Genomic DNA, 69410 nt, shown 5'->3' with positions numbered 1-69410 from the left:
CAAACTCACGCATTTGTAAACCACAGAAATTATATCTTTGTTGCTCTTTCGTGACAACCTTCAAACTAAAGCCTGAATTTAGGCTGTAGGGAATCAACATGTGCAGCCATATGACACATTAAAGCTTTCAATAAATAAGCACTAGTTAAGATCTCCGGCTTCACCCGAAGAGCAGCAAAAATGAGCTTGCAAGCACAAGACTTCATAACCTCCACTTCACCAGGGATGAATCTGCCATCCAGCCTAAAAAGTGATGACCAGCCATGGGTAACCACAGGGTGGTGATGAAATTCATTGCCCACTTCTCGCTTGTATTCTGTCAGGCAAGCCTTGCCTTAGCATATGGGCTTTCATTCAGTCTGTCTTGAAGATGAAAGGGTCAGATTTAAACTTCTAAGCAGCAGTGAAAGTAGAATGACCTGAACACCAGACATAATGTTCTCAGCTCCAAAGTTGCCTTTTATTTATGTAACTTTAGATAAACCTTTTGAAGTCATCTTCTTCATGCTTAGGTTTTAACTTAAGGGTTATGAAGGAACAATTTAATCTGAACTGATGAAATCTGTTTTATTTCTTCGCTCATTTGTACATATTTTTGCGGCAGCCTTAAAGTTGCTAGACCATGCCAGATATGCAAAAGCAGCAGAGCATGGTACACCAGTGCAGTGATTGTGCCCTCCCACCACAGTCTAAAACACTGATTCCGATCTAGGGAAGAGAGATGGACATGACACATAGAAAAGTTTATCTGTCTTTAAAAGTGTTGCTCAAATCTCCAGTTCCCTAGAATATAGTGTGGTCTAGACTGATAACAATCGGCCATCAGATATCAGAGCTGATGACACCCTATATATTCCAAAATCACTTACAAAATCCATGGGATCAGTGTATGTTGACAGAACAATACAAGCAACCTGTGGCTGATCAATATCCCAAGCAGACAGATTTTTTTTTGGCAGCCTGCACATATTCCAGCAGTTAACATCAGGAAAAAAAGCAAAATACTTTCTCTTCAGACAATATAATCCTTTGCATTCTTAAAGCAGCTTTTGTAAAATAAATGAGGTCATTCATGAGCAAGCAAACAGGAGATGGCCTAAATGACAGAGGGTGTATCTACAGATACCTGCGCTAATTTGTGGTTTTGGCTTGTGGGCTTGATGAAGTATGTGGGGCTGAGATATGATCTGCCATTGTACTTACTGCGTTTCTGTGCAGAGGCAGCGTAGCCACAAGTAACACTGCCCATGGATTTGGACAAGGGACAAGATGCAGGTGCACAGGGATGCCTGGGAGGAGCAGACATCTCACAGAGCTGAATGGTGCGGTCGGGTCTGTCTCTACATCCCCTGGGTAGATGTAAGGACAGGATCTGAGCTGCCAGTGTTCCCACACAGAGCTTGCTGCCCCCTCCAGGCCCTACGTGTCTGCTAGAGGAAAGCAGGTGGCCTCAAGGGCAGGTTGGAACAGCCCAGATCCCCTGGCAGTTAAGCAGGATAAAGCAGGTGAACAAGTCATGGGAAGAGGCGCAAGATGGGGGAGTGCTCTGAGGCAGTCTAGGATCAAACCTAAATTTGGGGAGAAGCAGGGGTTCAGAAAACAAAAATGGAGATTTCTCCACTCCCATTTCTGCTACTGTCACAGGGAACATTATAGTGCAAAGACGGAGAGTTTCTTCAATTTGCCACTTATGGACACTTGCCTTCTAGAAGCTCTTCTGTTCTTTGACTGTCATTAGCTTTGGTTAAGGCAAGGAGCTACATCATTCAGTTCTCCATCATGCTCTCCTTCTCTTCCCAGCCACTTGCTAACTCCTCAGCCTGGCTATCCACAATCCCAAAAGGCCACCACAATAGAAAATCACACACATACCCTGTTGTTTCATGACACTATTTTTCTGTTGAGTATCATAACCCTCCAGACCAGACTAACCTGCCCACACGGCTGAGCTGGTGAGCAACCATTGAGAGGGAAATGAGAGCAAGATTGTCCACAGCACAAATATAACAGGTAAGTGCACAGGGAAGCACATCAATCAGTAGAGCAACAGGAACAGGGAAAACATTTAAAACTGTAAAAAATCTGTCCAAGTACCTAAACAGTCTATCTAGCTGTCCCACAGCCAGCAGACACAGTTTAAAGAGTCCATAGCTCAGCCAGCTGGAGAGGCAAGACAGATGTGGAGAGCTTGTGGATTTGTAAGACCCTCTGCTTTACAAAAAGGTTGGTTGCAATCACTTCGGCCCTCGAAATGATGCTGAGAAGAGGATTTTCCCCACAAAGCATCACAAGTCAGTAATCAGTGTGAGGAAAGTGGCCTGTGTCTTTGTGCCTCAAGCATCTACAAAGGGGTTGAACAAGATTGATCTTTCTTCTGAAACACTGGAGATGAACCATAACTTGTTTTTCAGTGCCCTGGTGGTCCTACTGATGGTAGCCAACCTAGGGGCTAAATGGATCACCTATCCTGCTTGTATGCTCAGGGTGAAATGACTCCCAGATGTGAGATCAAAAAGAAAACCCTCCAGTCCCTGCCCTGGTCAGGTCACCAGGGCTGCTCGTCAGCCTCCCAGGCCCCGGCAAGGTTTTCGTCTAACAGATTTCCTTTACTGCTTTCATGATGTCCTTGCTTTCTCCTGCTCTCATCTAGTTGCTGCACATGGGAAAAAGCTTACGGGACTTTTCCAGCTTGCTTCTGTGGGTTTTAGGCATGGGAACATTCTGAGGCTATGGAAAAGTCTGTACCTCTGACCAAAAGGGTCTCTTTGCTTGTTTATTGTGAAGTTCCTTGCATTCTTCAAATGTTTTTGACAATGGAGTTCAAAGTACTTCAGTAACTTAAAAAAATTTTCTCTGGTGACATTTGTTTATCTTCTCCATCTCACACATGGAGTCACTCTAGCTGCAGTGCTGGTGCTCTTGGGGGCTTCTCCAGAATGACCTAAGTCAGTGGTCCAGAAGATGCCCCAAGCTTCAGCATCTGCCCATGTACGGTGTGGTCAGAGACATGGACCAGAACCCTCCCATCACTGTCCCACCTGTCCTGGTGCTGTCAGCCAGCACAGAGCAGGCGCAGGTACAGCCCCAAAGCCCCATATGACATTTCTGCAAGGGCTGGGCTGGACTTGTCAGTAAATTGAATGGGGTAAGAAAACAGAGTTTTGGGGTGTGTGTTGGGCTCCAAACCACTCCTGACAAACCAGTTGTTAACGGTATCCCACTATTGCTATTGATCTTCGAGTCCGACTCCTGTCCTTGCATATGACAGCCCCACAGTTCACACCATGAGCTTTCTAATCTCTAACTTTTCTAACTAGTAGAAACAGAAATCACTAAACTGTAATGACAAACTACAATACAACTTCAGAGAAAGAATCTGAAGGGAAAACTAAATACTAAACCCAAAGGAACAATATATCCTATAAACCTAAAGTTATTTCTTTAACATGGCTTTCTGAAGACATAACTAATTGGTACCCAATATTCCAAGAGTGAAATGAAGCACCTCAGGAGGTCAAGGTGGGTGTGCTGGTTTCCATTAGTTGAGATCTTGACCTCGTATTTCTAGTTACGTGTCAAATCCGAAGCAGAAAGACACCTCCTACAAGAGAGGTTACTCACAAAGGCACTGCTCAAACCAATGGAGGCCCAGGAGGTGTCTTTCCCTCTAGGGATAGTACGGGGAATAAAACAAAAGAAACAAAACAGGCCCTTTTTTGTTGCTGTTGGCTTGCGTTTGCTTTTGTTTTGTTCTGGAGGTTTTGGTTGGTTGGTTGGTTTCATTTGTTTGGTGGGGTTTTTTTCATATGAATTGAGGCTCTCCAAGTGAACATTCCAGTTGCTACCGCTGCCCCAGCTAACCTTTCCTTTTCTGGTTTTATTGATGTGAATTGATTCTTTTCTTTTGCTATTGATATGCAACCTGCATCTCACTGTGCTGAGCATGGCCACCTCTCGAGCAGGTTTGACAAGATATAATGGGTGTTTGACTGAATATTCAGTACCAATGTCAAGAATCAAGAAAACAGTCAAATCTTGTAGGATTGTTTTTCCATTAATATGCCTGAAGGTGCTTTATCAGAGCCTGAAAACAGCACAAATTCTGCTCTCATTAACCTAACTCATTTTTTCACAGGGCTGACATAATGAATCTTTGTGTTCATAGCCCATGTCTGTGATTCTACGATTCTGAGATGACACAGCAGTGGCAATCTTCAGGGATACCTGATAAAATAATCTTCACCAATAAATAGCTCACAGTACAAAATCTCAGCCTTAAAATCTGATGAGATGTTTCACTCCAGGTTGGAGTCCTGGATAAAATACTACCACAAAAACATGCTGCTTTATTTTGCCTTCAGCCTCTACTGCTTACTTGCATTTATCCCAGGACTACTGCAAAATCTGACCAAAATTCTCAGCAAACATCCATATATTAACTTGTCTTTTCTCAGCTCTGCTTTTCCTAAGTGAGAAGCCCATCTCTCCAAAGCAAGAAGCCACCAGAGCCACAGGCCTGTGCACATTTCACAAGCAACATGTGAGTGACAGTGAAGAGAAACCAGCATTAAACCCAGCAAAATGTAGGCTTGAGACTGGAGGATAAGAAAAACATTCAGAGCTCTGTCCTAATCTCAGGAGGCCACCCTTATTCAGAAACAGATGTAAGCATGAGCACAAGCATGGCTCTGAATCTGTGTTCCCTGTTTTAACTGGGGCTAGAGTCAACATTTCCAAGAAAATTCTCTTTGTTCACAGTTAAGTATTTAAGCTTTCCTGCAATTGCAAGCCATTCAATTATTTTTTTGATTTCTGTATCATTTTTTTCCATTTTAAATCCAACTTTGCATTTAGGACATTTCTTTTCCTGCATTTCATGTAGCCCTGTTGTGCTTGCTCCAAATAAATCAATCATATTTAGCACAGTAGAAAATTATATGGCAGCATTGCAAACGCACTAAAATGTGTTCACAGTGTGATAATCTACACTTCTTGTTTGTAATCATCTTTCTGCCTTCTGCTCAGAAACAAGATGACCAGTTTCCAGTCATGGGCACTCTCGTGATGGGGATCTCGGAGCCGCAGGTGCCGCGTCTTGGGCATCGCTGCTGTTCTGTTTCTTCCTGCACTTCGCTGCCCCACATCCCAAAAACACAGAGAATCTTCTACTCCTGTGGCAAATTTGAGGATACAAATCCAGAATTGTCTTCCATAATGCACACAACCAACCTGTGGGCTGACTGACTTCAAAAGATGGTTTAATAAATAGAGAGAAGTGCAAGTTTCAAATTTTGGACTATGTTTTGGTAATTATTCACAGAATATTATTAAAATATTGAGTGCTACTGAAATAAAGTCCAATTTTAATTCTGTTTGCAAAACCTGTGCAATTATGTAATTCCAAGGACCTGAAACTGTGTAAGAACATCACTGGTTTAGAGAAATATTTACTCTTTAAATTTTCTAATTAAAAGAGGCTGGTAATTTCAGGCTGCTTCCTGGGCACAGTGGGCACCTCACCGCAGTGGTGCCAAATCCCTGCAGCTCCCAAAATGCTCCTGAAAACCAGGCTTTGTCTTACTCCTCTCAGACATTCTTTGGAGTGAGATCCTCAGGAACACTAGCTCAAGACCATACAGAAAACATCTGCAGGACTTAGAGCAGACAGATACTGTGGCCTCAGTGTTGTTTTTAAGCTGACCACACAGAAGAAAATACAGAATTATACAGATCATAATTGTTAAACAGTTGGTTACAAGCAATACCTGAGTTATTCAAATAATGACATTTTTTTCTGATTAGAAATAGGCTTTTATGTTTGGATCTTGGTTTATCTTTAGTTAAATACCACTTCGATCCACGTTAAGTCATTGTGTTCTCATCAACAGAGTTTAGATTGAACAAGCTTTATGCTTCTACAAAGGACTGTTTACACTCTTAAATCAAATACCATTTTATACGATTGTTGGCTAGAAAGCTGTACAAGTGAGTTTAAAACTAATCAGGCATAAGTCACTTCTTAAGAGTCACCAAACAAGCTTGAACAAACTGTACTAAACATTTGGCAGAAAAATATTTCCACCGGTTTGCACAACCCAGACTTCAACCGTGTCTGGAAAAAATAGCAAAACCACCTCCCGTCTGGGGCACAAGTAAACAAGCAGTAAAGTTAAGCTCTACTTTAAAAAGTTAAATGTGATGGTGATAACAACATCCACCACCTGAGGGGAGGGAAAATGAGGGCAGTAGCATTTTCCCCATCCATCACCTTTTGTAACAAAGTGTGGTGGATTCATTTTTTCAAGGATAATTGCAATTTATAATTGCTTAGTGTTGTTTTCAGGTAGGAAATCTGAATCTCTCACATTGGTGTTAGATGATCCACACATTAAAAGACACATAGCTTTTATTATTTCTTTCAAGAAATAAAGAGCACTGTGATGTCAACTTTCACCCTCAGTCTCCCTGAGTCCTGGTAATCCTCTGCCTATTTATTTCAGTTAGTTAACTGGGATGAATGGAGTTAAGCATTTACAGGTTATTTTAATAACTGGTTTTGCACAATGTAAACTAATGGAGAGATGTTTTGTAGCATTTTGCTGACAATTAAACCAAGAAAAAGTAGTTACCCCTCTGCAAGAAAGAGTCTTAGAAGTTATGGAGACTAATGAATGCAGTCCTACAAGATCAGAACAGATTAAGGCCAGGCTGGAAGTTTCAGAAATGGTGAAATTTCTCAGTTCTACGCACCAGGCAGTCCAGAAGACGAGCGAAGAGAGAGGCAAGTAATCATCTGTGCTGCAGTCTGTGGTAACAAACGCTGAGGGAAAGAGCTTTGGGCTCCTTGTCTTTTGTTGCTCAGTTGCAGACAATGATGAACAAGCATGAAAAAAGCTGCAGCTAAAAATGGAGCCATAGCACTACCTGCCCAATATCAAAATAAACACAATCTCCCTTTCATTTTTAAATTTAAGGGAGGGAAAAATTGCAACCACATCCAAATTCTCTGTAGGTCAAGAGAAAGTTTGGGTTTTGGTTTTATTTGAAATGATGTATTTTCAGCAGACACCCAACTTCAATAAATGCTCTTTTTCATGAGGAAAATAACTCAGCACAGCCTCTCCTATGAAAACATTTTTCTCTTGGCACAAGCAGGTTTCGTTCCTAACCTCAGATGGTCTGACCACTTTCAGAACAATCAGCCACTTCTATCGATTAAACAAACAGGAACATAAATTAATTATCTTTAAAAAGCAGTTTTCTACAGCTTTCATAACACAGAAGATGAAATGAAAAATAGGGTCATTTTGTGCTACTTCCTTTAATTTTATTGTCAATCTAAATATTATAATTAATACAATTAAAGTTACTTCATTCTATGAAGATTAAGAGGCTTTACAGTATAAAATTCCCTGAGGTACAATCTGTAACTTAAAGAATCACATAATTCTCTATTCCATTTATACCATAATCAAAAAATATTATTACTTCTCCTTATAAAAACCAGAAGATAATGATCTTCCTTTCCCTCCACCCCAATTTTTTTTAAGGCATGGAATAAAACACTTTTTCAAAATGTATTTAAAAATACTTTTCTACTTAAAACAGAAAATAAATTTGCTCAATTTTTACAAGTAGATTTTACACATCACCTGCAATCTGTTGTGGAGTCTGGTACCTGATCTACGATCTAATTTGCACAGACAAGTTTTTCATTCATCGTTGAACTTGCCATCTGCAAATCGAATTACAAAAGACAGTTACAATTAGCTTATAATGGTGCACTGATTATTAGCCTGTGGAGTGGATGAGCCAAAAACCAAAGTAGATGTCATGTTACTGACTTCAGCAGCTGTAGATTGGGCTGAATTTCCTCCCAAATCCAAAGGGAAAAGTGTGTAATGTTCACATAAGAACTATGAAACTAGAAGAGGCTTCTTTTTTCTCCCAAAGCCAGCGCTCTGCAATAATGATTACAAGACTGCAGTTTTCATCAAACAACTCTTTAAAATACTCAAAGCATAACTTACAAATAAAGCACAACTGTATCACGAATGGGTGATTTATGTCCTATTCAAACATGATGCTTTAATTAATGCATAGTTCTCTTCTGAGTTTTACAGAACTCTAGCTTATCAAAGATTTCAACTGTTTTTCTTAGAGACGCTGAGGGAAAAAAGTATCGGTTGTAATCTTTGGATATTCCCATGCTCCCATAGTCTGATCTCTTGCCTGTGCCACCACTAATGATCACCCAGGATGGTGTGCCTGGAAACTTCCAGAAAATGCTAAAAAATGTAGAAGGACTGAAGAAAAAATGCATTAGTTTCAGCAGACTGATAAAAAGTAATGCAATCTTAAATATCAGTTTTTAAAGATTGCTCATTGCTTTTAGGAATAGGGGTTTATATAGATTTATGTGAACTGTGATAAAAACTAAACAGAAAAAGGGCAAATCAAAGGGAAACAGTCTGCTTTTCTGACACTTTGCTATTAATACTATACTTAAATTCAATTTTTAAAATTATCAAAGCCCATTTTATGGGAGCAGTAGCCACTGGCAGAGAAACAGATGAGCATGCAATGAGGAACATGCTTTTGCTTTAAACAATCACTTAAGACCTGCTCAAGTGAAAATGCAGCATTAGGGACCATCCCTACTATATTCTGTACAGCCTTGACTCTCCTTTTGCCATGAAATTTTGACAGCAGCTCTGGCGTTAGCAACAGAAATGAAGTACCTTTAGCTGTCTTTCATTGTGCAAAAGCAGAAGGGAATAAATGTAGCAGCCAGTACGATATGACCTGGTAAATTTGTGAACATCGTTAATGAACTTCATTATTACAGATTTTCTTCAGTAATCTTAAGTTCCATGCTTACCTAATCATGATGATCACCTAACTTAAAATAAATTACTGCAGGCTGTCACTCATAGATCTAAAGAGCACCTGCCCAACGTCCCTTATTGCTCAAGTCAAATTCAATCCTATTCTAGCCCAAATACAGCTCCTACTGCCAGTAAACTCACCTGTTCTGACGCCCAGCTTTTATTTGCAACGGACTTTCTTCTTTCCCCACCTGTTCTGTGCCCATGTTCTTATTCCATGTGAATTCTCTGCATATTTCTATGGATTATTCAGCCCCTTAAACAGGAGCTGGATGAATCCCTTCATCATTTGTGCAGGACCTTTGTGGGTTATTGTTTCTTGCCATCAAATCTCAGAGTCGCGAAGGGCAGGGAGGCCTCAGCTTCATGAGGACAAGTAATTGCAATTGAAGTTTCTAGATTTCCTGGTGCAAGATTACGAGTAACCAAAAAGTAACCACCCGCTGACTACTAGGAAGATCTTACTCCAGCCAAACAGCAGAATGAAAGGGAATAACTATCTTAAAAGTTCCCGGTAGGCACCGTGAGAATGAAGTTTTATCTTAGGAACCAATTTATTGATTAAAAAACCAAGCTTAAAAATAACCTCAAAACCAAAAGGAAAACTAAAAAATCCCTTTTCATATCCTTTCCTCACACAATCTGTGTTTTACCAACAGTCTGAACCTTATTCTCTGCAGTAATTTGCTTTTTGAAAGGCAGTGGTTTGGGACTTGAGTTTATGTGGGAGGGGTTTTTTGGTAGTTTTATTTTACAAACAGTAAAGCCCTGTTCTGAGTAGTCTGGCACCCAGCAGAATTGTTTTAAAAGTGTGCCATAAACCAAACCAATCGCTACACAACAGGACAGTCTAATGATACTAGAGAAATAAGTTAGCCTTTCTGTATACATATTCAATATAGTAATAAAAACCCTGTAGTTCTGAGCCTTTCCCTGCTTTTTCCTGTATGGTAGTAATTTTGCAGAGAAAAACACAGAGACTCCTGTAAACATTTTCTAATTCCTGAATAAGGGAAGGGTGGAAATGCTATGACTTTTTTCCCTGTAATCTGTCTTTTCCTGTACTTAAAGCTTTTCTTCACTTTTGTACAGGATAAAGGTGCCTATGGTTCTGGTAGGCAGTGGAATAAACACTCTGCATCATCTGAGCTGTTTGTTCCACTCGGCTCCAGTCTCTTCCGTACACATTTCCTAAAGGGAATTACTATTCTGCTCCAAGAATTATTAGTAGGCTGCTGCAATTTCAAACATTGCTAAAAAGTGCCACTGCATCATTACATTCTTATGTTCAACACTTACAGCTCAGAATTTGCCTGCAAGTAGCTTTCACACATAATAATAATCACTGTTAAAAATATAAGCTTTAGTCTTCAGCATACAGAAAACCAGCACAGATCATGTATCCCCTGTAAGGAGAAGAAAGTTTCACGGTCCAGGAAGCTGTCATAGCTGACAAAATTGGTTTCAGCTGTTTGGCTGAAGAACTTGACATTGGATTTTATGCCGAGCTATGCACATCTGTAAAGGTTTCAGAGCTGCACAACCTCTGGAAATTTAACTTCGTTGTTGAAGAATCACCTTGCCTGATGTTCCTTTGTACTTCCATAATTCTGCAGTTTAATAAAAATCTTACTTTCATAGGTTTTTCACAGTTTGTTTACCTGTACCTGTATACTTCTCTCGCTGACGACAGCCTTCTGCGTACCCCCTCGCTAACGACCTCTGCGAGACCCAGTCCCCCCTCTGCCTCGGCACCATCCACTGCTGGACGGGCTGGCCAGGAAGCCTCACCCCCAGGAACATCAGCTTTCAAACCAGCTGGCCAGGTTTTGTACAGTCTTGATCTGATTCCCGGCTGCCCGCACGGCCTCGCAAACCTTGCAGAAATGCTCGTCCCAGAACGAGGTGATGTGGACCTCATACTTCTTCCTCCAGGCAAAATACTTCTTGTAGTTGGCTTTGCTTTTATCAAGGAATTTCAGGTAGATGGCCAGCAGCCGGGGGCTGGGGAAGTCATCGACGTGGATGAAGGAGTCGGGGGGGATGAAGCGCTCGTAGTTGGCCCTGTCAGGGCCGAGGACGATGGGCACGGCACTGGCGGCGAAGGCGTTTCTCCAGAGCTTCTCGGTGATGTAGTCGGTGTGCTGGGAGTTCTCGAAGGCCAGGTAGAACTTGTAGGCTGAGACGGTCTCCACCACATTGCCCTTGGGCAGCGCCAGCCCCCGTGCCCCATACACGTCGATGGCAATGTGCTCCTTCAGCTGGCGGTAGTAGCGCACCCGGGCGTGCTCCTCGTTCCAGTTACTGATGACCCAGGCCACCAGCCGTGTCTTGCGGGGGAGGACGAAGGGCCGGGGCGCCGGTAGGGCGTAGAGGTACCCGTAGGGCACGAAGATGTCGGAGTCCCGCCGGTATGACATGGTCCAGTTGAAGATGCTGGCGAGTGCCCACAGGTCGGGCGAGTGCGAGGGCGACTCGAAGTTCATCCACACCCAGAGCTGCCGCGGGGGCCGCGGCGGGGGCGGCTGGGGCAGCTCCTGGTCGTGCAGCACCAGGTCGCGGTGGTGGAAAAGCACCGCCTGCGCCTCGCCGTACAGGCTGCGGTTGGAGCTGAGGCGGCAGCCCGTGATGTTGTAGCGCCGCCGGCAGTCGGCCGTGCCCCGCGGGCGGCCGAAGGGCTCCCACCACAGCAGCACGTTCACCTCGCCGCTTCCCGCCGCGGCCCGCGGCTCCGCCGCCGGCTCGGGCAGCCCGGCGTAGAGGGCGAGGGCGGCGGCGGCGCCCAGCAGCCCGGCCGCCAGCGCCCAGCGCCGCCAGCGCAGCCGCCGGCAGCCCCGCCGCGGGCAGCCGGGCCGCCCGGCGGGGCAGCGCCGCGGGGCCGGCTCCATCCAGGCCGCCCGCTGCCGCCGCTCTGCCCTTGGCGGCCGCCGCGGGGCAGCCGCGGGGCCGGGGCCGGCCAGCTCATGCTGCGGCTGGGGCTGCGGCCGCCGCCGCCTCTCAGCCCCCACGCCCTGCCCCGGCGGCGGGGAGGTGCCGGTGCCACCGCCCCTCCCGGCCATGCCCGGTCCGTCCTCCCCGGGCGGCCGGCGGCGCCACCGCCTCCCGGCCCCGCGGCCGCCCGCCCACCGCCGCGGCCCGGCCCTGGCTGCCGCCCGCCCCCCCCCCGCGCTGGGCCGCGGGGACAGCGGCGCTCAGGCTCCCGGCGGGGCTCCGGGGTCTCGTCCCTTCCCCTCCGTGCGGCAGGTGCCGCGATGGCAGCCCCGCGGCTCGCCGAGGTGGCCGCGGCAGGTGCAGGCGGTGGCAGCTCTTGCTGCCCGGACCGCTCGGTTGCTCATCCCCTGCTCGGGGCCGCAAAGGGAATTTGTGTCTCGGCATTCGGGGAGGGCTTCCCTGCCCCAAGCCCAGACCCGGGCACAACCAGGGAGGGGTGCGGTGATGGCTGGCAGGGAGCTTCGGGGTACCCGCACCCTGGGACGGCAGGTGGGAGCACGGGCCAGAGGACCCGTGTGTACCCCATGAAGGCAAACGCAGTCTCCTCTCTCCGTGCCATCTCGCCCAGGAGACAGCAGGACTGCTCCGCTGCTTCCCATGCGCCTTCTCACTTGTGTCTCCCAGTCCGCACCTGAAATAGCGAGAGATTTTAAACTCCTGCAAAAGTTTTTCACCGCACCAGCTGAGCTACGGTTTACATGGAGCACCGGGAGCCCTTGCAGAGATACTGTGGAAGCGGCAGGGGATTTTCTTTTGAAACAGTTGCAATTTAGAGAGTGAAGTTGAGACAAGCTTTGAATAAACCACTTATTTAAGAAAAAAGAAGTTAGAGCAGCCACAGTAGCTTTGAATGCCTGTCAAATTCAACCAGTTTCAAGCACCTCTAAAAGGATGAACAATTTGAAAAACTAAAGGAAAATAAATTAAAGAAGAGGATTTTTTTGTCCTTTTAAAACTTGCTTAGAAACATGGATGTTTATATTAAAATTGTTAAATCTCACAGCTGTTTAAACTACAAAACCTCATGGTTAACAGAAAATTACTTTTTCCAGAGCTGGTCTGTGAAAGTATATCAGGCTTGAAACTTTTTTCCCCAAGTCATTTGCTTCAGTGATCTAAGGGGTCATTGATTCCCACAGTGCAGAGACTGTTTGAACACATCTGGGGAGTTTACAGTTCTGACACTACACATATTCATATCAAAGAGCTATAGATCCAAGGTCATCTGAAAGCAGTGGAGTTACACCAAGCATAAGTTCTCACTGACCATTTGGATTGCAGCATAGCTTTTACATAATACATAGGTCGAGGCCCTGTGACTTGTCTCTAAAATAGTAAAAAAAGTGATTCAAGCCTGTTTACACCCCAAAATAAAGAACAGGTGTGTGTGAGTTTGGTGTTAGGCTAGTAAGTGGGTCAAGTGCATCCGAAAACTTAGTAAATGTACTTAAAGAATTAAAGACTGGACATGAACCACTTGCACTTGCAGCCCAGAAGGCCAGTTTTATCTTGGGCTGCATCAGAAGGAGCGTGGCCAGCAGGTGGAGGGAGGCGATTCTGCCCCTCTGCTCCGCTCTGGTGAGACCCCACCTGGAGTCCTGTGTCCAGCTCTGGAGCCCTCAGTGCAGGAAAGACATGGACCTGTTGGAGAGGGGCCAGAGGAGCCACAGGAATGATCAGAGGCTGGAACAGCTCTGCTGGGAGGACAGGCTGAGAGAGCTGGGGTTGTTCAGCCTGGAGAAGAGAAGGCTCTGGGGAAACCTTATTGCGGCCTTTCCAGTACTTGAAAGGGGCCGATAAGAAAGACGGGGACAGAATTTTCAGAAGGGCCTATCACAATAGGACAAGCAGTGATGGTTTTAAACTGAAAAAGGGGAAATTCAGGCCAGACATGAGGAAGAAATTTTTTACAATCAAAGTAGTAAAACACCGACCCAGGTTGCCCAGAGAGGTGGTGGATGCCCCATCCCTGGAAACATTCAAGGCCAGGCTGGATGGGGCTCTGAGCAACCTGATCTGGGTGATCTGTCCCTGCTCATGGCAGGGGATTGGACTAGATGAGATCTGAATGCCCCTTCCAACCCAAACTGTTCTATGATTCTGTGATTCTATGAAAAGCGCTTGCAGACTTCCGTTGTCCATGTTGTAAGTACTTGTAAAATATAAGAAACGCCAACAGCTGTGGTGATAGTTGGTACCTTACTGCCTCTGCTCCAATGTGCCATTTTGGCTGGAAGGGATCTCTGGGGGTCACTAATCCACCCTCCCACTCAGAGGAGCACCATTGCCAGCCCTAGCCGTGCTGGACGTACTTCTGACGTTGCCCAGCATATGGCTTGCTTTATTTTTGAGGAGAACTCACATTCAGCTTGATGTTCATCTACCCCCTAGGTCCTTTCCAGCATGCTTGTTAATCAGCCAGCCAGTTCCCTGTGTGTACCGGTGCATGGGAATTTTCTGTTCCACATGCAGAACTTCCTCTTTCTCCTTCCTGAACTTTCCAAGTTTTCTTCTGGCTCACTCCATGTTTCTCAAGGCCTCTCTGAAGTTGTACAAGCCAAGATGTCAACCCAGCTTTCTAATTCAGTATTGTCTGAAAAACAGTGTGCTAGCCAACAGTAGCAAAACCACATCTCTTAGTGCGATAAACATGGAACCTATCTTGACAAGTAACACTGATTTTAGTCACAAAATGGGAGTCTGGGAGAATTATTTTACCCCATTAGAAAACTGCAAACAAATGTAGAAATATAAGGCTAAAGGAAAGCCAAATCCTCTGAGGACAGGAGCTGTACCTAGAATCAATCCAGAACCCATCCGCTATGATGAACACTACCCTAGTCTGCCTTAATTAGGGATTCAGAGTGGTCCAAAAGCACTGCTGTTAGTAATTTTACCTGTTTTTACAGATAATGTGAGAAATTTCAGACCCATGACTGGCAGTGGGAGACCTCAATTGACTTCTGTGGAATTCTGATTAATTCAATAAACTTGACAGTATCAGCTGCAATGGACATTCTTATTTTGCTTCAGGAAAGTAAATTTCAGCATTGATATATGACCTTGGAGGAGTTTTTGTCTAGGTAAGTTTTCATTTCCATTGCTTGCAGTTTGATGCTGAGCCATTCCAGTTCCAAAGCCTAGCTAATTACATTGACAATGCCAGACCTTATCCTACAACAGTAGGATAGCACAGTAGAGCCAACAAAAATGTTGGCATTAATTCAGGGTTTATGTAATGTTTCAGGACAACTCAACATGGAAGCCAAGCAGTGACAAATTTGAAAAAAAAAAAATATATACATATATAAATATTTATAAATATTTATATGCTTTCCCTATGGAAATTACTAGCAAGCGTTGGCTAGTTACTTTAGATTTTTTGCAGTCCCATAGTAAAACTTCAGCATGATGTTCAGCTGCACTGCAATGGCATCCACTTTAACACTATTGTCATACGGGAACAAATCTGTTGAATTATTTAGCATGAGATCAAAATGAGGATTTCTATATTTGTCAACTCGCCTAGAGCTAAAGCTCTGCACTACATATTGAAGAAAGCTATTGCTGAAATCCACAGTAAGTTCCAATGGTATATACAGCATGGAAATCCAATATTATTTCCTATTTGTCTTATTATGGCAAATAAGAATTAGCTCAATTTAGATGAGAGGACAGTAGCCTAAAATGTTTGTGTGAGTAATACTGTCACCATAAGTTCCTTTTCATGTTACATCTGCCTCTGTGGAGACTAAATACATGTTTACATGTTGTGAGGAGTCCACTAGTTCAGAAGTCTTTATAGAATTTGTATCTATAGCATGATTAAAACAATTTTCAAGACATACTTTTGAATTTTTACAAATGACAGATCCAATTGTTTTGCTATCACTATGTGTTCTTCAAACTCCTCACAATGTGGGAGATGATAGCACAGAAATATATTTTAGTTTGATATTCATCTTAGTCACTACCGAAAGTAACAATAGGTGTGTCTTCAACTAATAGTCCAGCAGCGTCCTAGAAATTTTGGTGTAGTAAACTTACAAGCAAGATGCGGTGTGTTGCTGTAGAGTGAGAGACACAGGGAGCGGCCTCACTGTCAGGACCAGGGTTGGGAGTCAGGTGTCCTCAGACCTGTGCGTACACGAGGGATTTCTCTCTCCTTTGTCATGTCTCATTTCTCTTCATGAGAAGAAATATCACCACGGCAGCATGTCAGTGGCATGATCGTGATCAGCTACTGGGTGCTGGTAGGGTTTTGTCAAGCAGTTTTGTTCACTCTGACTTGGGAAACACTCCGCAGATGTCACTGGGAAGTACAACATGATGAAGGTTGAGTAGCGTTACTAGAGGAAACACACCTGGTTTTGCCTGCTTTGGGGGTAAACCATCCCAGCAGAAAGCTCCACGGACTGAGGACCACACCGACTTCTTGGCGCTGTATACACAACCCGGGGAACTGTGGTTTAGCTACTCTGTGGAAACCAGAGTAAGCTCTGCTGTTGCTGATAGTCAGGAATTTAAACCAAAATGCTGGCCATTAGTAATGAAGCTGTTGCAAAATGGAAAATATTTTGCTTATTTGAGGGTTAAACGTTTGCCTTTTCTAACAGCAGTAAATATTTTTGCCTAGAGCTTCCCAGCTGGCTTCCTCTTCTACTCTGACTCACTCTGTTTTGTCACACTTGAGAAGAATTTAAGCCTAGAAAAGTCTTTGAAGTTTTTTGTCTTGCAAACACAGTTTTAAAGGTGCTGCAAGATGTGGCTGTACTTTCAGCTATCAAACCAGATATTCTGTCAACCAGGGAAGCCCTGTAGAGTTTTTTATCCTAAGAAAACGTGATCAGCTTCAAAGAGCAGCAGGCTGCTGTCTGCCACCAAGATGACACTAGAATGACTTTGAAATCTCTTCTTCATAAATAGTCTCCATGGTTTTAATGCAAGTTTTTGCTAAGTAAGAACCTAAATGCTGTATGAAAAAGAGCTATAAAAGTTTGTTCTGTATAAATTGCATGCTGTATTTTAGCAAAAAGTTTAAATGCCTGTAATTTGATTAGCTAGTGTTTCATATTCAGGATTAAGATGTTTCTGCTTGGAAGTTTAAAATTCTGAAATACAATGAGAGATAAAAGAACCAGTTGAAAGTTGATGCCTGCCGTGTTGGATGAACAGCTTCTCGACAGACAAGCCCACATTATGGCACAAGCGGTAAATGCAATGTTAAAATACCCTACCTGGCTATAGTTCTGCTTGTGACCATGAGCTGGGCTGGATTAAAACTACGTAAAGTTGATGTTTCCAGGTCAAGGCACAGGCATGAGCAAAGCTGCTGCAACACTGTGGCTGAAGGATCCTGTCCCAGAACACTCTTCAACCTTCCATTGCAGCTCATATGTTTGTTGTTCACCAGTGTAGACCAGAGCCAAAATCAGAGGCAAAAATTTTGCCACCAAAACCACATGATCCCTGGATACTTTGACATGCGCGTGTGTACCAGAAAGCCTGAATTTGGCTCTCTGTGGATATTTGTTGGCAGTTATTATGAATTTCAGTCTTCCTTGGTTTTTGGAGCACTGGACTGCATATGATGCCCCCTTTTTTTACCCCGTGAGCATCCCCCAGGCCAGAGGGCAAGGGTTTGTGGTAGAGTTTGTCTTCAAACATCTTTGAACTCCAAGCATGGAGGTGATGTTTCAGTCCAGGAGATAACATTGGCTCTAGTTTGAAGTAAATCTTCTAAACCACATGTAGTCTAGTGATGGGGCTCTCAACACCAGTTTCTTTAATCACTTGACGCCCTCCTATTGTGCTTCATTCCTTGATAATGTAGATATAGACTTTGAATGACGTCAGTGTTTGAACACTATTATTAATACATGGAAGCAATGATAATATTTCTCTTTCAAAACAGCACTATTTAGTTTGGAAATGAAATAACATTAAAAAACTAAGAGAAAAGTGTAGCTGAACAGTTAGTAAAAGATTGCTGTGTTAAAACTTGAGCACAATTAATTTAAATAACCTGAAACCCCATTTAATAAAATATTGTAAATATATTATAAACATAGTAATATTAATACCATTACTATAATACTATGTAATGTTGTAATATTTAAACAAATTGCTTAGTTTTATTCAAATGAAAGATGAGACACATAAAAAGGTCATGAACATGAGTATTTCAGACTAGCTAAGAATTACCCAAGCCTTGTAACTGAAATAAAATATTCAGTAGAAAAGATCTAAAGATATTTCTCTGTTGTACAAGGTTGCTCAAGAAGGAAGAAGGAGCAAAGGCATAAATGAGATTCACAAATCTGCCTTTGTTGCAGTAAAACTGAGCTGGTGAAGCAATCCAGAACAGACCAGAAAATATTTTCATTTGGAAAATTTTAAAACAAGATCATGAAAAAAGAAACTACTACAGATGAGAAAACAGAGGAAGAGCAGAATAAAAATAAAGCAAGGAGCAGGAGCGAGATGCAACAAGCTTAATCAAAGGCTCTATCTGAAAACCCAGTGTTTTTTCAAACATTATTGTGTGGTTCATGATCAAATTTGCATTTTAAAAGTGAGAATAATGTTTTCAAAAGCAGCTACTCCTCCAGTGCCTCAGGTGCAGTTTTCAGTGCCAATAATTAATTTTTCTTTTAGAAATCAAATGGAAATGCTGAAAAGCGTTGGCTTGGAGCCAACTAAGGTGTTGTGGGTTTGTTTTTTTTTTTTCCCTTCTCACTGATACAAAAATAAAACCAAACTGACAGTGTCAGAGAAGAGTTCCAGACAATCAAAAACTGAACATTTCATTCACAGATAATCATAAAAAAATCAAAGGTAAACAAAGTCTAGCTTTACAAAGTTGTCACTGATACTGTTCCTTCTTTAACAATATTCAGTGTGGTTTAAATACTTCCTTAGGATTTGAGAGCCCCAGAGGCAAATCGCATCTCCACCTTTTCAGATCACACCTCAGGAAAGATGTGAATTACCAGGCTGAGTTAGCACTGGGAATAAGGAACTCTTCAACTCTGATTTTAAATTATCCATCAGTGCTAGGTAATTTTTTCACTATACAATTCCCTCCTTAAAAAAAAAAAAGTGACATTTGTTCATCTCACAGATGTGCTGGAGAGATGTTTGGGAAGAATTCTGGCAATGAAAACTGCAGGATAAGTGCTAAGTGTTATTAAGTTGGAAAAGAATGTGTTACAATTATTCTAGAAATACAGCAAAGATTGATCATTAAGTTAGATTGTTAAACACGATGACAGGAATGCCTGGTCTACCACTTCCTCACCTGATCATGGGTTGTCATCTCCCACCCGTCACTCCTACTTACAGTTCTGCTCCCCGCATCGGCCACGCAAAGATCACTACTCTGTATTTCTTGCATTACTGCAGCACTTCTGAAACAGTCATGGATCCTTCTAGGCATGGCACTAACACAGCTTTTGCTCCACTTTTTGACGTGAATCTCATCTCTTCCCAGCAGTTCTTTGTCCTCAAAGAGGGGACACATCAGAGTCATAAAAGTCAGTTCCCCATTTTCTGTGCCAGCTGTGCAATTAAGAGTTGACCTACAGGATTCATCCATTCCTCAAGCCCTACCTTCTCATCAATAGGACTGAGGAGAAACCACCTGGGAACCTAAGTCTTTGCCTCACCCTACAGCAACATAGTTATGCTTGATACACCCCATGTCTCCCCTGGAAGTACTGTTGGTGTCCACATGGAAGAGCAGCATGGAGTAGAAGTCCAAGGTCCAGACAAGACTCAGCACGATCTTCACATTGTCCCAGCTCTCAGCCCCACAACAAACCTCCCCAGATTGCACTTTGGGGCAGCAAAGAGGCACTTCCACCTCCCTGAGCTGGGACTCTCCAACTACTGCTCTTCACTTCCTCCCACAAGGCTCAGGCTCCGCCAGCTCAGACATTTTGCTAGAAAGAACTTCCAGCCTCTCCTCTGCTACCAGAGTGGACGCTGTTCCGTAATTGCAGATGCCACTAACTTCTCTGGTACCTCCTCCAATCATCCAAGACCGTCCAAAGCTGGTTTTATACAGTACCTAAAAGGATCCACATTTGTTTCCTAAGTGGGGTGGTGACACAAACCGAACTAATGATCATTTGGTATTACTTCCCTGTAATAATGGTTAAGAGTAGATAATAAAGTGACAGGTTATTTCAGGTTTCATGCTGTCTCTGTGGTTCTTTGACGCTGTGATAACTCTTATACAGACAGAGACATCACAGGCTTATTTGGGTTAAACTTTTATTACATCAGGCTAGATACTGAATCACAAACTCTTGGCTTATCAACTGCTCAGTTTAATGAATTAACTAGGCCTAAGGTATTTTAAGGCACGTACATTACAATCTTTTGCTGAACTTAGAATGACGTTGGAGCAGAGAAGCCTAAGACAATGTCAAGTTTCACAGTAGTAGATTTTTGTCAGAAGAACATCTTGTAATCTTTGGATTGTAACATCTTCAGCACTGGCTGAAATATGGATCAGATTTGGTTACTACAACATCTGACAAAAAAGCAGTACAAGGATATGAATAGAATAACGAAATAGAAGAAATAGCTCCCTATCCAAGCACAACTTTCTTCAAAACCTTAGAAATACCAATCTACATTTCCAAAGGCAGACAGTCATTTTGATGTTTGATTTGAAGCAACAAAACAGGCTCGGGTCTTCACAGCACAAAGTTCAGCAATCTAGAAAAAAACAAGACCCACGGTAAGGATGGATGAAACACCACACAGTGAGCCCCCAAAACCACCAGTCACTTTTAGGGAAAGGCAATGAATGGGAGGAACAATAATAAATGCATTAACTTCAGTAAATTAAGCAACACAGCTACATATTTTTTCTTTTTGTCTCCTCTGCTTATTTCTCCTACATATTTTCTTCATTTCTTTCGGTTTTTACCCGTGTTGCTGAACTGTGTTCTCCTCTCTCCAGTTCCCTTGAGGAATTCCCAACCTTCTGTCCTACATCTCCTCTTTCATTCCCCTAGTCTGTGCTTCTTCCTTTTCTCTTCGGTGGTGCCTTTTCTTCTGGCACTAAACAGAGGAGGCTCTTCCTTTTAGTCCATTTCCACAGCCTGTATCTACTCTATCTCCCAACTATTACTACTTCATTTCTTCGCCAGATCCTTACACAGAAGAAGGGGTGTGAATGGAAATGGTCTGGTGAGTACAGGAGCCAAAGCCAGATTGCTTCCAGTGTTTCTCTTGTCTTGTTTCTTTTCTGCCAGCCCTTCTCTCATGTCACCTGCCTATTCTGCTGCAAACCAGGCAGTATAGCTAGTGAGGAGAGCACCACTTCTCTCTAGCAGCAGCACTTAGGAATAAAGATACATCTAAGTTCCCAGAGAAAACCAACAGATCCCATAAATTTCAGCACCTAAATTGATTTGAAGAAACTGCTTTGTTTTAAGGCTGTGCTTCTCTTAACATGAAATGGAGTAGATCAGGATCTTTGAAACCTCGGTGTGACTTCACTAGAAACCTCAGGTATCTGAGTTCAGGCAACATCTGCAAACCCTGAGACATTCTTTGGTTGTATTTTCTATGGTGTGGCTAGAATTTTCTTGGTTTACTACCAGAAATTACTTCAGTTAATACATAGCATAGATTAGGCCTGGTTGTATAATCAAAATATTCCTACAAGCACTACTTCTAGAGTAAAGGCAGCCATGGCAGAGGACTGCACAGCCGCAGAGGCCTAAATGCTACTTACACCAGCAATAACTTAATTAATGCTGCTGTTGTAACCAAGATCCCACTATCTCCAGAGCTCACAAGATCAAGAGAGGAAGGAAGGTGTTAGTCAAGCAGCTAGTTGTATTTTTAAACCACTAGCCCCTGAGAACATAAGAAGCAGCTTCATTTAATAGCAAAATATGGTGCGTTCACATACTCTGCAAGCTCATGGAACTAACAATATTCCTCTTACAAAGCTAATGGACTTGGTGTTTCCTTAGGGTTCGAAGCTTTCACCTTCCACTACAAAGTTAATACATTTGACTGAAAAACAGAAAGTGGGCACACTGAGAAGACTACACTAAAATCTACCAGCTCATAAGGAACTGATCTGCTCCATAAAAGCCACACTCCGCTGACTGTAAAGAAAGAAATACATGCCCAGAGCACCAGCTGACCATTGCAGGCAAATGCTGAAACGCCTGAAATGTTACCTGGATCAAGAGTTTTTTAGGAGGTGTGTTGGACCAAGGGCATTTCCAATCATTTGAACTGGTTAAGGTCGGATGTTAAGAAAGGCAAGTAAGGTTCACTATGCACAGAAAACCAACACTTGCCAGTCATCAGTAGGCAACAAGTGATTATTCCACGCTTAGTAGAGGTTTCAGCATATGAAATAAGGTCACTCAACATAGCAGTCCTAAACAAGTTCCTTATGGAACTATTTCAAGTCTGTTGGCTACTTAAAGGAAGAGGTGGGTTAGCTCTGCAAAAAGATGTGAAGAGGTGAGAAAGACTATATAGGTAATCTGATGAAAAATAACATTGAAAAAAGCAGATCTACAGTCCTATGAGGTATCTATGAATTATAAAATAATATTACCCTGCAATTTTAAGATGAGGTGTTACGGTGACAGTTTCTTAATATTGACTCTTACTTTTCATTCCTCCATGCCTTGAGTAGAATTGAGGCTGTAAAAGTAAACTGTTCTTGTTCCGTGACACTGGTTTCAGGCTTCCGAGGGAGAAATTCTTTTTCACACTCCAAATTCCTTCCAGAGCCACTGTTAAGAATTTGTCAAAATAATACCGTTATAACTGACTACTTCAACTTGTTCTAGAATTAATGTAAGTTTAAAAAGACAGTCATTTTGGTTTATACAGTAATTAGAAGTAGTTAAGCAGAGCACTACAATCTTCCTCTGTAGGTAATGAAAAGAGATTGACATTTCAGAGAGCAATTCAGATTGCTAAAGGTATATAATGCTCTCTACTGTCTGTAGAATAGCCTAGGACTGCCAGGCTGCTAACTGAAGCAGGAGGCCCCTGATCTTTTATGTGTAAGAAAGTGCAGTAATGCCATTGATGCATCCAGCATGATGTATTGGTCATACTGGAATGCCAAATGCCCTCATAAAAAGACAGCAGAACAACATCCTCCCCCCAAAACCCCAAACCAACACCACCAAAACAAAAAAGCTACTTTATTTTGTGGAAAGGTTACAATTTACTAACCATCCAATTTATGTAAAACAATAAACTTACTAATCATCTAAACTGTGTAAATCAGTAACCATCCAACCTGACAATTGTTTATTAGGACCCAGGGCACTTAAGGAGCATCGTTAATTCTCCAGATGTATAAAGATGAAAAAGGAACTAGGTACTTGCTGAATAATCTGTACACTAACACCTATTTGACTTTATTATACACAGCATTGTTATGCTATGCATATAACATATTATGCTATACATAAGATTTATACATTGAGCTTGTTATACATCCATATTACACATTCTTGTAATTATTTTTTTAATAGTGTTTCTATATTACCTTTAGTACTTTAAGACTTTGTAACATACATTTCATTGGAGGACTCCCCAAAAATCATGAGAACCTATATAGCAACATCCATTCATACAAGAAACTGAAATATTCTAGACAATTTTGATCTATTGGCAAATGAACACTATGAAATACAGTTGGGTTCAGCTCTTAGTAACACTAAACGCATGAGCAGATTGAGCAGGCTGATGTTAACATCTGCAATTCTGCTACTTGTCCAGAACCTCATTACAGTCAATGGGAAACGAACAGGCACTTACAGAGCCAGTACCTAGGAGAAGGCAGAAGAATTATGTTTTCAAAGTGCCTTTTTTTCTCTCCACTTACTGTAAACAGAGCTAACATAATAGTTAATTTGCAGGTGTGTGCTATAATTGCCTAAGGAGCCTAATCACAGTAATGGAGTTGCATGTTCAAATGGTCTTTACAGGATATTGACTACATCACCTGGCTTAGGTACATTTTTGGCTGTGAATCCAACTGTTTTACATTAATTTTTAGTGAAATTAGTCCTGGGTCTCAATGGTACATAAGAGAAAACACAAAGACTTCTTTCAAAATTTTCAAAATTTGGAAACAAAGGCAAAAATGCCCTTATTACATTTGTGGAGGATGTAATGACTAGGAGATGTAGCAGTGCACTTATTCCAACAAAATGCAGCTTCATATAACTAAGGAAGAGCTATACCCTATGGAAGGGAATGTGGGGTTACAGAAGAGGAACTGTGTATTGGGGAGCAAAAGCAAAATGAATTTAGGAGTAACAGACAAAAAACAGTTCAAGGTCCTAGTCCTAATGTTAACTCTAATTCATATTCTAATATAGCTCTAGAATAAGTAAATTATTCCCTCTCCATAGGCTACTAGTGATACAAATACTGAAATGCCATGATCAGATTTAGTATTCACATTTTAAAAGAGGAGGCAAAACAATGGTGAGAGTACCTAAAGAGGCAAACCCAAATATATATGTATAAACCTTCTCTGGGAGAAAATCCTGGATACTAAAAAAGGCACTGTTACATATCCAAGAAAGGCTGAATCACGAAAATCCAAATTATTAATCAGGCTTTTGTTTTGTTTTTCAATACACCAACCACTAGAACAAACTAATGAGAGAAGCTGTGGAATAACCAGCGTTACTCAGTGAACTATACAGAGAGGTACCTAATAAAATACAACAGCTTGGCTGATAAAGGTAGTAAGACCTTGTAGTCATCCAGATAAGATGACCTATCCTTAAACATTACAAACTTCTCAAAACTGATTTTCTACGATTAGATTAATAGATCTTACGGCTGCAAGCATGATGTAAGTTTTGTCTTACATGAATCATGTGCCCTCGGGCTCCTTGCACAAAGACTAGCAAATGAGCCTCGGCCAAGGCTACCAGTTTAAGTACAAAATATTTAAAGTGTGCATTAAAAAGGGTGTATCTAAGTGTTTTTTGTTAAATTGTCCCAACATTAAGTTCTTTTCTACTTAAAAAACACTAATTACGTCTACTTTGATCTTACCTCATTTTTACCTCCAGTTCTCAGAACTTTCAATAGTTTAGCTAGACCAACCCCACCTTGTTCCCTCTTAGACATCCATTTGTAATGTCATTTGCCTACTGTAATCAAGTCTCTCCATAACCTTTACACTGCCTAAACAGACTGATCTTCTAATTGTTTTCACTGTTTTCCTGTCCTTTATTTACCCTTATCATTCTTACTTCAACTTGTTCTTGTCAACGCCAACTTCAGTTTTGAACAGCAGAAGGGGACAAAGTATTCTAATAACTACAGCACTTCTTTCAAAGAAAAAGGTAACAAAACCTCCCTACTGCCTGGCATTTGTTTACATTTTATTAAACTGATCGATCATATAGAATTATCCTCGTTGTCTATGCTCCTCTAATTTCAGACTAAAACCAAAGAAGTAATAGAGACTGTAAGTAATTCTTCTGTTTCTAAATGTTCCCCATGGATGTTTCTAAATATTCCAGGATTTTTTTTGTAAATAGTAACTTTGCCACAGCTCCTCAGAACAATGTACATTTTATTCATCCTGAAAAATGCTTGCTATTTGCTGATAAGGAGGATTACCTGCAGCTGGGTGTTTAACTTGGCATGCTTCTTTCCAAAAACAAAGCTCTTCTTCTAGTATTTCTTTGACCCTCCTAGATGGCTCAACATACGCAAGTTTCTTCCCTGTTAGTAAAACATATTACAAAAGAACCAGTTATTTTAACCCCTCTGAATGCTAACATGCTTTGCCAATTGTAATGTCACTTTAGAATAGAATCGTAGAATCATTTCAGTTGGAAGAGACCCTCAAGATCACTGAGTCCAACCTTTAACCTAACACTAAACCATGCCCCTAAGAACCTTGTCTAAATGCCTTTTAAACACTTCCAGGGATGGTGACTCCACCACTTCCCTGGGCAGCCTGTTCCAATGCCTGACAACCCCTTCTGTGAATAATTTTTTCCTGATATCCAATCTAAATCTCCCCTGGTGCAACTTGAGGCCATTTCCTCTTGTCCTGTCACTTGCTACTCAGGAGAAGAGACCAACCCCCTCCATGCTACAACCTCCTTTCAGGTAGTTGCAGACAGTGATAAGGTCTCCCCTCAGCCTCCTTTTCTCCAAGCTGAACAGCCCCAGTTCCCTCAGCTGCTCCTCATCAGACTGTTATGCTGCTCTGCTTTTAATACTGTTGAAAGCAAATGATTTACAAATACGTGGCAGGGTTCAGGCCTTGCTGCCCAGCATGGTGCGATTCCCAAGGGCAGGAGCGAGGTGGACAGGTCTCAGATGGGAGTGCTGGAGTGCTGGTGCGCTGTGGTGTGGTGAGGAGGGAGCCAAGGCCACCCCGGGTGCTGGGGAGACATGGCTGCTATGTCTCCCCAGGGCGAACAATCTAAGGCAGGGCGAGATCTCCAAGGAGACGTGCTCACTGAAGGTCTCCAAGGAGGTGAAGAGGGATTAGGGCAGCTCATGGAGCAGGGGAGTCCCCCTCTGACAGGGCACCGCTTTGGTGAGGTGCGGGGGGCTGTGGGAGGTGAGGGGCCCCAGGCGCGGGGACCAGCGGGGGAAAGGCCCGGCAGCCCCGAGGGGACACGGCGGCAGGGCCAGGCTGGGGACGGGTAACGGCGGCCCCAGGGGGCGGTGAGGCGGCCCCGCCGCCGGGCCGGGGGATCGCGGCGCTCACAGGGCTGCCCGCCGGCCGCCGCCTCGCCGCGCACGCCGCTGCCCGACTCCTCGACCGCCACCGTCAACAGCTCCTCGCTCGCCGCCCTCATGGCCGCCGCCGCGCCCTGGCAGGTAGGAGCCGGACGGGCCGGTTGCCCCAGCAGCGGGGGCGGGCGCAGGCGGTCCGGCCCTGCCCCGCCGGCAGCAGGGAGCGCAGCGGCGGGGCCCGGAGCCCCCGCGGGACAGAGCGGGTTGGCAGCGCCCGGCCCGCCCTCCGCCATGTTAGGGCTGCGTCTCGGCGGGGCGCGAGTGCCGCGGGACGGAGCCACCTGCTGCCGTGTGTCCCCGGACAGCCCGGGGTCGCCATCGCACGTCACAGTTGGGGCCTTTTCCCCCTCCCACAGCCCGGGGTTTAACAGAGGGAGCACCGCCGAGGCGGGGTGCGGGCAGTCCCATCCCCAGGGGACTGCAGGCCGTGCCCACCTCATGCCCACTTGGGGCACAGGGTGTGTGGCAGCCTGAGTTATCGTTAACGGCTCTGCTCTCGGTATCAGCGGCTCCTCCTTTGTGTCCCTCAGCGCCACCACACTCAGCAGCAGGCATGAGTGTCTTGTACCCTGTGGGGTGTTTCCACTGCCCTCATCTGAGGCAATGACGACTGATGGAAATAAAGAAAGATGAGTCCAGTTTCACCGGATGGATGATGTAAATCTACTAATACTTAAAAATACTGTATTGGTTTTAATAATGCTTTTAATAAAATGAGGCATCTTGAGATGCTGTTTGTAGGAAACAATTACCTTTCTAATATAATAGGCCCAGGCAGGTTCTCTCAGCAAAGCATATTTTATTAATGGTTTTGCAAGACTGGGTGTGCTGCCTAATAGTAGGCACACAGAATAGGGCAAAAAGCCCCTGCCTCTATCCATCCCAAATCTGGGCCGCGAATTCCCTCCCCTGTTCCCAATTAGTGCAATATTAAAGGGTTTACAAACTACCCGACACCTGCCTTAGTTTGCCTATGTCATTCATCTAATTCTAACAATCTTATTGATTTATTTCAAATATGGATTCCTGGCTCTTTGGTTTCCCTTCCCCTTAGCTTAACTTTTTAAATACAGTAACCAGTTTGCATCCCGAGATTGGTTCAAAGAGACTTTGTTTTACATTAAAGATTCATAGTCTGATGTCTCTCAGTCTTTTCCCTCCCGCTGGGGTCAGGTGCCAGGTCCCCAGTTTTGTAAAAACAACATTCCTCCTTCAATGGCTCCTTACACTGTTTATTGGACTGAAGTGGACTTGACTCTCCTTGTTTTGCCACTGTTGAAGTTTTGAGAAAGAAGAGCAGCTGGCAGTTAACTAGTCAATGGATAACACAGCTGGCGGGCACAGGGGAAGCTGTCCTGTTTGCCTGGCAAGAAGGTTTGCTCCGCGGTTGCTTCCTTGAAGTTGAGACTTTGCAAACAGTAGTGAAATCTTACAAGGCACAAACTAAGTCTAGTTACACAAATGCATGATATAATCAATTTATTTATTTTTCCTATTTTTGAAGGCATACTCGTCTTCCAGAAATGTCCTTTTGACGGTCAATAGGCATTAAAAATCATCTTGTACCATTCATAGTTATGTTTTCTAACAGATGTGCCGAACAGCGCTTCTACAAAGGCGGGTGAGAGAGACACTCTCTAGAGATGCTTGATCAGGGCACCAAAGGTGGGCCAACATACCCCAGCGCCGCTGCTGTTAGAAATGTGCTTCAGCTCTGTTAGTGGTGTCTGGAAGGAGTCTGAGATCACTCAGGAAGGTGTCTGCACAGGACAACAAAGAGTTTTGTTACAACTCTCCTGCTGATTGACAATACTTCAGGTCTTACCTTCAATTTTCACTTCAGTTTGGTTAACATAGAGAAGCAAGTTCCTCCACTCTGAAGTTATAGATGGGAAAGCTGAAACTCAAAATCATGCAGCATGCCATTACCATGGAAAAATCCTTAGTGTACTGATTCCCATGCAATATAGATCATGTGCTGGGCTGACAGCATTGCTGAAGTTCTACCAGTATTAAACCACTCTAGATAGATCTAGGTAGATCAAAAAGATCTACCTGCTCAGAGTAGTTGTTTTGAGATTACTGGTACTTAAAAGCACTCACTCATTAAATAATTGCATTTAGTATTGATTTTTGTCTGAAACTTACACTTGAACCAAGGTGGGGAAATGAAAAAAAAGATGGGTTGTACATAACTGGACCTCTCAGGGGTAGCTAAATGATCCAGAGAGGTTGATACTCCAGACGAAGTTGAAAGACTGAGACATATAGATTGAGACAGCTGATGTGAACAGTAACACAGGTAGATTAAACTCTCAAACCAATTCTAAAAATCACACAATTTTTCACTTGCTGGCAGAAGGGCTGAACTGGCAAATGGAAGCAAGAATTTAAGATATCTCTTGAGAAAATTTATAGCATTAGTTAACATTTTTCTTTTAAGTAGACCAAGTAGTACTCAGTGCTAGGATTTGCTAAGAATGCTTCAGATGAAGGGTTCCTGTCTTATCTGCAAACCAGTGAGGTTCTGGCTGGCAGGACTGCAGAGAGAAGCTGCGCGCAGGTGTACACTGAAGGCCTCAAAATCTAAAGAAACCAACCAACCCACTCACCCACCCCCACCAGCGCCCTGAGTTTGGTTAAACGGTGGCAGCCAAATTTGTCCAAACTTTTGGAAACCCAACTCAGATGCAAATGCCCAGGATCAGCAACACAAGCTATCCCAAATTTTAAAAAGGTATAAAATAAGAAAATAAATGGTCTGGAAATTAAGGAATTTTGATGAAAAAATACCAGTAAAGTTCTCAAACTATGCTGATGTCCTAATATTTGAGTTGGAATGAGAAATTCTCATTGGGGATTCAAAGGTGGAAGAGAAACACTGTTGAGTGTGTCCTGAACTAAATTAGCTGTAACTAAATCTGACACAACAATATGGTGGCTGTTTATCCTCATACAGTTGAAGTTTACTTGTTCTAACTAATGCTGTATCCACGACATTAAAACTTGACTCTTCAGCTTAGTTTGTAAGGGAAAAGTAAACAGGATCATTACAGAAAGTAATTTCTTTGAAAAGTACCATAAAAAAATAAACTGAAACTATTTTATCATCCTATGAATAACGCTTTTAATTGATGAACAGGCAATTACACTGATAATTGAGCTTTCAATTAAAAATGACAACAAAGTACTTAAGGTTGAATATTTTATTTCATAATAAGCCTTACACCAGGAGCACTGAACATGTTGTGTATGACCCAAATAAGTTACATTCATTCTGAGCTTTCATGCAGTTTTGAAAAAGTTACATTTCTCAAAAAATAATTTTCAAGTGAGCTGTAATAAACTGTAAAACCAAGGCAGAATTTTCTCACATCAAGTCAATATTTGTTTTCCCTCCCCCTGTGACAGTACAGACGTATTATAAAAGCCCCTCCAAATGCGCACTAATTAAACAGAGACTGGCTGAGATTACTGAGACTTTGTGAATACCATCAATAACAGTAGTAACACTTCAAAGTCTGAGCAAGACCACCGAGCTGAGTTGCAAGAAGTGATGTTTTGCTTGAGAATACCGAAATATCTTACACGAAAACTTCACTGCAAAGAGACAGACCACCACGGATGAGTGTGCAGAACACAAAGAAGAGGCAGCAAACCTCACATTCACAGCTTTTAGGGGGACACAGCATTTATGCAGTCCTCTACTATTTCAAAAAGGTAGTGATATATATCAGTCCTCCGAGCGATGTCGAGGGCAGTTTCATCCAGGTTGTTTTTCAGGTCTGCCTTCACGTAGCGGTTCATCAGCAAGAGTTCAAGGGTTTCTCTGCTGTTTTTGTTCCCCGCAGCGATATGCAACGGTGTCAGCAAACCATTCGTCTGGGCGTTGATGTCTGCGCCCTGCTGAAGCAGGAACGCAGCCACTTTGGTGTTGTTCCACTTGCAGGCGCTGTGCAGAGGCGTCCAGCCGTCCACCGTCTGCGCGTGAACGTCGGCCCCTTGGGCGACCAGCTCGTGTGCCACCTCCAGGTGCCCGCTGTAGGCAGCTCGGTGCAGAGGAGTGTACTGGTCTTCATCGCGAGCGTTCACTGGAGCCAGCTGTTCAGAAAGGAGCCTCCTCACTGTACTCAGCTAGTTAAAGAAAACAGGTAATTTAATCTGAAACTCTGCAAACAAGACATATGGCTTTTACTGTTCTGGAGTTTTATGGAACAGCAATTACCATCAGTCTCAAAAAGGCTTAAGTGCAACAAGAAATTTTAAAATTACAGCAGTTATTGTTACTGGGGTGTTTTTGTTGTTGTTTGGTTTGATGGGTTTGTGTTTGATTTGGGTGGGTTGTTTTGTTTTCTTTTTAAAGAGATAGAATATGAAACCTACTTGCAATGCCTTAGGAATACCTTTCCCTTACACCTTCTCCCCATTCACTGTGAAGACAAGTACCTCCACAGAACGGTAGATGGAGCTGGTGTGTGTAAGAAACACAACTAATTAAAATAAATGAACACAAGGGTGTAATAGGAATCGTGCTTGTCTGTCCCTCACTTCCAAGAACAAAAAGGGTTGTTTTTTTCCCATAAAAATATAGGAAAACAGTCACCCATTCTCTGCATATGGAGCTTTTGAGAAAATAAAATTTCAACTACACGCCATCCACCCTGTGCAAAATTTTACTTGCCAGGAAAAAAAAAAAGCCTGGCATGCTTTCAGTATATAGAAGTTTAAGAAGAGTGCTGTTACTCGAATTTTGAACTACAGTCACAGAAAGCTAATGAATCCAGAGATATTTTAGTGTGGGGGCTACAAAGGGAGACATTTTACACACAGTTGCTTTGCAAAACTGGATCAAAATAGTTCAGAGGGGGGAAAGAAAGTGTAGTGTTGATGAAACTGTAGATGTCTGCACAAAATACCATTCATGCCAGTGATACATATGAACAGAATAAATACCTTACCCGATTGTTTTCAGCTGCCCAGAGCAGCAGCTTCTCTGGATTTTTTTCCATTTTCTTTTCTTGCATTTCATACCATTCCTCACTTCTTTCTTGTTCATCATCATCATCATCAGACTGTCCTGACCAGCAGCTCTGAGTTCCTACAGGAATCAAATGCCTGTGCGTCTCCAGCAGTTCCAGCTGGTTAAAATTCTCCAGGAAGTCTTCAAACTGGTCACTGTCATCATCTTCGTCATCGATTTTTTTGTCCTTATTCATTTTCACTTAGCACCTGTAAGTGGCAGATACAGAATGATATTTATGAGAGCTTTTACTGTCTTGTGTGCACTAATTGTTGAAAAAACTGACGGATGATGCAGATATCACCAACACCACAAACAGCGAAACTCAAGAACAAACTCCATGTTCCTCCACTACACCGGGCTCTGCCAGGTTCCCCAGTTAATACCCGTGCAACACAACCACTGCGATATCGCGACACGGACACGGCATCGCCATCAGACGCGCAGTGCGAGACTGAGCGGCTGTTCTATTATAAATAAACATTTGGAGAAAACACCACATTTTACAGCAGCGCTCGCTTCGCCCGGCGCTCCTCACTATGCTCCCTCTCCCCTCAGGCCCCGAGCCAGGGCCGGGAAGCGGCCGCCCGCGGGGGTCGCACCGCCCCGGGAGGGCCTCAGCGACGCCAGCGGCAGCCCGTCCCCTGAAGCCCGCCCCCGCAGGCTGCCGGCCCCGCCGCCGGCCCCAGCGCCGGCCGCCGCTCCGCTGTCCCAGCCCGGCCCCCCAGGCTGCCAGCCCCGCCGCCGGCCCCAGCGCTGGCCGCCGCTCCGCTGTCCCGGCCCGGCCCCCCAGGCTGCCGGCCCCGCAGGCTGCCGGCCCCAGCGCTGGCCGCCGCTCCACCGCCCCGGCCCGGCCCCGCTGCGCTGCCGCTAACGCACCTGCCGCGCGCACCCGCCGCACTCCAGGGGCGGGGCCACCCGGGGGGCGGGGCCACGCACTGCCGGGTTCAGGGCCCCGCCCCGCAGAGCCGTCCTTCCGGTTGGCGCCCGCCAGCGGACGTGACGGCAGCGGGAGGCGGGCTCGGCTGAGCCAACCGTGGCGGCCCCGCGGGAGAGGCGCGGGGCGAGCGCGCGCGCTTTGAGCAGGACGGCTCTCGCGAGAGCGGCGCGCGGGCCCCCGCGCCGGGCCCCGCCCTTCTGGGCGCCATGGAGACGGCGCGCGGCGGCAGGCGGCCGCGCTGAGGGCCCGGGCCGGGCTCTGGAGGATCGCGGCCTCCCCGGCACCCTCCGCGCCGCCCCGCGCTCCCCAGGTGCAGCAGGCCGGTTGCCACCGCCCTTATGGAACCCGGTGTCGGTCGTATTCGTCCCGCTGCCTTCTGCCCGGCCGCGTATTGCGGTCGTTCGTGGGAAGTCGGCTGTTCCCTGTGTTCTTCCCGGTAGCTTTGCCGGGAGGGAGGCGCCGGGGGCGGCGCTGGGTTGCTGGGCGGCCGGTGTGGGAGGGCCGGCGGCGCCGGGCCGGGCAGCCGTGCGTCCTGTGAATGGTTAAACCAAGCACGGATCTCTCCTTAGCCTGAGGTTTTGTTGCAAGCGAGGATTACCACAGAAAGGCTGGGTGACATAACTGATCGCCCGGCTCCCTGTGCCCTTCTTTCTAATTCGTTTGTATTTTTGTCTGCTGGACTTCACACAGCATCTGTGAAGATAGAAACTGACTTCCTGACTTTCCAGAGCCGTTTTGTGAGGAGTCCCGGCGCGAAGATGAGTACCGTCAGCTCACAGTAAGCTCCTCTTGGCTGCAGCTCTGCGCACTTCTGCCTTTTGTATCTTTGCAATAAGTTAAGAACTCAGAACAGCATTTATGTTTTCCCTCATGATCATTGTACTTTCATATACATGTAGATTGGCGCTGGAAAGAGAGAAACTGAATGGTTGTTCACCGAGTCTTTTTAAAGGCATAAAACGTACAAAGGGTTCTTTAGTTTCTCTTTCAATATTTCTGAGAGATGGTTGCAGCCGTTGTAGGATGATTGGGGTAACCAGATCTTCAAACTGGTTTGGTGAAGTGCTATTTGCAATAGAAGTCATGAAAAATTTTGAGAATATTACAGGAATGATGTTTTTGATAGAGTTTAATAACCTCTTTTGTCTTTAATGACTTTGGACAGAACAGTTTACCTCAGTAAAATCTGTGTTGAAAGTCTAAAGTATATTGCTCTCTAACACAAATTTTCATGTCTTGTTCAGGGATGATGAAGATACCTTTAAAATACTTATTGCTACTGATATTCATCTTGGCTATTTGGAGAAGGATCCTGTTCGTGGAAATGATACGTTTGTAACTCTAAATGAAATTCTGGACCATGCTCAAAAAAAGGAGGTAAGTACCACTTTTTGGAAAGCGAAGGAGTGAGACTGTGGAAAATACATTCCAACCTGCCAGAAGCTATAAAGCTTGGGCCTGCTGCAATCCTTATTAACATCAAGTTAAATGACTAAACTATTTATTGCAAACAGTTATGTTTCTGTTTTAGCAAAAGGGAGGCCTATTCCTTTGTGAGAGCATTCTTATTAAATTATGATGCTGGTTTCATTAACGGTGTTTTCAGATTGCCTGCACCAGTTCCAGTGGTATTTAGAGACTGTTTGTCACTGCAAGAAGGGAAAAAAATTGGGAAGACTGAGGGTAATAATACAAAGTCTTCAGACAATTCAGAAAGTAGAAAAAATGCTAGAAACTTTTAAAGTGTTGATTCTGGTTTTAAGGATTGAATGTTTCTTAGTCAAATTATTTGTAATTTTGATGAAGATTTTTTTTCCTAATGCTTTCAGAAACTGCAACTAGTACCCTCTTAAAGTAAATGTGGCGATAGCTATTGATTTCTTCTCAGCACGTGCTACAGCAATGAAAAGATCACGTACCTCTTCAGGCCTGTCGAAGAAAATGTTCAGGAGCCACTCTGGAGATCCTTATTAAAACACTTTTTTTTTGCAGCACTATCAGTTGTTTTCTCCTGTAGATGTTGATAAATGGGTCTTTTGGGGTTTGTTGTTTTTTTTTTTTAAGATGAATAATTTAATTAATGTTTATTTCATGAAGGAATGAAAAACTGTCTGCAACTACCAACTCATTTTACCCAGAAGTCCAGATATGAGGAGATATGTGCAAGTCCTTAGAAAAAATAATTTAAACTATTTGCTTAGAAGTCTTTCAAGGTAGTACAAAATGTTGTATTAAAATAATAGAGCTTTTTGTTACATACAGGTGGACTTTGTTTTATTAGGTGGGGACCTATTTCATGAAAACAAACCTTCCAGAAAAACAATACACTCTTGTTTGGAGTCCCTAAGAAAATACTGCATGGGTGATCGTCCTATTCAGTTTGAAATTTTGAGTGATCAGGCAGTTAACTTTCAGTACAGCAAGTAAGTATGTTTCTATAAATCATGGTGTAAGGGTGAATATATTGTGATTTTTATGATTTATATCCTCTGTGACTGGAACCTTGATGTTTTAGGCCTGTTTGTGTGGGACAGTTTACAGGATGACTTCATGTGTCATCTTTTATGATCGAAGCCTGTCAAGGCAGGCACACAATTTTTCGAGAAATTTCTGAACGTGTTGTGACATGTAAGACACTTACGTAATGTATAGTTTCTATCCTGCAAGTACAATGCAAGTAAACCAATTCACAGGAGTTGCTGCGGTAAAATCAGCAGAGTTCTGAGTGCGTAAACAAAGTTTGCATGGCCCAGGCTGCTGCTTTTGCATGTAGCACATAACATGTTGTACAATTCTTTTCACAGGCTTGCTCTGAAAAAATAGGATCTCTTTGCTACCCTGTTCCCAGTGGGAAGAGCCATTCCAGTCCACGAATAAGAGTCTCCTTATTCTGTGCAGCTTAAGCTTATTCACAGCCACTTAGTTCTCGCTTGTGCTGCTGCCATGATTTATTTGTGATTATGTCAATTTGAAGAGAATATTGGGAATTGTCCACAAATTTGCAGATATAGCTTGACCTTTTTTTCCTCTTCTTGTTCAGGTTTCCATGGGTGAATTATCAAGATCGAAATCTCAACATTTCTATTCCAGTTTTTAGTATTCATGGCAATCATGATGATCCCACAGGGGTAATTATTATCGTAATTGTACTATACTGTTATATTAGAAAAATAATACTATACAAATAGAGACTTGTATAGAAATACAGTTCTTGGAGAACAGTCTATTTTTAGTTATTCCACTCTTCATGTAGATATTTTGTGTATCTTTAGGAATTCTGCTAATTAGTGACACCAAAAAAGAGAAAGTAAAGAAGGGATCCATATGAACTATGTTTAAATTCTTAATTTACATGGATTTCTGTCATTGAGAACAGAATCACTTTTCATGCCAAGAAATGGCAGCATTTTAAACCAAATTCTATCTGTATAGACTGAAAGCTTTTTTTTTCTAAAAAAAGGGAAATTTTGATACTTGTGTATATATAATTGACATGCATCTTCTATTTTCACGGAAGATAGTCTAATAATGATGAAATGCTGGTTTAAAAATCAACAACTAAAAGTAAGAAGGAAAAGGACATTTAGAAAGCAGTGAAATGTGTGTGTTGAATTAATAATTTTGCATTTTATATTAAATAACAGTGTATGGTGGAAATGGGTGTTTTAACAGTGGAAGTTTAACTTTGGACCTACTGTGAACTAGTTAGCTTAACCAGATAATTTTCTGTAGTAGTTTTGCATACTTGGGTTTGGTTTTGTTTTTCTGAATGATTTAATGTTTGATTTCTTGTTTGAAGCAGGACTTGTAAGGAAAAGGGATTTGCTTCTGTACCCATAATTACTTAAAACAAAAAAGCTAACGTATGTGGTGGGTTTTTTCAACTGCAGAAGTTACTTAAGGGAAGATATTCTCTCTCCCTTTTTAGACTGTTTCACTCAGACTTAAAAGACTAAATGTTCTGTTCGGGGTTTTTATATTTGTTTCTTAATATTTTCTACAGGCAGATGCACTGTGTGCATTGGATATTTTAAGCTGTGCAGGATTGTTGAATCACTTTGGACGTTCAACTTCTGTGGAGAAAATAGATATTAGTCCCATTTTATTGCGTAAGGGTAGAACAAAAATTGCTCTGTATGGTTTGGGTGAGTATTAGTCTACCAGACTGACTGGACTGTTCGTGTATTACTGAACCTCAGTAGGTCTGCATTAAGCTGGAACAAGCATATAGTGCTGCAGCAAACATGAAGGTCTAAATAATGCTAAATCAAAGTGCATCAATTCTGTAAGTGTCAGGTTTCTCCTCCTACTTTGTTGTCACTGGCTGATGGGTTTTTTCTTTGCTGTTGTTTTTTTTTTTTTTAATTTTATTTTAAAATAAATCTTTCAATAACTTTCTTTTTATACTTTTATTAAGTGAACACTGCTTAAGTGAGCCATAGATAGTGCCTGTGTATCGAGTCAGGGCAAACACATTCTTAAATTCTCACTGTTGTGTATTAAGCTTACTTATTCCTGTTTAGGTAAAATTTAAACACTCTCTGTTCACCTGCCATTTTCGTTATATTTAAAACCATAAACTGAGCAGAAACCTAATGTCTGACTTGTCTGCCTGAAGTAGTTTAGAAGTAACATCTGTCACAGGTAACCTTAGTTTCTTTAAAGAGCCTTAGGAAGAGTTTCATATTTTAAAGGCAGTCTCTGGTGGGTTTTCAGCTCCAGTTTGTCCCTTTCTATTTTCTCTTCCACCTTCCTCCTATTTAAAATGGTCGTGTTTGACTGCATTCTACCTAGATAAGTTAACTATTAAGATATTCATTTTTTACCTCTGGTCTTATATCCAGTCAGGAGTGCTTAAATGCTTGCTTTCGAGTAACTTTTACAGCTATAACTTAAGTCCTAGTTGTCCATGATTTCATGTATTTAATGACATACTTAAAAAGCTTGCTTGATGTTCTAAGGGTTAGTGGTGAGGGTTCTAACACCACAATATAAAAGTCTTCAAAAAGCATTTGAATTTTTAATACCCAAAATCATTACTGGGAAATGCAACAACTGTCTAAAGTACAGGTGTTGCTGCACGAAAATGGTTATGAGTTGTTTCTTTGAGCTTCTGCCAGGATTATATACCCTCTTGACTTTCTCTGATTCAGACATCACTTGTTCTTTTATAAAATATGTAAACTCCATATGGAATTTATTGAAATGCATCATGAACCCTGGGTATGGATGGTTTGTTTAGTGTTTGTTTCCTTGATTGTTTTCCCTTGTTAAAAACATGAAGGAAATAATGAGTGACAAACACTTCAGAAGTACTGCAGGCTTTTTCCTGCCGTGTTGGAAAGCACAGACTTTGCAGAATTTGTGGTTTATTTTTTGTTCTGTAGAGAATTTCAAAGTATGTTCAAGAAATCCATCTCTACTCAGTTGTATCTGTTTGTAGACTCCACCTTACAGCAAAATATACTCCTTATTCTGTCAACAAGAAACAAAACACCTTTTCTGATATTTTAAATTCTGCCCATAGGCAGTTGTTTGGCACAGAAAAGTGGCATGAGGTCTCAAACCAGTTGTAGTTAACGAAGCTGCTTTTAGCAGTTGTTTAAAGGTAGATTTCACGTTAAAATGGCTTGTTTTCAGATGTCTGTCTAGTAAAATAGCGGATTTATACTTTGATCTGTTCAAATTTGTAATCACGCCTCGGACTTGTTAGGTCATGAAGATGATAATCTGATCTTGTCACAAAATTGTGTTCTTCTTCCTCTTTTTAATAGAGTTGCTAATAAAAGTGCTATAAAAAAGAGTTGGTTTACCACACAGAAATGATTTAATGCTTTGTTTTGTCTCCTCCAGGAGCTATTCCAGATGAGAGGCTGTATCGTATGTTTGTCAATAAACAAGTAACCATGCTGAGACCAAGGGAAGATGAAGATAGTTGGTTTAACTTGTTTGTGATTCATCAAAATAGGTAACAGTATTGAATGAATTACAGTAACTTGTAAACTTATTGTGTTATTTCATTGAACTGCCTTGAAAAGGGTAGGTGAGAAAACCAGCCGTATTAGTTGGTGCTTCTTGTGAGTATCTGGTTTCTTAGGATTTTCCCAAATGAAAGCATTGTTCCACAGCTCTTCTTACAGAAGAATCATAAAGGAAGAGTTCAAATCAGTGACTTGGGAATGTTGTGAAATATCTTCCTAAACTCGTATAGTTAAGGACAGGGAAGGGCTTGTAGTGTAAGATGCATATAGTTAAGTCTTGTCTGAGCTGAAAGAGCATTAAACTTCATATTGTGTTTTCTATCCTTGTTTGAACCATGATTTGACAAGTACTGTATCTTCACTTGCACTGCTCTGCTTTATGGTTTCTCTTGAACAGAGGAGAGGTAGCGTGTGTTCCATCTGCCTGCACACTTCTTCCAGCAGTGGTAGCAGAAACAGGCAGAATTCTTTTCCGAATCCTTTGGTGTAATTTTTCCTGAGTAAGAGCACAATCCTCATGTGCAAGTAAGGGTCAGGCAGAAGTAAACAAATATATAACAGCTCAGATAGCCCTGTGTACTCATCTCTGTACTGTAAACTGAAGGAGCTCTTCCTCCTCCATCTCCTCTGTCTTCTGGAAATAAATGGGGGGTGGTATGTGCCATGTCTGTTTAATTCAGTGGTTTTTGTCCCACCATTTAAAAAAATAAAATAAAAGGCCATGAGGTGCTATAAAAGCATTCAAATGGAAAAAAAACCCTGAAGTCTTGCAAGCCAAGTAAGAATAAAAGGGAGATCCAAATAAAAGGAGGGGAGCAGTAAAGAATGAGCTGTGTAAGTTGCATTTTTGTTTAATCAAACACTTTAAACAATTGCATAAGGAATACATGTGATGAGTACTTGGTGTGAAATTTATATCAGGTATTTTTCCTGGAGTTTCTATATCACTTCAAATCACACTGATGTTTTTCTTCTCCTTCACTCCCCCCTGCCCACCTGTGACTGTTAACATTCTAACTATTTTTCTCTTTTCTTGCACAGGAGCAAACATGGAGCTACCAACTACATTCCAGAGCAGTTTTTAGATGACTTTATTAATCTTGTTGTGTGGGGTCATGAACATGAGTGCAAAATAGCTCCCTGCCAAAATGAACAGCAAGGTTTCTATGTTTCTCAGCCAGGAAGTTCAGTGGTGACATCTCTGTCTCCTGGAGAAGCTGTGAAGAAGTGTGTGATTTTTTTTTTTCTTTTTGTTCGTGTTTATCCCTTGCCTTATGTCTGTAATGTGTTGTGTTGAGAAACGAAAAAATCTTCTACTAAGTATGAAAAGCTTGTTTTATAGTGTGGATTAGTTTCAGAGTATGACATAACAAATGGAGTAGATGCAATCAGTGCCTGTAATAACTTTTCCCTTATTTAGGGTTAAACGTAACATTTGAAGCAAATGTAACTTTTCTAGGAGGAGTTACACCTGTTAAAGTGGATTATAAAGAACTGTGTACATGTGCTGGTGTATGGAACAAGCACAACCAAAATATAACAGCTGAAGTATGGAAGGGCCAGCCCTGAAGTACAGATCCAAGAACTTCCTATAGCTTTTAAATTTTTGTCCCTGAAAAGTAAACATGAATTTAAAACATTTTTATACCATCATTTTCTTTAGTTTGTCTTTTAGTAAGTTAACTGTTCCTCTTCCAGACACATCGGTTTGCTGCATGTTAAAGGGAAAAAAATGAAAATGGAGAAGATTATGCTAGAGACAGTGCGAACTTTCTACATGGAGGATATTGTTCTAGCTGATCATCCAGATCTTTTTAATCCTGACAATCCTAAAGTAACTCAGTCGATACAAGCATTCTGCATGGAAAAGGTAACCTGTAATGCTAACAGCGTATGGACAGGGACTGTGAGACTGGGTTTGAGTCTGGAAGTTGAGAAATCTTATGTTTTGCCCTGTATTAGTGCGACAGGCAATGTTTCCGTAGGAGGCTTCATTCCATGACATTCACTGCAGCCTTGGCTTCCAGATTCCTTGGCTGGGATGACCTGTTGAAGTAGGCTGCAGCTGCTTTATGGGGGTGTCCATATGGTCTTTGTACAAAAGCTCTTGCCTGAGAGTGGGGCGGCATTGGATGTGCACTTTGGAACCAGCATAGATACATGTACCTAAACCCTGAGAGCTGGGCTGTGCAGTGGGAAGTGGCACAAGTAACTTAACAGGTTTATTAATTGCTCTTGGTTCTCAGGTCTGTATAAGTCTCTTCTTGCTTTTCCCTGTAACTAGAAATTTGGCAAAAGATAATAGCTATATAGTAAAACAGTGTGAATCATCAGTGATGTAGATATTGCTGGACTGTGCTGTATCTGAAAGATGAGCCTTTCATTATGAATTTTTTCTCGTTCATTCTTATTACTTTTGACTGGATACTGGTACATATGTGTGCTCAGGAATGAGATCACGTCCTCTATTTATTTAATTTCATAGCTGCCCCCTGCAGATGATGTGTTTTAAGTTACACTTAAAGGGTTCAGGCATCTGTAAGAGAATGAAGTGGAACTGAATTTCTGATTCTGCTTCATAGGTTGAATTTATGCTGGACAACGCAGAAAGAGAACGCGTAGGAAATCCACGCCGACCAGAGAAGCCTCTCATAAGATTACGAGTAAGAAATTTTTCAGTTTGGATTGCTTTGCTTTGGAAGGTTACTGTGAAAATTTTCAAAGCAAACTCATGCGTTTTGTATAAAGACAATATATACAATTTCTTACTGTATACAGGTGAATATAAATTGCCTTCATGCAATGATTCTATTTGCCTGTGGTACAGCTAGTCACTGCTGGTCTGAATAAGGGGATCAAAAGTGGCTCTTTCCAGAGAAGTTTTGCTTAAGCCATGTTATCCTATGTTTGTTCCTAACCTTATTTATGGAAACTTTCCTGAAGACTAGTAAATTAAACACATTAGGAACAAGTTGTTAATGTGGGCTATTATTAGCTATTCTGCTATTATTACTTATTAGCTATTCTTATTAATTAACTATTCTGCATTGTTTGGCAAAGCATTAATTTTAGGTTGATTTTTTTTTTACTTTAATTTTTCCTTTGAAGGATAATAAAAGTGATTTGTGTGGCTTCTCTATTTCTGCTCATTTCATGTTAAATTTTTTCCTTTCCTCTCTTAGGTTGATTATACAGGTGGCTTTGAACCATTCAGTGTCCATCGTTTTAGCCAGAAGTACATGGATAGGGTAGCTAACCCAAAAGACATCATACACTTTTTCAGGCATCGTGAACAAAAAGAGAAAAATGGTAAGGAGTGCAAGGAATCATTGGCTTGCCTTGCTTTTCATTTTTCTTCCTTTTATTTTATTACCCAGAGCTTGCAAAGGCAGGTATCTACCATCTCATGTGTTATAGGAGAAGTAAAGTTGCATAGTCTCATTTAAGTGTAAATATTGCACAAGTATTTCTGGCTTCGTCTAAAATTCTAATATTCAGCACAGCATCTTCTGACAGTTATTCAGAAACTCAAACCTTATTGAGTTACTTATAGTAATGTATAGAGCCCTGTACCACACTGAGTTACTCCATGATTCTATGATAATTACCATGAAAGGCATTAAATGTCTCACTCCTGAGACTTCTCAGAAATAGATGGTTGGTTTGAGGCACTTTGCAGGAAAAGAGGCGGGTGTTGTGTTTTTTCCCTTTTTTTTAATCTTGTTGCTGTAGTATTTAATTTGTTTATACCTAAAATACTAATGGAGGGGATGGGCTTGAGAGATGTTTGTATGTTAAAAAAAGAAAAAAGGTCTCAATGTACAACAGCATCTTTTCTGCTCTAATTAATCATGTGGACGGGGCGCTCTTGGCATTTGAGTCTGTTCCAGGTATGTTCTCTATTTAAGCATTTGTGCAAAACAAATAATAGCTATTACTATTGCAGCATTTCTCACTGTGCGTAGAATTTTTAACAAATTAATAGATGTTGCCTAAATACTGGATTTGAAATAGTTGCTAATGAAGATACAGCTTGCACAAGAACATACTGTGCTAAGTATCTGTTAATATTTCACATTAGTAAGTTTTAAGTACTCCAATTTTTACTCCAGTTTTTGCTTACACTGTTATTTTTCTAAAGTTCAAAGCATCATGTTTCATGAATTAAAAACTGCTTTTAGTGAGTTTTTTTAATTATGCCCTATTGATTGTGGTTTATTTTCCCTTATTTTTTAATAGTTGCAGAATCTCATTAACATTTTCAGAATACAAGACAGCTACCACATCTGTGCCATGTTTCATAAATACATTTTAATTTTCCTACTTAACGTGCATCTCAGCTTCAGGAAGGGAACGTGAAAAGAATACCGTGATTCTTTGTGTTACGTTATTAGTTATCCTTTAATACAAGGGATGTGGCTAATAAAGCAGTCCAAATTTTCGGTGTATGTGCATGTGATGCTGTGGTTCAATACAGGTGATGTTCATGAGTTCACAAGTTGTTATTGTTTCTTTTGTCATAGCTGCTTATAGAAGGCTGACAGAGCAATGTTGTGCGCTTGCATGTGGCGAATGTCTAGAAGTAGTCAGTAGTCATCATATAGTACTTTGCATCATATGTGGTAACCTCAGCTGATTGTCTATGTCATTCTGTTGTTGGTACCTTGCTGCCCAAGACTTGGGGGGGCAGCCTCAGTGAGCTGTGAACATTTTCTACTAAAAGTCAGTGTGCTTTGGAGGAAAATTTCTTCTCCAGAAACAAAGTACTTATAAAAAAATGTTACTTATAAAAGTAGTTACTTATAATAAAATCAAATATTTTATTTTCTTCCATTTGTGCTCTTCCAGAGTTCTATTATAATAACCTTCAGGATGTAGTGTTCAATTTTTTAATTCCGGACATTGGTAGGTAGAAGAACACTTTGTATCTGCTAGAGGTGGCGTTGTCTTGTGCAATTATTGTGGCTGTTATATTTGCCAATGTTTTCAGATAATAGAGTCTACAGTTAGAATAAAAAACATTCACGTATAAAAGGGACCACAATTTTTAAGAGGCTTATGTTAATCTTTTTTCCTATTGGTCTCGGTGGGGTGATAATAAGAACTGCAAATGTGGGTGACGTTGCCACTGTGATTTTCTGTTCTAGACAGTGATCTTAATTTTGGAAAACTGGTTAGCAGACCAGTTTCTGAGGGGATGACGCTGAGGGTGGAAGACCTTGTAAAGCAGTATTTTCAGACAGCGGAGAAGGTACCTTTCTACCTTTTATGTTTTTTGTTTTTTTAATGAGATATCCTCTTTTAATCTTTTTTTTTGTTTGGTTATTTTTTTGTACATATTGTTTTCTTAATGGAACTAGTGTGCCCTGAAAAGACTCTGACATTCACTAAGAAGTCAGTTTATTTCCTCTATAGCTGTACGTGAATTTCTGTGAGAAGTATATGTCTTAGGTTCACAGATAACTGTTGTATGTAGGTTGTATAAGGTATGTGAACACATGCTGGCTTGAGAACATTATGGTAACTCTTCATGTGAACTCGCAGTGTCTGCCCAGTGCTAAGTGATGTGTTGTGTTCTTAGAGGAGAGAGGTGTGAGGCAGCACCCTCCGAGTGTAATTTAGTATCTGTAATAATTCAGGGCCTGTTTTTAATAGCATTTTAATGTCTGCAAGTTGATCTTGACTTTAGTTTGAAAAAGGAAGAAGAACTAGGCAAGAATACAGTTCACCTTCTCTCAGCAATACATTTCAGAAAAATTATTTACAATATAACTAAGTAGTTTCTTTACTGTTTATGAAACTTTTTTCTTTGAGTCTGAAAAATATTTTGTTACTAGGTGTAACATGCTAGTAACAAAAGCATTGTAAGTGTATTGTGACATGTTTGCTTATTGCCGTGCTTTTCTCTGAGTGAAATCTTCAGTGCTTTTTACTGGTTTTGGAACCAATTTAATGTAATATCTATCTGAAACAACTTTCTTTGGTGGCAAATGCTTCTTAACAAAATGTTTTCCCCAATTATAAAGAAAGTACAGCTTTCACTTCTAACTGAAAGAGGAATGGGACAAGCAGTGCAGGAGTTTGTGGACAAAGAGGAAAAAGATGCCATAGAAGAGCTGGTGAAATTTCAACTAGAAAAAACCCAGAGGTTTCTTAAGGAGCGTCGCACTGATGCAGAGGAAGAAAAAATAGATGAGGAGGTAATATTCTGTTAATGTTAATTCCTTAGGAGAGGTCAAGACAGATAGTAGAAAAAAGAGCTCTCAAGTCTGGTTTAATAGAATTGCCTGTGTGCAGAGCATGTGCAACACTCTCCTCTAGTCATTTTCTGGAATTAGTAAATATGGTGATGATGTTTCAGATGCATAGTTTAAAAGCTCGTATTGAAAATGGGGTTTAGGTGTGCTTATACTGATTCTTGCTTTATTTTCACATGCATGCATAGCAAAAATCTGTCACTCTAATATATGTAGAACTGTATATATCTGCTGTGAGAAAGATGGTAGATATAGTACCTTCTTAGCTTTTTCTTATTGGCGTAGGGAAGGGTACAGGAACAGGGCAAGCTCAAAGGAAGCTTATCCATCAGGTGCTCAACTGACTTCTAACTGCTTGCAGCTCAGGTTCTCCCAGACAAACCAGGTTTATGTGTATCTAGTAATCCTAAATAGACTTCTCTGTCAACATGTTGAGCTTCCACTTGAGTCCCTGCATTCAGCTGTAGTATTCAAGCATTTTCAGACAAGTTGTACTGCAGTTTAACTGTTAAAAGAATAATTTGGTGGAGGGAGGAAGGTTGCATCTGCCTACTTTCTTGATGGTTGCTTTAATTTGTGAGGGTTTGAAAGAAACCATAAACAGTCAGTGCCTGTAGGTTTTCTGTGCCACTGTCTTTTGGACTAGTATATTCTTGCCCTCTCACCCATCATGTCTTTTTCCATACCTGACAAGTTGAGCTTTCTTAGTTGTACATGTATTGCAATGTTTGTCTCCTCAACATCATTTTCTTCTGTCTTCATCTCTACCTCTTCTTCATCTCTTTCTGCTTCTTCATCTCTACCCTACCTTTTTCCAGTTACTAATATTCCACTGTCCCTTATTATCAAATTATGTATGCTCTCCTTCTCCTGAACATAGTGTCCCCTACTTTTCATCATGTCCCAAGCTTTTTTCTCCCCAATGATGTAGATCTAGTTATTCATAGAATGTGAGATTCTTAAGCTGTAGGACAGCATGAAAAGGCTCTAAACAAATTGTTCAGTTTTCTTGCACACTTCTCCTCTTACATGAGCTTGACTTCAGAATTCAGTGATCAAGACTTCTCATTTACTGTGTTTTGATTATTGTATGAAATAAACTGTTATTTTGATGGGAACTCTTTTATTCAGGTGCGAAAATTTAGGGAGAGTAGAAAAAAGAATACTGATGAAGAGGATGAGGAAGTTCTGCAGGTAAGTTTTTTGAATTTTGAACACAGGCTGAAGAATGGAATGGTGACTTCTGCATATGTATGAAGTCACTTAGCAATACTTCAGCATTGTCCTTGCCAAAAAGTCCCTGTCTGCCTAGGGAAGATTAGTAAGTCTTTTTGAAATCTTCCTTGGTATAATATGTACCTAAGCTACTGCTCAATTTGGCTTTGGAGATCTCTTTTCTTGTGCGAATTGGGGAACCTGGATGCTCAGTTGTTCTCGCTGAAGTCTAGACAGACCAGACACGTTCCCCTCAGAGGTCTGTCATCTGAAACTGTTTGTGATCCCACCACCAGTGGGTGTGTGGATGGCTGTATTGAGTGATGTTACTGAAACAAGTTGGTGTTATAGGTGAACCTTTAGGTACTATTGTCCTCATCAGCAATCTCAGATCTTAGAGTCTCAGATCTCCCCGAGATTCATATCTAGATTACATATGTCTTTCCAAAGAGAATTGCCAGCCACTGACAGCATTGGTGCTCCTTTGTCTTTGCAGTCTATGTGAGGCTAGAATGACATTTTGAGGAAAAAGGACACCTAGGGTGACGTTCAGTTCTGCTAATCTGAGGTGTCTTCCTGTGGACTAGTTGTCCTAAGCACCCACTGTTGTCAATGAAGATCAAGTCAACGGAGCCCAGAAGGTCCTTCCCTGAGCAGCTGCACACAGCTGACATAGGCTGACCTGAACTGAACTGTTCAACGAGCTCTGCTGCCAATGTATTATATTAAATAGCTCCATTTTGTTATCAGAGCTTAGCTAACAACTTTATGTATACACATATAAATTAAACAGACTAAATACTGTCCCTGCTTACATTTCAGGCAATGACCAGGGCTAGAGCACACAGATCTGAGGATGCAGTTCTTGTCACAGCCTCCAGTGATGAAGAACTCATGGATACAGGGATGAAAAGCACTGGTGATTCAGATGATGGCTTTCCTGCAACACTGAGACGAGGAAGGGGTCGGGCAAGAGGTAGGGCAAGAGGTGCAAGAGGACAAAATTCGACAGTAAGAGGTTCATCTCAAAGGGGAAGAGGTAAGAAAAGCTTCACATTCTTTGTATTCCAGTTTCTGACCTTTTTCTTTAAAAAACTATTCTCTTCTGATGCTTCCATCAGGTGGAAATTTGTTGCTTAAGGACTCCTACTGGAAAAATTCTTCGCAAATATTTTTGGTATATTACATGCAGCTGACTGTTTTACAATGCTTAAGTTGTGACTTTTTCACAGGGTGATCAAAAGAAAAATATCTTGCTTCCCAGCTATGGAAACATAATAGACTCTTAAAAGATGCATTATTGGAAAGGTCTGTGCAATGAAGTGCATGGGTAAACCTTTATTACTGCTGCAGATAATGGATCTGGTCAGGACAGAGAGGAGGTGTGGATTGACTCTGTCCTAATGCCATTTACAAGAGACTTCATTGCCTCTAGTGACTGAGAAAACGGGGAGTGTTTCCTAAGCAAAATGAATTAAATAGCTCCTTGGCTATGTGTGATTGTGCACTTTACAGTTATAGCCATATTTCCATTAAGTGTAAATATATATAAGTAAAAAAAAAATTAAAGATGGGATCTTGCAGTAATGTGCTCCTTTGAGTTGTCTCAGTAATATGCCTGAAGGTCTAAGAGCACGATGAGTTGAACCACAGGCAGTCATCCTAGAACTGGTTTGGTTAGTGCATTTAAACTAATTCTCGGGGCATGTTCTCCCATGCTGCTGTGATCCTGTCAGAACAGGGGTGGGCGATGAGAGGCTGGGGTGGTGGGGCTGTGGACACTTGGCCCAGAGCAGTTCTTCTGCATGTAAGGAGGGCTCTGATTCAAGGGAGAAAGTGAAGGAGTGAAGAGGAGTGTATGTTTTTAAGTGACTTCCCACTCAGTAATGATAGACTAAAGGGGAAAAAAAACACAAAAAAACTCACTGAACAGACTTGCATGTTGTTTATTATCCCTACAGGAAGCACTACGCAGGAGTCAGCTACTAGAAGCCGAACCTACAAGCCTGTATCTGTGCCTGCCAAGAATATGTCTATCATGGATGGTAAGCTGTTAGAGAACAGACTGTCTTAGCTTTTGTTGAACTATTTGGTATACTGCTTTTTGTAGAACCTGTTTAGAAACTCCTTATATAGAATTCACTTAGCATAAATAAGTTTACTTAGCATAACTTTTGCAAGCTCTGAATCACAGAATAGTTGGGGTTGGAGGGGACCTCTGAAGATCATCTAGTCCAGCCCACCTGCTAAAGCAGGTTCACCAGAGCAGATCACACAAGAAGGTGTCCAGGTGGGTTTTGAATGTCTCCAGAGAAGGAGACTCCACAACCTCTCTGGGCAGCCTGTTCCAGGCCTCTGGCATCCTCAAGCTTTTCCTCATATTCAGATGGAACATCCTGTGCATCAGTCTGTGCCCATTGCCCCCCATCCTATTATTGGGCATCACTGAAAAGAGTCTGGTCCATCCTCTTGACATCAACATTTGAAACTTTCTCCTTTGTAAAGTGAAAAAGACCTCAGAGTCTTCAAACTATAGAATATAAGGACAACTGTGTCTCTGGAGAGAAGTGGAGGAACAGAGCGGCATCTAACAGAAGAGGAGAAACAGAAGAATGTTTTGACTATTGCCAAGAATTTATTTTCTCCAGCTGTAGGTGAAAAATAGCAACCGAAGGTCAGAGCCTTAATTGACAGCCTGCCTGACAAAAATGAAGAGATCCAATGAAGAATGGGGAGCCCCCACGCACTGATTTTGCAGTTGGCCCTGAGTGATGGGCAGGGGCTGGGGACTTGAATTGTGGGGGTATAATTGTCCAAGTTTTTCTCTGCTGGGGGTCCGTCTTCAGGAGACAGCAGCTCAAGCTGCTCTACACTGTACCTTGTGAATATATTATTTATTTTAGAAGAATTTCTAGGATCCATGCCTGAGTCTGTGCTACAGGAAACCTAGGGAAAAGGAACTTCTCTAACACAGGCCTTCAATCTGTCCATTATTCTGATCTGCTGTCTCAAATTGTAATGAAGGTGTTTGCTTAATTATGAAGTGCCTTCATTGCCTTTATTTCTGTTAGTCCAATTCAGCTGTGAGAGAATCTTTTGGTTCTGATGAAACAGAATAACTGACACTGACGAGATAGAGAATGGAGGAGGGGTAAAAAGAATAGTGATATCCTGGTATCATGGGGTAAAATGAAATGTGTCGGGAACTTGTGACTGGAACTGGAAATAGAGAATAAGTGACTGTATGCAGTTCCTTAAGGAATAAGCATAGGAGGAATGTGACTTAATAGCATCTATTTTATGCAGTGTATTCCTTAGTGAATAAAAAGTTTAAACTTGACTGATGTTTACCAGTTAATAAGCTTTAGTGCAAATCCATTTAGTCTTACTTTGTACTAGAGTTTTAGAGATCACAGCTTTACCAGGAAAGAGAAATCTGTAATTTAAGCCACATATATGAGGGTAACTATTCCTTGCTACAGAGATGGCCTCTGAGGAATGGGTATTAGAGAAAAAATACTGCTCACAAACCTGTACATGAATCACACACAAAATACCCAAAGTTAGAGTGAGTTGTAAATTAATCAGCAAACTACCTCAATTTTAAATTGCTCAGCAAATGACTTAAAATACTGCAGAGAAATCAACTTTAGCAGATGTGTTAATGTCTAAACTAAGTGTTAGACATACAGGAATATCATTTATAGTAATATTTTTCCTCTTCACTGAGGTTTCCGAAGGTATTTCAGCCAGACTGGTGAGCACTGGCTCCTGCACAGAGGCTTAGACCCCTGGGTTGTCAGACTCTAGCAAAGGCTTCATTTGTGTTTTGGGTTGGGTTTGGGGGGGGTTTCACTTGTTTGTGTTTGGTTTTGTTTATCAGAGTATTTTGCAGAGGAAATGCATGCAAAGCAGGTCTTAAATAAAAGGATGATATAACATTGTTTGCATTTCATCGTGTGAGCACTTCAAATATATTACATTTGTTTTATTGCAGCCTTTGCGTCTTTGAAACCAGAGGCCTCCTTGAATTCGTCTAGATTATCTGAGGTAAGAAGCATCTTGCATGAGTGAAGTTGTGCTACATTTTGCTGTCTTCTGATGTGAAAAATAAAGCTATGGTAAAAACATTAATTTAAACCAGCAGGTGTTCCCATGCTATTAGTTTCAGCAGTAAGTTTCTGCATGTTTATTTGTAGACCTTTTGTACCCTTTTTTGATATGGGCTCTGTCTGAGAAAAACAAAGAGCGTAGTCAAAGAGTGTATATATATGAGTATTTTTGGGGGGTTTCTGCAAAATCAAAGATCTGAAGAGCGAAACTTGTGCTGTATTTGCACATTGTACAGTTCTAGCCTGGAGCCCTGTCAAGTGTATATCAAGTAAGTATATAGTCGATGGAAAAAAGGTGCTGTGTTATAGTACTGTTATGCACTATATCTCTGTAAGAATAAATACTGTCAAAAAGCTTGATATATCATTTTTTCAGGATATTATAGATGACGACTCTGATCTAGAAGACATTTCTATTGTTCCTTCTTCCAAAGTAAATCAAAGGTCAGTATGTTTACTTCATTTGTGCTACTTTAACTGCTGTATTTCTGATTTGGAATCAGCAGAGCCCAGGGAGCTGATCCACTACCCGAAACAAACAGATTTTTAATAAAGTCATAATGCTATTTACAGAATTTATATAAATTTTTACCTATTGGTATGGATGATCTTTCCATAACAATAAAATGATCTACTGATTGAAATAAGGTAGGTCAGGGCTTTAGAATTCATGTTAGTTTGAAAATTTGAATTCTGCTACTGTTATTTGTACTCAATCTGTATTGGTGATCCAAATCCAAGTTGAAGTGGAAGTTACTGGAGTGTCTGGTAATTAAAAACACACTGATGCCTTTTTTTTTCCCTCTTTGTATATTTCAAGGTTGTCAACTCCATCTTCACTTAGTAAAAGAGGTTCACAAAGCCAAACATCTAGAGGGGTTGATTTTGAGTCAGATGAGGTATGGTATATGGTGGTCTTTTTTTCTTTTATTTTGTGTAAATTTCTATAGCTTACTGGTTTGTGGTTGTTTGACTAAAGCATTTCAGAGGAAAATTGATTTTTTTTTTATTTTTTTTCACTAACAGGGCTAGATTATTGCAATCAGCTTTAATTAAACTACATGCATAATCGTCAATAATAACAATAAAGGGGACCTCAGGAAAAGACTTAGTTCTTTTTCACTTCAGTTCTTAATCAGTTAATTTCATTCCTGAAATGTGCAGAATAGGTAATTTTGCCTGGGAAAGAAAGTAATTGTAGCCTCTTTTAGTACCTAGCTATATCCTTTTATTTATTCATGTGTTTTATTCTTGTAAAAAGTTTTATTGTTGCAAATTATGTAAGTACACTTAAATTAAAACACTGTCTTCAAGTTTAAGGTGTCTGTTCTTGCAGTATGTATTTGAACTGCTGGGAAGTAGGACTTTACTCGCAGTTTTGCACTGCATAGAATACACATTATACTGCCCAGCACTGTGCAGCTTGTTTTCAGACTAGCAGGTGGTCACATATGGTCAGGGTCCCAACCTCAACACGGTCACGTGTTGGACACTTCAGAGGAAATGTTACATTCTTGTCCTTTCTTTCCACTCTGGTATCTCCTCGTACCTGAAATACAAACCCATGTTTGCTTGAACATGCAAAAAGAAACAATATTTTTGATTCATGCAAATCTCAGTAAATGATGATGTGTGATACGTACATGGACATAACGTCATTGAGGTAGGTGCTGCTCGTAATTATAATGTTTTTCTGTGTCACACCTGAAATAGAAATTGTTCCTCATTTCAAAGTAGCTATTCTGATCATATTGACGTAAACTCAGTTTCTGGTTGCTGCACGTTCTTAATCTGGACTTTTAAGTGAATGGATAATCTCTTTCCTACCATAACCAACAAAAGCAGGCCTGTCAGAAAACACAGAATAGTGTAACCAGGCTTTCTATTTTAATCTAAAGGTGACTTGATCTTTTCTAACTCAGAGTGCGTGCAAGTTCTGGTAATACATACCTGTTTACAAATTGCAGGATGAATTTGATCCATTCAAAAGCACTGCAACATCAAGAAGATATAAGTGATTCCTGGCTCACTGTGCACGAGAGAAACTTGAAGTTAGTGAAGAACATGGAAAGTAGTTTGCAAGGCGTTCTCTGTATAACATTTCTCTGTAAATTACGGCTTTTTTTTTTTTCAGTGGCACTAAATGGGTCTAATTTGTGCGTTGGTTGCTTGATACATTAGACTAGAGTGTCTAAGATTCTGAAGTACTGCCTGAAACTGCGCGTTCTTTTTAAAACTTCCAAAAGCCCGTTTTCTTTCTGGGGTGATAATGTAAATAACAGTCATATCTTTTATAGAAAATTCTATTTCTTGGGGCTTGAATTTTGCAGTAAAATTGTGGTAGTATGGAGATATGGATACAAACATGGACCTGGTCAGCAGAACAAAACTTGGACTTGTTTGTAATTTTCTATGGATACAGTTGAAAACTCTGAAGAGTGATAGTTTGACCCAAAAATTTGGTTTTTAATATTGAAGCTGGAAAATGTTCTGATACTTTCAACTCTCCTAGCAGGACTAAACCCACTATTGCACTGTTATTAAATGTCGTAGTACATGGTAACAAATTCTGCTCTGTAATTCAAGAGGTGCCAAAGACTTCAGATGGAGCTGAGTTGTCAGTTTTACCCTGTCAATAAGATGTGAAGGCAAGAACCTTGCGGTTTCACCAGGAATGCTGCTTGAAGAATAAAGCACTTGAGCCAGTCATGGGCAGGATGTTGCTTTTACCTTTTTCTTAGCTGACATTTTTCAGGATGTTATTTCCGCAGTCCACTGCCTTGCTAACCCTCCTAAAATGTCATCACTGTGTTCCAAATGTTCTCCAAATGAAGCTTTTAAGATACAGCGTTGCATTCGCAGTGCGGGAACCACTTCTGTTGAAGGAGCCAAGACCTAGACCTGCTTCTCCTTCTCTCTTTTCACCCCTGTACGCCCCACTCCCCAAAAAGTGCTGTTCCAAAGCTATGGCCAGTGGAGCTAATCAAGGAAAAGGCCAAAGAATGCATCAGCCAACACCCCAGCAAGTCAGAGAAACACTGAATATGTTGAGTAACCACAGCCTTGCTTTTGTATTTTTAATTTCTCCTTCAAAGAGATGGGATTTGGCAGTTGTGTTTCTTTTGTTCTCACTGAATGTGACTTGTTACTTTGCCTTCATATATACTGTAATAAGGAACCCAAATGAGCCTTGAGCTTCCTGAAGACTTCCATAAAAATGATAACGACCTGCAAATCTCTAGCGTAGACCTTAGTAGCAACTTATGAAGCAGCCTGATTGCTTAAAGTATTGGCAAATGACTTATTAGTCTGTCTCTTCCCTTTTATTCAGTGCTGACAAAACTATATTACCTATGCAATTAAAAAGCTGCTGTAAATACCCTTTAAGATGAGGGTCTAGATTTTTTTTTTTTAAATAAACTATTTCTGTTAAGTAAATGTCAGTTGTATGGACTACATTGAATCTGAGAGATTGAAGTTTTTAAAAGATGTTTCTGCTTTCTGTTGCTGTTCATGTGTGCTGGCTCTGGCTGGGTGGAGGCTGCAATGGCCCCGTGACGTCCAGTGGGCTGGGGGTGAGCAAGAGTGGGGAGGGGACACGGCCAGGCCAGCTGCCCCCAACTGACCACAGAGATGCTCCACACCGTGAGATGTGCTCAGCAGTACATGCTGAGGGAGAGGAGGAGGAGGCACCCCATTTGTTGTTAGGGCACTTGTCTTGCAAAGCAACCACTACATGTGCTGTGGTGTCTGGATGTCACCTGCTGATGGGACATAGAGAATAAATCTTTTTATGCTTTGCTTTCATGCATGACCTTTGTTGTTTTTCATTAAACTGCCTTTATATCAATCCATGAGCTTTTCATCTAATTTTCTCCTCCTGTCCTGCTAAGGATGGGGAGTGAGTGGTTTGGTGGACTCTTGACAGCCCCAGAAGGTCAATCCACCACACCAAATTAAACCTGTTTGGTTATAAAGCCTTAAATTATCCAGTTTATTGTTTCACTAAGGTCTTAAGGGGACTCTTAATGTTGCAGGCAACTCCTAGGCAAAGTATGTCATAGAATCACAGAATGTCCTGAGCTGGAAGGTACCCATGAGGATCATCGAATCCAACTCCTGTCCCTGCACAGGACAACCCCACAGTTCACACCGTGTGTCTGAGGGTGTTGTCCAGTCTCTTCTTGAACACTGTCAGGCTTGGGGCCGTGACACCTCCCTGGGGAGCCTGTTCCAGTGTCCAGCACCCTCTGGGTGAAGAACCTTTTCCTCATGTCCAACCTAAACCTCCCCTGGCACATCTTCCTGACATTCCCTCAGGTTCTGTCACTGGTCACCAGAGCTCAGCACCTGCCCCTCCTCCTCCCCTTGTGAGGAAGCTGTAGCCACCATGAGGTCTCCTCTCAGTCTCCTCCAGGCTGAACAAACCAAGTGACTTTAGCGGCTCCTCATATGGCTTCGCCTCCAAACCCTTCACCAATTTCATAGCCTCTTCTGGACACTCTCCAGTAGCTTTATATCCTGTTTATCCTGTGGTGCCCAGACCTGCACACAGTGCTCCAGGTGAGGCTGCTCCAGTGCAGAGCAGAGCGGGACAATCACCTCTCTGTCCCCACTGACAATGCTGTGCTGGGTCCAGCATGCGACTCCCTGTTGCTGTGTATACTGGACTCACTGCTCTGGGACATCCTTTGCTGTCCTCTGTCCCTTATAATCACCTCTTTGCAACTACCTCTGTATTCCTACCAATGCCAGAAAGCACAGTTTCGCATCAAACTTTTTATTCCCTTGGCCAAAAGGAAATCCCTGCCAAGGGAAAGCTTAAGTATTTGTGTCCCTGAGGGAAAAAAGTATTTGGAAAAATTACCATAAGTACATAAAATCGCTTGTTTTTCACAATGTGTTATCCCCTTGTTCTATGCTAGTTAGTAAGGGTCATGCTGTGAAATCAATAGGCTGAAACTTGCCTGAGAGACCTTTAAAACTGAGCTTAAACTTGAACTGTATCCTGGAAGAGAGCAGAGCTGCCACACACACTGCTGGTTTATAAACAGCACAGAATTTGTATGAGCTGGGCTGCTGATAGAGAAGAAGGATGCTGACAACTGGAGAGACTGATTTTGCCTTTCTCACAGCCGTACTTATCTTGGAGTAGCACCTGGGGGAGCATGACTGCGTGGAAAGCAGCACGTCAGAGCAGAAATAATGTCATGCAGCCCAATGGCTGCAGAAGATCCTGGTTCGGAGCTCCTGTGGGGGTATAAAACCGACTGAAGGAGCAAAAGTAGCAGCAAAACAGCCAGGAGAGCAGCCGGCTGCGGGAGACAGGAGCATCCCCTGCTCCTGCTTGCGTGCCATGTTTGCAGCAAGGGGGGGACGGCTCTCCCGGCACACGGCATAAGCTCCGCTCCGCTATTTGCAATAGCAAATGAGCTATTGCCAAACTGGAGGAGCAGAGCAGCGTTTTGGAGATGTTGCCCTGTTTTGTCTGGCTCTCCCTCCCTCACTTGGTTAACGCCTTTGCGACCCCAGGAAAGTTGCCACTCAACGGGAGCCTGGAGGAATCTTTTGTAATCCCAAACATCTCGGGTTTCTTCTCCTGGGATAACGACAGCCTGGCCGACTGGCAGAGCTTTGTGGGCAGGAGCCGGTATGGAGCAGAGTCGCAGAGCATCACAGTGAAAGCCCTGCTGGTCACAGCGTACTCCTTCATCATCATCTTCTCCCTCTTCGGCAATGTCCTGGTCTGTCACGTTGTCATCAAGACCAAGCGCATGCACTCCGCCACCAGCTTGTTCATCGTGAACCTGGCTGTAGCCGATATCATGATCACGCTCCTCAACACGCCTTTTACGCTGGTAAGACCAGGGCAGAGATGCCATAAAGGCTTCACAGTTACTTCGGTGGCCTTTATTCTTTGTGCTACTATAGGCAGTGCATGGATGTCTGAATTACAGTGACTGGAGTTATCTTTGAAAAACTCCATGTCTTTCTTCTCTAATTGCTCTTATGTGGTAGAAGATCTGAAATTATCCATTTGTTAAAAGTGGCCCTGATAGTACTTGAATAATAATAACCTCCCAGCAATTACTTAGTACTTTGTAGTATCTGGTCTTTTTTTTCCTTCCCTTCTTTGAAGTCTTTCCAAGGTAACACTACAAACCTCTTGAAAAAAAAGATTAATGCTCACCATCATTTCACAAACTGTGTTGAAAAGCTGTAGTTTGCTTTGAAGAAATATAAGGTGTATAGGTCAGCCCTATCCTGTAAGGAGGGCTTAAAAAGGAAAAGCAAATGTATTGACTCAAGAGTTAGACTACAGAAGGACGCACTGTGAATAAACCAGAACAAACACCTTTGGTACTGCCCTGCTGTGTTGTCCTGAAGGTTACTGCTGTGCCACTGAGGCGCCTCAGGTATCTGTAAGCATGTGGATGTGCATGTGGATGCATAAAACTAACGGTATTCTGGTTTTAGGCTCGTTTTGTGAACAGTACCTGGATATTTGGGAAGGGGATGTGCCATGTCAGTAGGTTTGCGCAGTACTGCTCCCTCCACGTCTCTGCCTTGACCCTCACAGCCATCGCCGTGGACAGGCACCAGGTGAGAGCTCTCTGAGCAGACAGACGGAAAGCTGGGGAGGGCATAACCAAAGTGAGCAAGGATGGTCCCATGTCCATTCCTTCTCAGCTCCCAGATCAATGTAAGGTGCACAAGGAGCTGGTGGGGTAGGGGAGCACTTCTTGCTGTCAGATGGAAATAATGTTTTCAAGCCCATGGCAAGGTGGGAGATGGGAGATATCCATTGCCTTGTGATCACTTCCAGCTGGGGAGCAGGAGTTTTTTTGCAGTAGATAAGCCAGTAGCTCTCAATAAAGGAAGAAATCCAAGATCCTGACAGGAATTCATGTGGGCACGTCCCCTCTGGGGTGGTTTGTCCAGCACTATGGATGCAGGGACATCCCAGTTGTCTTCTGCTGCTCTGTCTCCCTTTGCTCTGGGGTGTCTCACCCTTTGTTGCACCGAATACTGGGGAGCTGACTGTACCATGCTGGTGTTTGCCACCAGCAGAGCTGGGGCTTGCTCTTGGTAATGGGCTCAAAACTGGGGACAGTCAGGCACTCTCAGTTTGGAGTCACCCAAAACCCACGCAAAGCAGATCGGGACAGTTGATATTTTCTGCTAGAAAGCTTCTAAGTTTGCAGAAAATGCACAGGCTGTCTGGAGCCTCCCCAGGGAGGTCTGGTTAAATCACAAACCCGTGGCTCTTTGGGTTACTGATACTGAAGAATCAGAGATGATTTTTCTCCCTTTTTTTCCTTTTTTTGAGATTAAGTAAGTTGAACCTGAAAATGAGCATCTGCAAGACCCACTGGAACCCAGTTCTCCCCACCTAGATGTAAGCACTAAAATGAGAGGGTAGGACTGGGTTCTGACTTCACCCATTTCCATGAGGGAATAATTCAGATTTTCATGTAGAGCTTACAGTCAATGGGAGCTGGGTGAAGCCAGTACTGTTTGCATACTGCATTTCCACATTAAGTAGTAGATTTAAGGCTGGAAGATTATATGAAAACAATTATATAATTATTTCCTGAAATAGCATAAGTCTGAATATTGGTTTATTTTGCACAGGTTATAATGCACCCCCTGAAACCTCACATATCTACTACAAAAGGTGTTATCTACATCTCTGTAATCTGGATCATGGCAACTTGTTTTTCCCTACCACATGCTATCTACCAAAAGCTCTTTACTTTTGAGTACAGGTAAGGACGTGCTTTGCTCTTCTCTACAGCCTCCCTGGAGGCCAAACTCTCAGTGGTCATAATTTGGCATCTGCTACTGAAAGCCCTGAGCTTATGTTGGGGTCAGTCTAATATGAATCTCACCTATTTTTTGTCAGATTCCTTTTGCAATGGCTGATATCCTCCTTGCTTTTACATTTCATTATCTTATCTTTGTTCTGTCACAATAATCACATGTAATAGGCTAAGAAGTTAGGGGATCTGGCCAGGACCCTCTCTCTATATACACTGGCATTTTACACAATGTACCAATCTGACCTGTTTGGGCAAACCAGAAATGGGGAAAAAACTAAAACCTAACAGGGTTTAATCTCCTCTTTAGCCCTGAGAGAGTGAAAAAAACCTGCCTCAGCTGCTTCTTCCATAAAATGCTGTCATGAGCCTTGATATTTGGAAAGTGCTTTAATGAGGGAAATGTCCTTAATATGTGCAGAGACTGTGTTTCTGTTTGCCAAAGGACAGAGAATAAAAACCTGCTTCTGTGCAGCTGGAAAGATTGTAATTGGTGAAATTCATAAAGTTATCATAAGGTCATGAATACCCATGAGAAATGACCACCACATTGCTCTCAGGCTGCTCCATGGCTCAAATCCTTGGGCATCAGAGCTCCGCTGTGATGAATGTGCATAAACCAAGGGTCTGCCCTCAGGTTTTGTGGCAGGAGCCCTCTCCCTCCTACCCCCCCAATTTCTGATGTATTTCTCACACGTTGCCCCTTAGAACTCAGTCTCACTCATGCCTGGTATCTCCACTTGCAGTGAGGAGGTCACCCGATGCCTGTGCCTGCCAGATTTCCCTGAGCCTTCTGACCTCTTTTGGAAGTACCTCGACTTAACCACCTTCATTTTGCTCTATGTTCTGCCCCTTCTGATCATCTCTGCTGCCTACATGACAGTGGCCAAGAAACTCTGGCTGCGCAATGTCATTGGGGATGTCACTGCTGAGCAGTACTTTGCCCTTCGCAAAAAGAATAAGAAGACCATAAAGATGCTGATGCTTGTTGTCATCCTCTTCGCAGTCTGCTGGTTCCCCTTAAATTGTTACGTTGTCCTCCTCTCCAGCCAGACCATCCACACCAACAATGCCCTGTACTTTGCCTTTCACTGGTTTGCTATGAGCAGCACCTGCTACAACCCCTTCATCTACTGCTGGCTCAATGACAGCTTCCGATCAGAACTGAAGGCTTTGCTCAACATCTGCAGGAAACCTCCCGGACCCGCAGAACAGAGGCTTCCCTCCACAGCCCCATCCTACCGACTGGCTTGGCCAGAAAACAGCAACTTCAAGAGGCTGCAGGTCTCCCATGTCCTTCCCTCAGCCTCCAACATCCAGGCGGGAAAGACGGACATCTCTGCAGTACAGCCAATAGTAGCTGTGAGCTAAACGCTGGCCCTGGGAAATCTTAGATTTGGCTAGAGCTAAAATGGTGGGAAGGTGTGGACCTCTGTCCTGCTTAAGGACTGTGCAACCACACATGATAAAACCAAGAAGGATGTTCTGCAGAAGGTGACATGAAAGAGCTGCATCTTTGATGCCAGCTGATCACAACGGCATGGAGCCCTGAAGGGGAGAAAGCCAACTCTTCCCGGGAAGGAACTCTCTGTGTCAGGCTGGCTTTGGATCAGCTTGCAGGACAGGGTTGTCTGCATGTATGTCACTGTTATCTGCATGACTAAGCCTTTTCACCACTGGGGCCATGTGTGTGTTTTGCTGGTATTGGAACACTAAAGCAACAATCTAATCACATCAGGCCTGCCTCCCCCTTTTCTAAGTCTCTTAGCAGCATGAAAATGGTTGAGATATACACCTTTATGTTGCCAGCTTAGACCCAGTGCAACAGGGTGGGAGGGTGTCCCTTCTGAGCTGGGGTCTGACAGGTCAAGGTCTGTTCAGAATAAATGAAGAGATTTATTTCACAAATGCATTTTTTTTTGCAGAAGTACCCTCAGAGAAGTAGAAGGTAAGATGGACATTCATCAACAGAGAGGTGTCTCCTACATTGGAGGCACTCTTTCTAAGGTAGAGTTGAAGAAAAATTGATGCCTATTCTTTCCATATGTAGATGACAAACACCAACCTGTTAGTTCAGCATCTGTTGCCAGTCCTAAATCACACATGATTTTTCTTTCCTAAGAGAAGTTAATGAATATTCAGAAAGCTTTTCTTCAAGCAGAGAACTAAGACCCAAAAAGCTGCTTTTGAAAATGTTGGACATACCATCCACAGTCAAAGCACTGATAATCAAACACTAAGTTGGGATCAGGACCTTTTGATCAGAGCATCTCTGCGTTATTGCAAGTGGCAAGTATCCCACTGATAGACTTTGTAATTTGTCTATGATGTTGCTCTCTTGTCCCGTAAAGCACGTGGGTACTTCTCAGATCAGACATTTGAGACATTTCATGCCAACTGAGGTGTTAGCTCTCTGGAATCAGTTCATAAAGGAACTGCTTGGAGAGAACAGATGATATCTGTGATAGCAAGTAATAAAAGTGGAACATTTCTCTGCAAGATATTCTCTGGTGATTGCACAATTTTGGTACATTCGAAGATGAGCGAGACGTGTCCTTCTTGTGGTAGCTAATAAAATTGATGTGACTGCAGCTCTCTGGAGGAGTTTGCAGAACTCAATGTTCTTAGAAGAAAATCTGATTTTAAATAATGGAAAAAAATGGGCATTCAAAAAACAGTACCTTGTATTGCACGAGAAAGCAATAAGTCTCCCTGTGCTGTGGAAATTAGCTAGAATGTCACACCCGGGTGCCCAGTTCCACATTCAGCTGACACCAGCCAGCAGTGAAGTGATAAAAATCTTCGTTTTATAAATGACAACAAATGGAAAGGAAAAAAAAAAAAGCCAAACTGTTTTTCCCAATTTGCTCTAATAAACTTAAATTTCTGAAACTATTTTAAGCCTTGTGCAGGTCTTTCTCGCCCGAGCATTTAAAGAGAGTGAAATGTTTACCTCTCCTTGCAGGTACCCTGTCCTTTCACAAGGCATTACCAGTCTCTCACTTTGAATCCAGTGATCTTTTACTACCCTTTATCAAGGCCACAGGAGTCAGAGTACTTTCTATCACTGATAGGCAGAATAAAACCTTTCCTCCTGCCTGCTTTGACCCCTTAAGCCAAGTCCCAGTCCCTCCCTTAATATTTGCAACACGGCAGCCCTGAATTGCTCAGGCAGTTGGACAAGGTGATAGTTGTTGGTCCCATTCAACTAAAATATCCTCTATTCTATTCTATTCTATTCTATTCTATTCTATTCTATTCTATTCTATTCTATTCTATTCTATTCTATTCTGTTTTGCCGGAGAACCCAAATGTGCAGAGACTGTGAACTACACTCCCCAATCTGGTGACAGCAGATCCCAACTCTTTACCAACAAATAAACCTTTGAGAATGCTGAGTAACTAAACATATAATGCTATGTATTTCAAAGAGGAAAGTGGTGATGGGGTATTTTTAGAACTGCATTAACCTTGGACATACTCTGAACTGCTGTGAATCAAACCCGTCGCCTGCTTTCAGCTGTGCAAGATCTGGCCTATCTGTTCAGCATAGCAAGATTTAAACTAACATGCCAAAGCATGTGAGAGAAGCAGGGACCGCAGCCCATTTTGGTTCTACAAGACAGAGAAGCCAGGTAGTGTAGGAAAACCCTCTTTGTGAGAGTTTGGGAAGTTAGCACATCCCTTCCAAAGTCTGTTCAGTGGACATTATCCTTTCATTTTTCCCTTTGCCTCTTCCTTCTTCATGATTATGCAGCTCCAATTTAATTTCAGGGCCCGTCGTAACCCCTTGTAGTCATCCTTATCACTTTTTAACCACATAAACATTTCTCCCAGATACTAAAATGTTTCCCCAGGAGAGGCAAAATATGTCTGTGCACATATGGGCCAGGGATAAAGCACCAAATTAGATGCTACATGTGGTTCCCTTAGTAAAAAGAAAAATGGTCCGAGTTGAAGTGTGTTTTCTAGCAGCAAGTGTTCACTCACTGGTAGCAAAGAGGAAGGAGAAGAGCGTTGAGGAGGAAGCTGAGAGGAGAGGGAGAGTGTGGTGGCAGCAGGAGGAAGAAGAGACTCAGACAGGACACAAAGGAAGGTGGTGTGAGGGAAGCAGATACAGGGAGGCAACGCCATCTTCTTCCCACCTTAATTTTGTCACACGTTTTGTAAATATTGAACAAAGTCATTTTGAAGGCTACACATTCGTTATTTTGTATTCATTCATGAAAATCTTTATATATGTGCATTTCTGGAATGGCTTTAGGCAACTTGAGCTAGTAATGAACAGGGGAACTTCCCTGTCTGGGGCAAAAGGAGGAGAGAGGAGATCAAGAGACCCTTCCCAAAACCATCCTTTCTTTGCTCAGGGAGCAAATGGTCAAGGCTACAACCGGGTTTACCTGTAGAGTCATCTGGCTTCAGGAATGGAAACTATTGTCTACATTTGTCCTTTTTTAAGAGTCTGCCTGTAGGAAATGCAATGTTTCAAATCTTCACATAGTACCCAATATTTTGCAGGATTCTTTCTCTGTTTGGCCATGAGAGATTTGAGAGGGGAAGCCTGCCTAGGAATCTACTTCTGAAAGTCAGATTTTGCTCGTAGTTTGACCTCCCGCTCTGATCCTTCAAAGCATGTCCCCTCCTGTCCACGGCCACCTGCCTCTCGTGGGTTCTGCCAGACCAGCTCTGCCGTGGCTCTGTCCTGCCAGCATCGCCTGGGGCTGGTTGACTCTCCTCAGAAAATGAAAGCAAGGCATTTTCAAAGTATGAGTCTGCTGTTGTCAGTCCTGTCAAAGAGGAGAGGGCAAAATTTTCTTTAGTGTTTTGAATTCATCTTTTTATACTTTGTGTTTTTTTCTGTCACATCTTTCCTTTTTCTTTTTTTTTTTTTCTTTTTTTTTCCAGCAAGTCTGCAGCTTAAAAAACTCGAGCACAAATACTTACTTCAACTGTGATTATTCTCTTTGTTGTCTGATGGCGACTCAGTTGAGTTAGTAGTTCAAAGTTTCTTTCTTGCTTGTAAATCACTGCTTTCAGAGTGTTTTCAGAGTTTTGTCTGAATGGTGTCTTTGATTTGTGATACTCATCATCATCAAACACAGGCAGGAGTTTATGTTCCATGCATCTGCCAGGCACAAGACTGATCAGACACCAAAGGGCCTAAAACTTTGAGGGCAAAAAGCCTCTCAGTTTCCCTACTGGAGAAGGACATGCTGCCATGACAGCTCTTGCATCAGCTGTCATCCCATCATTCTGGGGGCTCCTGGGAAATCAGTGTGACTAGTGTATGGACCTTGGTCCTTATAGCTGTGCTGGATGCACTGGGAGCTACACCTGAGGGAGCTTTTGGTGTGAGCGAGGTTGCAGGTTAATCGTTGTTTGGAGCTGAAGGACAGAGAGGAGGGACAGAGGAGAGCCCCAGGTGATGCTCTGCCCACCCAACACTTTAATACAGCTTTGCCAAGCCAGAACCATTTGGGCTGAGCTTTATTTTACACCAGAGGTCTTTTTTTCCCTTTCAGTGAATGTGGTGCTGTTGTTTTCAAGCACATATATGTCTTATAATGGACCCTACAGCTAGAACCTTCTATTTAGCTTTGTTTGGAACCAGGGACTCATGGCCTGAACTCAGTAAGATGTTTTTTCTGAGGCTGAAGGGAACATCTTAAGCTTCACATCTTTGGGTGCAGTTATCATCCTTTGAACAGCTACATGTGTAGAACCTTGCTGTAAGTCCATTAGACGAAACCCTCAAATGCTGCAGCTGGGTCAGAACAGGGCTCCTGCAGTTACAGCTCTGGATCCTGCAAACCTGCACCAGGTAGAAAACCTTCATCCTCCAGGCTCTGCCCAATCCTGGATCTAGGCACACAGGGGGTGTAAGAAATGATGAAGCTGTTTGATTTAATCTCAGAGAACAGGAGGGATGTACCACGTAAAGAAGAAGAGAAGCAGCAGTTTGGACAGTGACCCTTAACAGCCTGGCCAGGAATGAACTGGTGTCCAGTGGCCAGCAGAGGTACAGGGTTTAGAGAGAAAAGGACAATTGTGCAACAGAAGGACATGGTTGAAGCACTAGAAATGGTGTCCTTGAAAACTACATTATATACAGTACTACAATGTACTTAATGTGATACAGGGAAACTTCTGACAAGCATTTCCTAATTAGCTATTTTTTTATTTTCTTCCTAACTGATTTGGGATTCTGGAGAAACATTTTGCATTCACCAGTGCTGCTGAAATCAGTGAGGGTTGTGTTCTGAGCACACAAATTGCTGTACGATGCAAACTACTGCAAAAATATCACTTCGTGGGCAATTTAAATTGGGTATCCAGGCTTCATGAGTATTTTTTCATTCTACCCCATCTCTGCGACAGACCAGAGGGTTCTTTTAAAATGTCAATACAGCCCATTTGTGCATGAAATGAATTCAAATGCCACCTCAGTGAGTGTGAAGGGATAGTCTGAATGACGATAAAATGAGACACATGTACAGGGTGAAGATAATCTTCTTTCATTTTCCCTTTTGTGTGTGGCTTCCTGCGGCAGCTGGACTTTTTGTTACCTTTTGAATTCTGGTCTTGTGCAGTGCTTTGAAACAGAAGGTTTAGTAGCTCGCCTTAGAAAAACAGATCTGCAAGAAGAAGCCTGTGGGGGAGTTTGCTGTGAGAAAGGACTGTTTGCTCTGGAGCATGGCAGGTTAGGTTACGGTTGGACTCAATGACCCTGAGGGTCTCTTCCAGCCAAAATGATTCTATGATTCTAAGGATCATGCTCTTGAGAGGCTTATCTTCCCCCTCTGAGAATATAATGAAACAGAGAGAAACGTGAGGTGTTATGGAAAGGGGAGGTAATTTTATTTTATGCGACTTTCTAAGCAAGTCAACTCTTCCCACTCCCACCTTCATAACCACGTCCTGAGAAACACCAAGACCTGTGTGTATATCTGGGTGGCCTGGTCAGGCTGTGTCCTGTGTGACACAGAGCTCAAGGGATGGCGGCTACTGATTCCTCATCATGTCTTTTGGGTTCCTTTTTGTTGGCAACAATGAACTGGATTTTGGATGGGTGTTTTATATTATTTAAGAGTCAACAGTTATTATTGTTATCTTTTCCCTCAAAACCTTGCCTGCTTCTGCTTCCACAAATCTTAGGCAAGGCCTGCTGTTTTTTTCCCTCGTTTTCAGTGTCTTTATAGATACAGATTGTCCTCCCGTTGAGATGAAGGAAGAGCAATGATAGAGGTGAAGTCCTGTGACCTTATGGCCATCCTTCTGTCACCACACCACAGGTCTTCTGCTCTCAGCTTTACTCTCAGCAATCTGGCCCATGGGTAGTGTGTTCCCCACAGCTCACCAGTTTGGCTGCTATCAGTCATGTCCTTGGTTATCAATATATGTCATTATTTTAAACCCGGCTCAGTTGTTTCCTCTGGAGCTTTCACACACATGCCTCCGGAGCAGACTGGGAACACAGCAGAGCGTTGTCTGCTGGATAACAAAGAGTACACAAAACACTGAAAACCTGCTCATTGCAGGAGATACACATTGCTGGGGCACAGGAGGTTTGTGGAAAAATGAATTGCATTTAGAGAAAGCGTCATATGGTATATGAAAAAGGGAACTCAATTAAGGTCACATACGTAAAGTCAATGCTGGCATATCCAAAACCTTGAGTGGCTGGCTCTGCTGGATTTTTTTCCTATTCAAAAGTGAAATTATTTCTATTGAAAATACTGTTTCCTTATATTTCCATTTCCTTGAAAAAATCATAAGATGAAAACAAGTAAATGAAAATTAACTTACAAGTTCTATGAATTCATGAATTTTAATTCTCTGTTTCTAACAATGTTCCAAGTGTTTTATTCATTTTCTCCATGTAGAATTATGCAGAGACCTTGAAAGGGAACAAAGACTCTGCCAGGTTATGTTTGGCAGCTTGTGCTATTCTGAATAACACTCGGGGAAAAGCAAATCCTTGAAGCCTTTCTTGCACTTGTTGATGTCAGATGAGGTTTTCAGCTTCCAGATTTCATTCTTTCCTTCTTTCTCTCCCTCCCTCGAAGCTCTTGTCCCTAGGCTATCATCCATGGCATCACTACTAGTATTGTGACACTTTCTAGCATCAGTACTGTGAAGATAAAATGTAGCCTCAGTCCAGGGCTTTTCAGCTTTGCAGGTGAAGACTTTTCTAAGCATTTAAGCTAAATTGTCATTTTTGCAAAAGAATTTGATGGCGTCTTTTTCATGTCTTTTGCAAAGAGCTGTCTTTCACTATTTTTTTCTTTTGAGAAGACTTTTTTAACTTCTCCCCACTGTTACAAAAATCAGAGCTCTTCCAACTTTCCCTTGCAGATGATGTTTTCTAGGCCTCTAGGCCTTCTAAGATTAATAGTTATGAAGAATCACTAAATTGTCTGTAGACCAGTTGCTACTACTTTGGTTTTGACTGATGACAGAACATAGCACAGTCAAAGCCTCTTGCTATACTAGGGAAAAGGAAGCCAAGGCTCCTTGAAGAATGCTAAGATCTTCACCCAAGGAAAAGATGCCACATTTCTCCTGCACAGGAGAAATGAACCTCAGCTTTGGTTGTCATTGTCTCCAACTGCAAGGCAGCCACCCCTTTTGCTGTCAGAAGAGGACAAATGCATTCTCCTCTCAGCAGATGGACGTGAGAAGAAGGCTGCTAAAAAATACAGGAATTTCCTGGAAACTCAAGAATGTTAGTATCATTGTTCCACAGGCATTTTCCAAGGGTGTCATGCGCCATCTCCAAACTTTACTTCCACTGCTCTTATGGGAAAAGTACTGGGAGGTTTCAGGCACTTCAAAATCATAACTTTCTGGTAAGTATAAACATCCTCCTAATTTACTTAATGAAAGTATTTACCTAACCACTACTAGCTAACACAAACATGATTTTTTGTCTTTGGAGCTAAAAGCACTCAAGGATTGATACCATTGTCTACATTTCAGTACCACAAAAAGTGAGAAGTTATCCCCATCATCCAATTAGTGAAAGTCTTAAACATCTGCATACTGAATGTGAAACTTCAAGGTGTTTTTTGATGTATTTTGGGTAGACCACAATTATAATTGTCTAGCTGTGTCCTGCATAAAAGTCATTAACAGACCACAGTGTGATACCCTGGCACTGTTGCCAGCTGCAGACTTGCCTGCTCTGTGAAAGCTCTGAGATATAGTGAGCTAGGAGCTCGTGTTGAGCTCAGCAACAGTTGGATGAAGCTATACAGCTCTTGGATGTTAGTAGGTACAGCTACACAACACTGAGCCATGCCCCACGTGTGGACTTACCAGATGAGTTTCAGCTCTGTGTTCTGTACTTGGGTGCTGCAAGCACAGCCGTCACTAGGCCCTGGGCAGGTATTATCACTAAAATTAGACTTTCATGGACTTACAAAGAAGCAACGAGCTGCTACTAAAAGTGTCAGGTAGTGGAAAAGTGTTTCAAGAGGTTCAGGGATGTCATATCCCTCTAAATAGACTGACCCGGTAACTGTGTGGACACACAGACAGAGCTTTGTAACAGCAGTTTCCCCAGGAGACTGAGAATAACTATTGTATTCAAAACTGCCTTATTCATAAATCTCTTGAGTGCTGGTGAGAGAGCGCAGCCAGCTCTGACGCTGACGCTGTTTGCCAGCCTTGCGTCAAAGCCGCCAAGCTGTGACAGTCTGCACCCGCATGATATGGCAGCTCTCGAGGCCTGGCTGAGAGAGCTCGTGCCTTCCCCAGCCTCTTTGTCTGGTGTGTCATGCCTGGGCACCTTGCTGTCTTGTTTTCTGGTCTTCCTTACACCAGCTGAGGAGGATGAGGATGGATTCTCTCCTGCTTGCCCCATCCTGCGCGGCCCAGCAGCAGGATAGCCCCTGCTCCTTCCAGGGATAACACAGTGGGTTGGGAAGCAGGTCTGGGCTGGCACTAGAGCAACAGAAACAGGGAAATCGTTTGACCTGTCCTTTCTTCTCCTGAGAACAGTGTCCCCTGCAGCCTGTCCCCTGGTTTGCAAGCTTGAAGGGATTTCTGTGAGCCACTCTGAGTCACGGCGGGGTCAAGCCTCCAACTCTTGCATTGGGCTCAAGCATTTTGATGATTCTTAGAGAGGCAGGGAGGGAGCCGGTCACCACCACAATGTCCTGATCAGAAGAAAAATCACATTTATCTGCAAAACAAAGGTATGGGGATTTTCTCCTCCATCCAATCAGTCTCTCAGCCACCTCTTGGCTGTCTCTCTTCTCTGCAGGCTGTATCTGGCAGGCAGGGCTTTTCAGGATGAGACAGGTGTGCCTATACAGCTAAATAACTGAAAGTCTAAAATGGTTTCTGGCTCTAAGATGTCAGCTTACTTGTTTCCACAGTGTGTAGGGGTAGATCCATCTAGAGCAGACCAGCTATGTCACAGTACACAGTCCTTGACTCTGAGCCGCTATGATCATGGGTATATGGAGATATTAAGACATAAATACATTTTTATATACTTTTCAGTTCAAAGTAGTATAATGTGATGAGTTTGCCAGAGGCCACGAGAATAGCTTTTAATAATATGAAGCTAAGGACATATATCAGGTGTTCTAAAAGCATGACATCAGACTCTCTGAAGGTGCAAAATTTGATGAGACATGTTGGAGAGACGTATAGGATGATGGTAACCAGACTGGTATAGTCTCGTCCCTACTGCCTTTTGGGAGCTGCTCTTCAGGTCCTGTTCCCAGAGGTTTGCCTGAAATTTGTCTTGGAGAAAGCCTGAGACTGCAGGAATGAGCTCACATTTGAACAGCAGTGACCAAAACCTTCAGCTGGTGCCTGGCACTCTTTCTTGGCAATGCAAACACCCCCAGATGTCAAACAGACCAACAGCTCAGACTCGCGGCACAGAGGCCTGTTCTGAACTGCCAAGAATCACATAATTTTCTCATCCCAATTTAGCACAAGTAAGAGTGAAAAAGCAAACAAAAACCCCAATTATTTTGTTGCTGGTCAAGAGATTTCACTTCCATTGCTTTAGGTAAATGAGGTTTTTAAGTACACAAGAGCTAAAACAACTAGAAACATGGCACAAACACAGCCATCCCAGGCTATTCCCTGGATTGGTTACCATCTAAAAGCCTTGAAAGGCACCTGCAGCTTTCCCTGGGACTATGCAGGGAAGTGAGGCTTTGGCTTTAGAAGGCTAATTTTAGTGTTTAATGGAGTAATTATTTTAAAAATGACACTAGTATTTTTGTATATTCAGTTGAGTATCCCATTATGAGGAAAACCCAGGCAAATTGCAATCTAGTGCTTTGATAAATTCTCTCTGTCACCCAGGTGGTTGTGACGTGATTGCCTTACAAATGCAATGCTGTCCAGAAGATCTCTGCTTCCTGAAGCTT

The 69410-nt window shown here is 42.3% G+C and overlaps 5 protein-coding genes across 10 annotated transcripts; 2 read left to right on the top strand and 3 right to left on the bottom strand.

Annotated features, from left to right (window-relative positions):
• Positions 1-7302: 7302 nt before the first annotated feature.
• On the bottom strand, positions 7303-11997 carry FUT4 (fucosyltransferase 4). Its single transcript, XM_005505397.3, has one exon. The coding sequence runs from the start codon at positions 11945-11947 to the stop codon at positions 10691-10693; it is 1257 nt and encodes a 418-aa protein (XP_005505454.2). The 5' UTR covers positions 11948-11997; the 3' UTR covers positions 7303-10690.
• Positions 11998-20139: 8142 nt separating this feature from the next.
• C1H11orf97 (chromosome 1 C11orf97 homolog) lies at positions 20140-26936 on the bottom strand. Its single transcript, XM_065040722.1, has 4 exons — positions 26641-26936; positions 25533-25637; positions 22480-22660; positions 20140-20606 (listed from the first exon to the last, which is right to left on the bottom strand). Exons 1-3 carry the CDS (start codon positions 26900-26902, stop codon positions 22518-22520), a joined length of 510 nt encoding a protein of 169 aa, XP_064896794.1. The 5' UTR covers positions 26903-26936; the 3' UTR covers positions 20140-20606; positions 22480-22517.
• A 2924-nt stretch (positions 26937-29860) lies between these two features.
• On the bottom strand, positions 29861-32744 carry ANKRD49 (ankyrin repeat domain 49). 4 transcript variants are annotated; one of them, XM_065040400.1, is made up of 3 exons: positions 32569-32744; positions 31628-31898; positions 29861-30803 (listed from the first exon to the last, which is right to left on the bottom strand). In XM_065040400.1, exons 2-3 carry the CDS (start codon positions 31883-31885, stop codon positions 30345-30347), a joined length of 717 nt encoding a protein of 238 aa, XP_064896472.1. In that variant the 5' UTR covers positions 31886-31898; positions 32569-32744; the 3' UTR covers positions 29861-30344. The 4 variants fall into 4 exon arrangements, with proteins under 4 accessions (XP_064896472.1, XP_021147198.1, XP_005505441.1 ...); XM_021291523.2 differs by lacking the exon at positions 32569-32744 and adding an exon at positions 31998-32410; XM_005505384.4 differs by lacking the exon at positions 32569-32744 and adding an exon at positions 32190-32410.
• Positions 32745-32807: 63 nt separating this feature from the next.
• On the top strand, positions 32808-53632 carry MRE11 (MRE11 homolog, double strand break repair nuclease). Of its 3 annotated transcripts, none has more exons than XM_065040127.1 (20): positions 32808-32939; positions 33320-33407; positions 33874-34006; positions 34892-35052; positions 35670-35757; positions 36633-36774; positions 38483-38597; positions 39652-39837; positions 40309-40480; positions 41193-41273; positions 41793-41919; positions 43758-43861; positions 44637-44810; positions 45999-46061; positions 46905-47121; positions 48044-48127; positions 50080-50132; positions 50571-50638; positions 51015-51093; positions 52162-53632. In XM_065040127.1, exons 2-20 carry the CDS (start codon positions 33388-33390, stop codon positions 52210-52212), a joined length of 2118 nt encoding a protein of 705 aa, XP_064896199.1. In that variant the 5' UTR covers positions 32808-32939; positions 33320-33387; the 3' UTR covers positions 52213-53632. The 3 variants fall into 3 exon arrangements, with proteins under 3 accessions (XP_064896199.1, XP_005505442.2, XP_064896277.1); XM_005505385.3 differs by having other exon boundaries at positions 32841-33065; XM_065040205.1 differs by having other exon boundaries at positions 32850-33065; positions 34911-35052.
• Positions 53633-54001: 369 nt separating this feature from the next.
• GPR83 (G protein-coupled receptor 83) lies at positions 54002-60909 on the top strand. The gene is made up of 4 exons (XM_005505386.3): positions 54002-56052; positions 56672-56797; positions 57830-57963; positions 58761-60909. The coding sequence occupies exons 1-4, from the start codon at positions 55666-55668 to the stop codon at positions 59383-59385; spliced, it is 1272 nt and encodes a 423-aa protein (XP_005505443.1). The 5' UTR covers positions 54002-55665; the 3' UTR covers positions 59386-60909.
• Positions 60910-69410: the final 8501 nt, after the last annotated feature.

Source organism: Columba livia, chromosome 1 (assembly GCF_036013475.1).
Source record: "Columba livia isolate bColLiv1 breed racing homer chromosome 1, bColLiv1.pat.W.v2, whole genome shotgun sequence".
NCBI lineage: Eukaryota > Metazoa > Chordata > Aves > Columbiformes > Columbidae > Columba > Columba livia.
This window is presented reverse-complemented; position numbering and strand designations above follow the sequence as displayed.

Excerpts from the sequence above, each read along its gene's own strand:
- GPR83 (XM_005505386.3), top strand. The coding sequence starts at position 55,666 with ATGTTGCCCTGTTTTGTCTGGCTCTCCCTCCCTCACTTGGTTAACGCC. Across the intron at positions 56,053-56,671 it reads TCAACACGCCTTTTACGCTG|GCTCGTTTTGTGAACAGTAC; the intron begins GTAAGACCAGGG and ends TTCTGGTTTTAG. Across the intron at positions 56,798-57,829 it reads TCGCCGTGGACAGGCACCAG|GTTATAATGCACCCCCTGAA; the intron begins GTGAGAGCTCTC and ends TATTTTGCACAG.
- C1H11orf97 (XM_065040722.1), bottom strand. The coding sequence starts at position 26,902 with ATGGCGGAGGGCGGGCCGGGCGCTGCCAACCCGCTCTGTCCCGCGGGG. Across the intron at positions 25,638-26,640 it reads GGCGGCCGGCGGGCAGCCCT|GGAAGAAACTTGCGTATGTT; the intron begins GTGAGCGCCGCG and ends TTTTACTAACAG. Across the intron at positions 22,661-25,532 it reads AGTTAAACACCCAGCTGCAG|TGGCTCTGGAAGGAATTTGG; the intron begins GTAATCCTCCTT and ends AATTCTTAACAG.
- FUT4 (XM_005505397.3), bottom strand. The coding sequence starts at position 11,947 with ATGGCCGGGAGGGGCGGTGGCACCGGCACCTCCCCGCCGCCGGGGCAG.
- ANKRD49 (XM_065040400.1), bottom strand. The coding sequence starts at position 31,885 with ATGAATAAGGACAAAAAAATCGATGACGAAGATGATGACAGTGACCAG. Across the intron at positions 30,804-31,627 it reads GGGCAGCTGAAAACAATCGG|CTGAGTACAGTGAGGAGGCT; the intron begins GTAAGGTATTTA and ends TTCTTTAACTAG.
- MRE11 (XM_065040127.1), top strand. The coding sequence starts at position 33,388 with ATGAGTACCGTCAGCTCACA. Across the intron at positions 39,838-40,308 it reads CCTGGAGAAGCTGTGAAGAA|ACACATCGGTTTGCTGCATG; the intron begins GTGTGTGATTTT and ends TTCCTCTTCCAG. Across the intron at positions 51,094-52,161 it reads TTGATTTTGAGTCAGATGAG|GATGAATTTGATCCATTCAA; the intron begins GTATGGTATATG and ends TACAAATTGCAG.